The 60,948-nt window shown below is 39.1% G+C and overlaps 2 protein-coding genes across 8 annotated transcripts; both read right to left on the reverse strand.

Annotated features, from left to right (window-relative positions):
- Positions 1-2,472: 2,472 nt before the first annotated feature.
- LOC113291725 (glutamic acid-rich protein-like) lies at positions 2,473-3,021 on the reverse strand. The gene has a single exon (XM_026541223.1). The coding sequence runs from the start codon at positions 3,019-3,021 to the stop codon at positions 2,473-2,475; it is 549 nt and encodes a 182-aa protein (XP_026397008.1).
- A 46,721-nt stretch (positions 3,022-49,742) lies between these two features.
- Positions 49,743-59,618, reverse strand: LOC113289948 (ubiquinol oxidase 4, chloroplastic/chromoplastic-like). Of its 7 annotated transcripts, none has more exons than XR_003331287.1 (9): positions 59,204-59,618; positions 58,911-59,101; positions 58,612-58,670; positions 58,064-58,179; positions 57,428-57,536; positions 56,791-56,862; positions 56,333-56,698; positions 55,794-55,969; positions 49,743-49,857 (listed from the first exon to the last, which is right to left on the reverse strand). XR_003331287.1 is itself a non-coding variant. In XM_026539389.1 (9 exons), exons 4-8 carry the CDS (start codon positions 58,172-58,174, stop codon positions 56,370-56,372), a joined length of 471 nt encoding a protein of 156 aa, XP_026395174.1. In that variant the 5' UTR covers positions 58,175-58,179; positions 58,612-58,670; positions 58,911-59,101; positions 59,204-59,618; the 3' UTR covers positions 55,345-55,969; positions 56,337-56,369. The 7 variants fall into 7 exon arrangements, 4 of the variants coding, with proteins under 4 accessions (XP_026395174.1, XP_026395172.1, XP_026395173.1 ...); XR_003331286.1 differs by lacking the exon at positions 49,743-49,857 and adding an exon at positions 55,345-55,578; XM_026539389.1 differs by lacking the exon at positions 49,743-49,857 and having other exon boundaries at positions 55,345-55,969; positions 56,337-56,500; positions 56,651-56,698.
- Positions 59,619-60,948: the final 1,330 nt, after the last annotated feature.

Consider the following 60,948-nt stretch of genomic DNA (forward strand, 5'->3'; position numbering starts at 1 on the left):
ATCCAATATCTTCGAAGCAGCATGAATACATCATCACGACAACAGAGTATTTTACCAAATGGGTTGAAGCTATTCCTCTCTGAAGCACTACTGGAATTACAGTTGATGCCTTCATCAAAGAGCACATCATATGCAGATTTGGTGTTCCTAAACACATCATCACAGATAATGGAGGTTCTTTCGCCAACAAACATGTCACGGAATTACTCGAAGAATACGCATCAAACAAGTCTTCTCCACGCCATACTATCCCCAAGGAAACGTACAAGCGGAGAGCACCAAAAAACTTTGATCCGGATTCTCAGTCGAACAGTTCATGACAATCCACGAACATGGCATGAAGAATTGCCCATGGCTTTGTGGGCTTACCGCACCGCGCCAAGAAGCTCAATTGGGACTTCACCGTATTCTCTCGTCTATTGTGCTGATGTCATCCTCCCAGAGGAGCTCAAGATTCCCTCTGCAAGAATTGCGGAAGCAAGTGGGGTGCAGTGGGACGAAGACGAAGTGTCTAATTCGAGGATTGCTGAATTGGACATGCTTGAATGGAGAAGGTCCAAAGTAGAAAAATATGTGGAAACTTACAAACAGAGGATCTCAAAAGCGTACGACAAAATGGTAAGACCTCGAACATTTCAAGTAGGAGATTTGGTTCTGACAACAGCAAAGCATATCCAGCAAGACATGTCAGCTCCTAAGTTCTCTCCTAAATGGGAAGGGCCTTATGTAGTCATCAAGGCAGTATCTAGCGGATACTACAAAATCCTAGTTGTTAATGGAGGAATCGAATGAAACATCATCAACGACAAATGGCTCGAAACATATTACGCCTGATCCGTAGAAAACCATTACCTTTTCATCAATTCAAGCATTTCTCAAAATTTAATTTACATTCCTCCAAAGAGTATGCAAAGTACTCTTTTGTTCATTAAACATTTCATAAATGAACAAAAATTTCTTTATCAATTACTCTGCCTACAGAAAAGCCTGAACCTATTCAAAAAAAAAAAATCATAAAGGCTCACTCAGAATAAACCATCCAGCATAGGGTAATTCTTAAAGACAACCATGTCTAACTTCTTTTGAAAGTTTTTGGTCTTCACCTTGTCGATTCCAGGGCAAGTTCCTTCTCCTCTTCCAAGAAAGAAGTTGTGGTAGAAATTGCATCAGCAGCAGCGGCTGCCCTGTGGATTTTGATCATCTCAAGACGACGACGAAGCCAGCTTATGTTGAACCACAAAGTTTCACAATTCGAGATCATTTCATCCCACCTGTGCAGTTCATGGTTCTGGACATCTCGCAGATTCATCTCGTTCATCTCTTCAATAATCGGTAACAATTCGGCGACCATGGTCAGAAGGGTCGGGAGAAAACCTCTCCATATTTCCGTCGTACCAATGTGCCCATACCGTCTCCAAATTTTGGTATACAAAGGTACATGACATTTTGGAATGACGAATCCACCGACCACGCTATTATTTAGAGAAGTATTAGTCATGGGAACTTCAAAGGGGAGTCCAGTTGTTGGATACTCGTGAGCCCCATCCCTAGCCTCCACGGAATCAGTAGAGTCTTCATCAACATGGTTGCTGCTATCGTCGACCACGACCACGGATTTCCCATTCCTCCGTATTATAGCATCGACCACAACCTGAACGTCAACCTGCAACAATGAAACATTCAGAAGACATGGACAATGCTCGGTCAAAGAGAGATCTTCAGTCGAAGACTTACATACGTCTCAGTCCCAGCTTCACGAGCATACCTATAACGTGCAGGAGCCCTGACATTCCGTTTAGGTTGGGATTCATTTCCCTGGTTACCCTGCAATGGATTACTTTCTTTGATCAGGATTGATTTCTGATTACATGAAAAATGGTGGAAAACATGCTATACTCACCGGAATGGGTGTTCCAGGCTCATACTTTGTCGCAGATCCATTTCGAGAAGAAGCGCTACTACCAGACATGTTGATAAAGAGGTATGATTATGATCAAAATTTCTTCTGATAGTGCGCAGCAGGAGAAGATGTGTTGAATAAATATCAAACCCTAAGTGTTGAAATTCAAGATATAGATACTTATCCCATAAAAAAAAATAAGCCGGTTGCGGTTTCTACTGAAACCCTAAATCTCGAATCAGATGCACGGAGATATGAGAGAAGCGCCGCAACACTGGGGACTGACAGTTCAGATATAGTCAACATTGCGACTATGGATTGATGACCTAGCGTGTCACGTGTCTCCCTAGTCAGTTCATATGATCATATTTCGTGGATCGTCATTGCCTACATGGAGTTTGGGTCATCTCGCTAAACTAAAGCGTGAAGAAATTTGGCGAAAGAAACGATAAATGATTATTGTTCAAAATTTAATTTCTAATGCAGCATCTCTACATCCAAATTAATCAAATAATCATAAAGTATCTACTTCAACGGAAAAGAAATAATCTCAGAAAAATTCATGAGCAAGATCAATCAGACTCGTCCGAGTCATCAGATTTTTCAGAATTATCAGACTCATCATCGTCGTCTTTCGCTGAATCCTCTTCGAGTTCTTCATCAGAATCACTGTCAGGGCTGTTGACGAAGTCTGGATGAATGTCAAGTTCATAGTCGTCCCAGTAATCTTCCTCTTCGCGCTCAGCCTCAAGGTCGGCTTGAACCAGCTTCTCAATTTCTCTAGTACGCCGGTCTGGCTTGATTTCACGCTCCAGTGGCACCCACACGGGTTCGTCTTCTGAAGCATCCGAGTATGAAGCTACACCCTCAGCACGGGATTGAAGCCTCTCATCAGCTGTTGATATCCGACGCTGGATCCGGGCTCTTCTCCGTCGAGGGTCATCCAACTCGTCATCCTCAGATTTTCTTTTCATGAGCTCATCATAAGTGACCCTCCGGTCAGGTGCATTATTCTTCATTCCTTCAGCATGATTCGTCGTGGCTCGAGCTTTGACCGCGGAATGTTTGGAATCCTCTTCAGAAGAGCTGGAAGAATAATCTCTACTACTGGAGGTCACCATTTTATGAAACCAAGAATATGGAGTTACAAATATGCTCGCATTTGCATCTATAAATGGTAATCCTCAATTCTTACCTATTTACGATTTCACGAACTTAGTGATATCATCGTAAAACCCCAAAACTTGCTCGTTCTTTCAAACCTGCGAAATTCAGCATAAAACATATTATTCAAGAGTCAACACTGACTTTTCGAGAAACTATGAGTAATTCACATAACCCTCTATGTGAGCACTCGCTGATTTTTACGTGTACATACGCTATAAAATCACCGAATTCACACATATACTGTGAATTCACCAACTCATAAATTGTGTGTTTTCAAAACTCAATTTTTATCTAATAAGCATGAATAAGTCACGCATTTAAACAAAAAAAAATATATTTTCCGTGAGTTAATAAACTCACGTGAATAAAAAAAAAAACTTTTTGCCCGATCGAGCATTCACCTATGAAACGAGGGTCTTTCCTATTTTTGTGAAGTCCAAATAAAATTTCGAAGAGTTCTCAAACAAATTTTTATCATGAACTCCAGGACTTTTCAAAAATTCCTTTAACTCTAAGGATTATTATTTATTACTTTACGAACAAACCTACGTTCTCAAAAGTATTTGCAAGGTTCATACTTTCAAAACAAACTTGGGTTTTTATGAAACCTAGTAAACAAAACTTTTACTCCTGCAACAAGACCATGTTTATTCAAAATTTTATGTGTCTCTTCCACATTAGGGATTTTTTTTTGCTCGTTCATTAAACTAACAAACAAACGGGTATATATACATACTTTTCTAAAAATCCTTCATAAATCCTACCCATGCATGCAACCATGGGATCTTTGTTTTGTGAACAACTCATCAATCATAAAACCTACAGCAAAAAAAAAATCGCATGGATTTACCTGCCGACACCGGCCAAATTTCTGTCGGACGGTGGTCGGACGTCGGCAGGGCTGACGTGAACTTTTCCTGCTGCTGCTGAACTCGTGAGGGTGATGAAGAAAGGGAGTGCTGGTTGGTCAATAAATTTTTTTTAGGGCTTCTTCTCTTTTATATCAAATTTATTTCCAAAACCTAATAAAACATGGGTTTCCTTTTTTGGGCTCGGGCCTGCAAATCCTAAACTGACCATAACTAAACTTCCAAACGCCCAAATCAGCAGTGCATCATCTCTCCACGCTCAGATGACACTCCACCTCACTATCAGGATCCTCATATGTGCATTTGCTCGTACATGACACCATTGGGGTAAATCGAGGATTCTGAAACTACCTTTGTAGACTGAGTTCAACCACTGATCTCGTCGACTAAAAATCACCATTTAATGCATACTGCGGAACATGACTGTTCCTCAGTAAGCAGGGGACTTAATGTAGATGGTGGATTTTCAACAAAGGGAAAAATCGTAAAATCATGAGGCATGTTTTTGACACGGCTTTCACGCATGCAACGATTCATATTTTACGAAGCCATGACGAACATGTTTTCGAAAAGCCTCCACTAGCTGAGCGTTCGATCCCTGGCATTTCGTCGTGTCCTCTATGCAGAATAACGTATTTGGGAGGTTCTCCATAGATTGAGAACTTAACGCCTTCAGGATGTCGGTGATACTCACTGTTCCCTGACTGCAGGAGAGAGACCCACCTCCACATAGAAGAATAGTTGGGCTGCGGACGCCTTCAGAACGTCGGTGACACTCACCATTCCCTAATTATGTGGAGAGGGTGCATAGATTCAGGCGGTTCTCCGTAGATTGAGAACACTAACGCCTTCAGGTCGTAAACAACGTTCTGATTCCCTGACTGTGCACCATTCAGAATGGATGTGACGCTTTAACTGGCTAATATCTTTTCTGAAATAGATTACTTATGTCGTGACATCGAGTACTGAATTCCCAGAATAATCTATCGTTGCTCCTATTCCATGGTCGAATCCACGGCTTGATCTCATGGAATGGCAATAACATTGCTCCTATTCCATGGTCGAATCCACGGCCCGATCCCATGGAATGGCAATAACATTGCACCTATTCCATGGTCGAATCCACGACCCGATCCCATGGAATGGCAATAACATTGCTCCTATTCCATGGTCGAATCGACGGCCTGATCCCATGGAATGGCAATAACAATTGCTCCGATTCTATGATCGAATCCACGACTTGATCTCATAGAATGGCAATAAAACACAACTGTGTTATCTCATTACTCCAATTTCATGATCGAATCCACTGATATCATGAAATGGTAATGGATAATTTTAATTACTCCGATTATATGGTCGAATCCACGATCCCATAGGTGGTAATGCTCATTTTATTATTCTGAATTTGTAGTCGAATCCATAGCTGATTCTATGAATTAATAATGAACAATTATTCATTTTTTATAACCCAGTTTCATGAACTATTCTCCACTGAATTTCATAAATTAGTAATAAATACTCAGCAATTGGGCATCTGGACCATCACTGAGTAAGCCCCACAAAAATGGTGCGAGAGTACCCGACAATGATGCACGACTGAGCACCCGGATGCACGAACGACCGTCCAAAAACATGATATAATGAGAATCCTACACAAAAATAGGAGAGAGAAAATAATAATAAAATAATGGAGAAGCGCCCATGGGCCGGGACCACCGGCCGGCCGGCCTTGCCCTAGCCGTGGCCGGTCCCATGCTTCCTCCATTATTTTTTCTTATTTTATTTTCATAAACTCATGAAGGTTTCTCCATCTTAGCAAAATTCCTTATTTTGTGCAAAACTTGTGAATTCTCCATGACACGGTGGATTCACCAAATAATATTATAAAATAAGGAAAGGTCTGCGGGACCGGGCAACGTAGCCGGCCGGTCATGCCCATGGCCGGTCCCACACCTCACAATCCTTAGCTTTTTATAATTATTATTCCCAATCTCACGAAACTCCTCCGTTTCAACAAAAACTCATGGATTCTCCATATCTTCAAGGATTCTCCATAACTTCAAGGATTCACGAAAAAATAATATTATAAAAATAGGGAAAGGTGTGCGGGACCAGGCAACATGGCCGGCCGGCCATGCCCTAGCCGTGGCCGGTCCCACACCTTGCAATCCCTAATCTTTCATAATTATTATTTTTCTCAACTCGTGAAACTCCTGGGTTTGAGCAAAATTCATGATTTCTTCATATTTTCTCAAATATTGCTCGAATCACGAAAAACCAAAAGCCAACATGGTCACACGACTGGCTAGCCTCTCACGGAAATTTTAAATATTAAAACACTTTTATTTTAATATTTTCAAAATATTGATGAATTGAGCATACATGCTCATTCCAACAAAAATTGAGAATTCTCAGTCAAGATGAAACTATTCTGAAAATTCACGATGTTGCTCGAACGCACATCAAAAAATACTGAAACTCTCAGTATGGAGACACGGACACCATGGAAACACGTTCACGCCTTCATGACCGACCAGAGTCATTCCTAGGGCTTGCACAAAGCTGGTCCCACGTGTTTTCATAATTCTGACCTAATTTGCTCAATTGCTCATACTGGGCCCGAACTTTCTCCAACCAACTGGGGATTCTCCAAATGACCAACAACTGGTCCCGTGACCACCAAGATTCGGTTCCATGCCCCTTGGTCGGTCCCATCTCTCATACTTAGGTTTTACCAGCTAATGATGAATCCATCAATATTTTCAGTAAATGGTGAAACCACCATTTAATCATCATTCTTTCACCAACTCTCAAACTGAGAACCCTGGTACGTGCTCACTCGAGCACTGGGAATCACATGGGCGTTCATCATCCCATGTGGTCGGTCTCTCTTCATTCATGACTAATTTTCAACAATTCGCCTATTGATGGAGGATTGATCGAAAATTAGGGTTTTGAATAAACGCTCTGTGAAACCATCATTATGAGAAATTTCAAACACTAATAAATTTATGTTGATCCACCAATCAGCATAAAAATTAATTATACAATATTCGGTAATCTACCAATATTTTAATTAATATTTTATTGGGTCACGTCACCAGTAAATAATTTGCCGAATCGAGAAATACTTGCTCAATTGCTCGAATATTGATCAATATTCAACAACTCATCAGTAATTTGTCGAATTGAGCAATACTTGCTCAGTTGCACGTCATACTATAAAAAATCACTAATTTGGTGAATTGAGCAATGCTTGCTCAGTTGCTCATCAAATCCTCAATATTCAGTAATTCTCAGAATTGAGCACTACTTGCTCAGTCGCTTGTCAGTAATTCATCAGTGAATCAACAATACTGACATCCCTTCAGAGAACTACATGTTCAACCCTTGAATCGCTGAGCATTCATCATTCATGCTCGATTCAATGAAACTCAGACTCATTGTCAACAATTGACTAATCAAAACACGTCTGCCCTGCAGACTCCACGACTTGTGAGACATCAATCACGTCACAAATGGGGGGATATCACGTAGGTTTTTGGTATGGCAGTCTACGGCACGTGGATTCATCCACAACGAGAAATGTGCATATGTCGTGTAAACGGTTGAAGGAGTTAGCAAAGTAGTGGGTGCACGATCAGAATTCTCCACACGACATGGAACCGACTTTACCACGATCTCCCACTTTCCCACTATTTCACTCAAGAAACTGTCACACTTATAGGGATCAAGGCGTTCACAACTCTGACAATATAATTAAGTCTCTGAAACCATGATTGAACAGACAGACTCTCGTCTACGTAGAATTTCTCGAGCTATCACTCTCAGGAATTCATCAATCCATCAGAACTTATTAGAACTTATCCGTTCACCATTATTGCAGAAACCTTCAACACACCCACAATCCTCGATCATCACTGATCCCACACAATTCTCAGCTTCCCTCCTACAGTCAACCCATCTCCCTCTTTGCGATCGAATTGACTCTGGAAAGGCCATTGTCTTGGTTTAGGCCGGAGTCATACAGATCGATTTCCCGAATCTAAGCACCCCCTTTGCAGCGGTGTATCTGTGTGAGGATTAACATTTTGCCCGGCTGAGGAGTCTCGACAGCACGCTCGCCTCTCCACTTTCCCGAAAAACCGGCGACCCGATTTTCCCCATCCACAGACTTACGCTCAAAAAGGTCCGAATATGATAATATCCTTCGAAATCTCTTTGTGTTAAAAAAAAACTTGCGGAATCTGAAGGAAGATATGACTCTCAACAAAAATGTTCTAATGACAGAGAACTCAGTCTCCTCGCCAGAGAAATATCTTTGGTGACCGATCTCGCTGCTGCCCTTAATAAGGCAAAATCACTGGAGGAGAATCTGAAAAGATTCAATTCTAGCTCTACAAAATTATCTTCTATGCTTGGAGCATGTAAAGAACATCGTGATACACGTGGTCTGGGTTATAAGGGAATAAACGCTCCAAGTACTGATAAGATAAATTTTTCCAAGCTAATGACAACTCTTCATGTAAAAACACCTTACCAGCAGCTGACGGTCTTGGGAACAAGGATTGTAGTCCTTCAAATTTAACTCGCATGAGAACAATCAAGAACAAATCCTTTAAATGCTATTATTGCGGAAATAAAGGACATCTTGAACGAAGATGTTATTTTCGACTGAGGAATGAGAAACTTTACAAAATTCTTGCATGGATGTCTAAACAAGTAATTAAACTTGTCTCTCATTTGCTGGAGTAAAAGGCAGTGTCTGCAATCAAGAGAAATGCTGTGATGAGTCATTTCTAGATTATGATTTTGAGACAAAAAATTCCTACAATTGTAGAAGGAAGAATGTCAGGTGGACAACTGACTTTTTAAATTACCCTGAGAAGAGAAAAAGGCATAGGAGAAAGAAAGAAAAGCCAAATTCCTTATCTCCTTCTAAAGAAGACAGTGAACCCGAGGTGTCTGCTCCATATTTCATTCATATCAATAATCGAGTCTCTGAGCTCAAGATCAGCATAAACAGACTCAAACAGAGCATCACAAAGGCAAGAAAAGCAGCAGGTTCAGGTATTCCTTGTTCCTCTCTGGTTAAATCTCTTTCAACTAATCCTAGTGATTTTTTTGAAAATCTTCAAGAAGGGAAGAGAGAAGAAGTCAATATTCTTGATGATCAAAAAGCTCATCAAAATACAACATGACTACTCAATGTAGCATCCTTCTTGTAATATGGAAGGATGCTTATAATTCTCAAGAAGCCTTTGTGTCTTGAGAAAGTAGTTGTTGTTATATTTCTTTTTTTTTACTAAACGATGATCATTAAACTATTGAGCCTTGCTCCAGTACTTTACATGATGTAATGTTTTTGATAGTTCTCTCTTGAAAAGAATTCCTTGTTGATTTTCAACAATTCTCTTATGTTCCTTTGAACTAAGGATGTCATCCTGTATTAAGAATGATTCTTGAGTCTTTCAAGACTTCCTATAAATTTAGATCCATTATTCTTTTGGTCTCGTACCAAGGTAGTAACCATAAGGTTCACCTGATTTATGTGTGCACAATGGATGGATGCAACAAGGAAGACAATGTTGAGAAGGGAAAGTCTATCGAGTTTCACGAGAACCATGTTTTCATAACCTGCTATCACCCTGTTGATCATGAAAACAAACTACCAGTTCAGATGTCATCACAACTGGTAGGAAATCTTCTTCGAGATTTTGAGTTCGTACGTGAACAACTTGGAATTGCAACAAGGAATCTTGAAGTTCTGAAAAATGAACTGAAGAAAGCAACTGATGAGCTCCTCCATGTTCAATCCCTGGTTGCAGGCTATGTTTAATGTTTTTTCCGAATCATGTTCTCTAAGAGTTGTTTTGATTTTCTCTAGGAAATCTTCTTATGAGAACTTTATTCTTGTGTTTTCAGGAAGAATAACTAGAGTTTGGAATAGCTATTATTGTGATTACACATAGCTATGTCCAACGATTTTCATCTTCAATGTTTTTAAATTTATTTGTTTAAATTCTAAAGTTTGTTTGGAAAATGATTTTTGCAGTATTAATCTTTATGGTTTTAAATATTGCAAATTGTTATGGGATATGTGTGTTTGCGTCCATAAACTATGAGTGTCCCATACTTGGTCAAAAGTTAAGTCTGTCGTATGTCGATATGCAAGTATTGATAAGATTGAATGAACTTTTGACAAACAAAAGTTAAGCCTTTTATGTCATTATGCAAATATTGATAGAAGAAAGGATGAAATTTTGTTTACAAAGATTAAGTCTATTGTATGTCATTGTGCAAATAATGATGAAAGATAGAATGAATCTTTGTCTATTCCACAATATTGATCTTCCCTGATCCATGTTCTTATGTATATATTGTGTGGCTCCGTAAGTTTTCCTATGTTGAGAATTTCCGATTGAATTAATCATGGGTTCTCTTGTGGTTAATTTAATTGAGTATTTTGGATACAAATTCATATTCTTATGAGATTTATTGTCCAAAGAAATCCTTCTTTTCTTATGAAAGTAAGGTCGCTTTTGTTGTTATTTCGGGAATGACATTTTATGGGGGGGAGTTCTTAATTGAACTTTTGCTTAATTGCCAAATCTTTGTGCGGAGTGTGGTTGTGGAATATTATAGGGCTTATCTTGTATCTTTATAAACTCCTTGATGAATGCATTTAGCTTTGGCTATATGATTGCATCTAAAAAGTTGATATGTGCTTTCTTTTGGTCATGAAATGTCTCTATGGAAATTTCATTAGGATCCCACTAGTTTTCGTACCTTTGCCAATTTTATTGACAAAAAGGGGAAGAATTAATATGTAGTTCACACTGCAAATACATATGGTTTTTGGATCATTATGTAAGGGGGAGTGGTTTCCATGTGAGATGGAGTATTGACTAAGGGGGAGTGATACTTATCACCATAGTATTGTTGTCGAAGTTGTGATACAATTGAACTTTGATGCTGTGTAATGATACTATGACACTGTGTAACAATGATGAGAGTTTTTGTTTTCTCATTGTTATGGCTACGAATCTTCAACAACGATGATGCTGCATTGAATATCTTTGGAATCATTGGAGTACTTGGAAATGACGAAGATTTTGAGTAAAGTTGAAGAACCAAGGAGATCATGCATGTGGAAGAGAATCTGCAAAGTTTATTTATTTTGTATTCCATATGTATTGATAGTTTTGTCACTAACATTGACAAAGGAGGAGATTGTTAGAGCAATGCTCGGTCGAACTCGCAAGTGTTGCTATCTCAAGCTTGTTTGTCAAGTTTAGTTGCCAAAACTATAAGTCTTGATTTCTAGTCTACTTATAGCTAAGTCTCGGACTAGGATAGAAAGTGTAGTTGAGCTCTAGACTCCACGACGTTCATCATACAAGACAAAGAACTACTCAAGGAACTGGTGGAACTTCATCGACTAAAAGGTACGTGGAGACTTGAACTTATCTATCACTCAAAAGTCTATCTACTCAATTCTCCTATCTTGAGACAAAAGTCGTATTGCTATATAGACTTCGATTATACACATTTGATATTTCGAGTCGAGTTTATCTCGCTTATCTATTTATCGAAATATGTGTTGGTAAGCTTTCGCTTTGGCCAAGTTCATCTTTACAAGTGACAAAAGTCATGTTGATTGTTTCAATCTTTTGAAAATCGCTTTGATGAAAAATAGTGTGTGAATAACCGCTATATAACATCCTCTAAGAATGTTTCAATGATTGAAATGAGAGTTTAGAATATGTAATCATCTTTGGATATTAGCATATAGTGTGTTTGCACATTAGTGTATAAGTCCAAAACCGGGAACCAAATGTATGCATACTTGTGTCTGTACTAAATGATTGATGGAGACTGGGTAAGTATGCGTACCCGTATGCATACTGACGGAAGTTCACGACCGTGAATTTCTGCTGAGTTTGGAATTCAAAACCAACTCAATCCGGTTTACCAAAGTATGCGTACCCGTACGCATACTAGCGGAAAGTTCACATCCGTGAATTTCTATTGTGTTTGAAAACCAAAACGAACTCAAATCCGGGTACTTAAGTATGCATACTTAAGTGTGTTACTTTCTAAAATTGGTTTGTGCATGAACTAAAACATTTATATAATAAGGAATGCAATTTGCAAACCGTGGCTATAATGTTCATGAATCGATTCGAGTGAATCAAAACCGATTTTGCTTCGATTGTGTCTTGTATACTTCTATAAGATCTAAGCAATTGAACAACTCTCTAACTAGTTCTTTTGAGTCATTTGAACTAGTTATGGTGAAGATGAATATGGTTGATATGAAAGTGCTCATATGGCTAACCATTTGGTTAACTACTGTTGAACCAACTAGGTGTACACGTTTAGGTACGGTTACACAAACCTAAATAAACGTGCATTTCATTTGTGTATAACAAGCTAAGATTCGATCTAACGGTTGAAAGATATTAGCTTGAATCTAATCAGGTTTTCATCTAACGGTGAATATTGAATGCTTTGTTACCAATGTAGCGTTGGTTGCAAACCCTGATTTGAAAACTACATAAAGGAGAACTCTAGCAACTGGGAAACCTAATCCCCACACCTCCTGTGTGATACTAGTTGTATATTCTAGAGTCGATTCTCCTTTAACCTTAGGTTTCTATCGAGACCCTGTAGGTTAACGACTTGAAGACTTCATTGGGATTGTGAAGCCAGACCCAACTATTTTTTCTGTAATTGCGTGATCTGTTCTTGTTGTTTCTTTCATATTGAGTACAATTGTAAAATTGGCTTGAGATTAATTTCTCCAATAGGCAAGATAGAAAAGTAGTCACAAACATCTTCGTCTCATGGTTTGTGATTCTGCAATATCTTGTTTCGCTAGTCGATTAAGATTATTGTGAGGTGATTGATAATTCTAAGTTGTTCTTCGGGAATATAATTCCAGGTTATCGATTGGTTCCTATTCACCTTGATTTATCAAAAGACGTAACACAACTCGTAGGGATTTTTGTGGGAGACAAATTTATCTATTCTTGTAGAATTTTCTGTGTGATACAAATTTGTTTATTAAAGTCTTCGACTTTGGGTCGTAGCAACTCTTAGTTGTGGGTGAGTTCAGCTAAGGGAATCAAGTGCGTAGTATCCTGCTGGGATCATAGACGTAAGGAGCGCAACTGTACCTTGGATCAATGTGAGATTGATTGGTGTTCAACTACAGTCCAGACCGAAGTTAGTTTGTGGTAGGCTAGTGTCTGTAGCGGCTTAATACAGTGTGTGTTCAATCTGGACCAGGTCCCGGGGGTTTTCTGCATTTGCGGTTTCCTCGTTAACAAAACTTCTGGTGTCTGTGTTATTTCTTTTCCGCATTATATTTTGTTATATAATTGAAATATCACAGGTTTTGCGTTGAATCGATCAATTGGTAAATCCAACCTTTGGTTATTGATTGAAATTGATTGATACTTGAACATTGGTCTTTGGTACCGTTCAAGTTAATTTCTCTTGTGTTCAATTAGACTCGCATATTTCTATTTGCTTGAGTAAGTATTGAATCGAGAAATTGAGATATAACTCCTTGATATACTTTTTTATTAAGATTGAGTCAGACTGTGTAGTTGATTCTCTTAAAAGTATATCGGAGTTAGTTCATACAGATTGCTACGCGAATTATTGGGTAAGGTTGTTAGACCCCCACTTTTTCAAGTCATTTGATGTTAGCTTGGGAAGTTTCGTATTGATCATTCGATCACTTGAAAAGTACTTGAAACTAATGGTATGTGTGAGATTACCATTGTCTACTTCCAAGGATGTTTCAATGATTGAAATTAGAGTTTAGAACAATTACCCATGTCTGGATACAACACGGTATGTATACCCAGTGTGCGAACTGTATTGTGATGATTCACGTCCGAAACACTTGTTTTCGTACCTAGAATGCAAACGGATTTTCCTAAGAATGTCCGGAACTCTTGTTTGTGTACCTAGTATGCGAACGGGTTTACCTGAGTTGGGTCTGGGACAGTTGTTCCCGAACCGGGTTTGCGAACGACTTGACTAGGCCAAGGTCCGGAGCTGTTGTTCGCATACCTAGTTTGCGAATACAGTGGTGAAGTTATAAAATCGGTTATGTATGATTCTCATATTCATGAACTAAAACTTTATGATTTAAGGAATGCAAATTAAATTTGCAAACCGTGGCTTAATATTCATGAATTGATTCTTGTACAAGTACTTTGTATGATTACGAATCAAACCGATTTCAATTCAATTTGTTCATAAATGTTTCTACAAGATAGTGGAAAATTAAATAATTCTATTTGAAAAACTAGATTCATTTGATTATCTATCATGATTGATTTATCTTCATTTTTCATCTAGAAGTGTTAGATGAATACATCTAAAACAAAAGTGTTGATATGGCTAACTTGGTGTAGATGGGGAAAAAAGATTTGCTGGTTTTTAAGGAATTGAGGAGACGACCGTACGGAGGAGACTCCTCGAACCGAGCGAAATGTTAAACCTCACACAGATGCACCGCTGCAAAGGGGGTGCTTTAGATTCGAGAGATCAATCTGTAGTACTCTGGACTAAATAGAGACAATGACCGTTCCAGAGTAAATTCGATCACAAGAGAGGATGGGTTGATCTGCAGGAGGGAAACTGAGAAATGTATGGAATCAATGGTAATCAAAGATTGTGGGTGTGTGAATTCTGAATACGATAAGCTCTGAGTGATTGAAATTTCTCAACTGAGAGTAGTTGCTCAATTAATGAGTTGATGATCTCGTGTTGTCGATGAGACGTGAGATTGATGATACTGTTGATGCTGATGATTCAATCATGATTCAGAGACTTATTTATATTGCTGGAATTTTAGACACCATGATCCAATGAAGTGTGACAGTTGATGGAATCAAGGAGTGGGGAAGTGGAGATCGTGTTTGAAACCAGTTGCTCAACGTGTGGAGACTTGGTCGATTTTCCACCCACTACCTCGTGGATTCCTTCAACTGATTGCACGACTTGCTCACATTTCATCGTGTGTTTGAACACACGTGTCGTAAACTGCCAGACCAAAACCCTAAGTGATATCCCCCTAAGTGACACGATTTACGTCTCGTGGTTTGTTAGTCAATTGATGACTTCGTGGTTTGATGGGACGATGAGTCCATGTAGTCGTTGAGTTAAACATGATATTCTGAAACTCATGAATTGAACATGTCATGAGACAGAGGTATAGTTCTTACGATGAAGTGAGCAAGTATTTCTCATTCGATGGATCGTTGAATATTGATTGTTGAACCAATATTCCTTGGTTTGGCAAATATTCATCATCTGAGCAAGTGCTGCTCGTCTGATAGATTATTGGCAGTGTAACAAAAATATTAATTAGAATACTGGTCGTTGAACCGAGCATAATTAATAAAATTAATGACCATGAGGTCGTCGTAAAATTATTAAGGTTATAATCTGGAATATGATCCTTGGATTCAGTAACCCTAATTTGATCCATTGATGATCAATTCATGGTTCGTCAGAATTTCAACCATGGGACGAAGGAGGGAGCGACTACATGGACCGTGGGTCAACCATGTAGTTTCCATATGCTCACGTGAGAAAATACAAGAAACACATGAAGAGTTGACGATTTGTTGGTGAAAGAATGATCAAATGCTGATTTAATAATTTATTCGAAAATGCTCGTCTGAGCCTTAGGTGAGAAAACCTAATTAATTATGACGAGGTGAGGGACCGACCATGGAGTTATGAAAACGGCCCTGGGTTGTCACGTGACCGCCTGACGATCACTTCATGAAAATCCAAAGTGTTTGGAAGAGTTTTGGACCTAATACGAGCAATTGTGCAAATTAGGTCAAAACTGTGAAAATTGATGGGACCGGCTTCCGTGAGCCAAAGAGCCAATATTGGTCATGCAAGATAGCGTGCTTGTGTCCCCAAGGAGTCCGCGTCTCATTCCTGAGAATTTTGATATTTTCTGGCGTGCAATTGAGCATCCATTCGAGAAAATATGCCAAAATTAGGGTTTCGACGAAACTGAGGAAAACACCATGAGATGATGAAAAATAATTATAAAATAAGGAATGAGGAGGCGTGGGATTTCCGTGGTCAAGGCATGGTCGGCCGGTCGTTACCACGGTCCCGCGGTGCCTTTTCCTTAATTTTATAATATTTTGATGATTTTATGAAAAAATCATGAATTTTGAGAAATTTGATGAATTTAGGAAAGTTCCATGAATTGAAGGAGTTTTCATGAGTTCAAGGAAGCAAAAATATTAAAATAATAAAAATAAGGGCGTGTGGGACCGTGGAAGGCATGGCTGGCCGGCTTGGGCCCGGTCCCACGAGTTTTCCTAATTTTTGTGTATTTTTTTTTATGTATTTTTGATGAATTGAGGGAATTTTTCCTAATTTGAGAGAAATACCATGAAATCAAGGAATTTGATTGATTCAAGGAAAACGAATAATAAAATAATAAAACAAAGGGGCGTGTGGGACCGGCTAGGGCATGGCCGGCCGTCCAAGGCCCGGTCCCACAAGTTTTCATAATTTATTTTATTTTATTTTATTTTATTATTATTTGATCATTTGTGCAAAATACCATGAAATCAAGGAGTTTTTTCATGAAATTGGAGAAATAATAATAAAATAATAAGGAACCGTGGGGTGTGGGGCCGGTTGGGACCAAGGCATGGCCGGTTGGCCAATGGTCACGTCCCACATTCCTTTTCTTAATTTTATATTATTTTTTATGGATTTATGGAAGTACCATGAAACCAAGGAGTTCCCTCGAGACGAAGGAGATTTGATAAAATGAGAGAATTTTCATCAAATCCTGGAAAATAATAAAAATGCATTAAAAATATAAAACTGGTGTGGGATTGACCACGACACAGTCGGTCGGTCGTGTGTCCGTGCTCTCAGCACCCTGGTCAATATTTTTAATTATTTATTATTTTCTTCCCTATTTTGCATAGGTTCATCGTTTCGTTGTATTTTTGAAATACTCGTTCGTGTGGTGACTGTTACTGTATCGTCGTTGAATACACCTTCACCATTTGAATCGGGGCTTACTTAGAGGTAGCTCAGACGCCCGGTTGATTATTTATTACTAATTTATGAAATTCAGTGGAGAATAATTCATGAAACTGAGTAATAAAATAAATAGATGTTTACTATTAATTCATAGGATCAACTGAGGATTCGACTACGAATTCAGAATAATAAAATGAGCATTACCATTCCATGGGATCGTAGATTCAACCACAGAATCAGAGTAATTAAGATTTATCTATTACCATTTATGAGACCATTTGTGGATTCGATCATGCAATCGGAGTAATGAGATAATATAGTTGTTTCATTGTTATTCTATGAGATCAAGCCGTGGATTCGATCATAGAATCAGAACAATTGTTTATTGCCATTTCATGGGATCATGTCGTAGATTCGACCATGAAATAGGAGCAATTGTCATTTCCAAGGAAATTTCCAAGCCTAGGATTCGTGGTTTGCATATGTATCTTCAAGCCCAGGAAATTTCCAAACTTTAACATAGAAGCTCTTTGAAGTTTGAGCATGTTTAGGGACTGAAAAAGGAGAAATAGTGAACTTCCAGGAGACCTTCAGAACTTTTTCAGATGGCATGTTGCTCCATGTTTTAGCCACATCTCTTTGCTCGTTCATCGGATTGTCATGAAATTTTGAGACGTTGTAGAGGACATCCATACGAAGATAATGGTATATAACCCATATTCAGGTTCCTTGTAGATTTCTCCCAGTTCGTCTTTTAGTACAGGGCAGAGTACAGTTTCTTCAGACGAGGTTACCGTAAAACGTATTTTCATGACTTTCATGCTATTTGCTCGTGCCTTGAGTGTATAATGATTAATATTGATAATGTTGGATTGCTTGTATGATGTATTTTATGATCTCATTTGGTTTCAAGCTTAAATGACTCTAACCTCATGTAATCTTCGTATTAGGTGTCAAATACCGAAGTTGAGGATATTGAAACCAATGAGGATAACTCAAACTGCCCTGGAGTTATGGATGAAGAGACAACCATCTCTGAACTTTAAGGACATGAGAAGGTTGTCATTGAAGTCTTAGAAACTCAGATTGTTGCTGCTTCAGTGATAGAAGAAACCGAAACACCAGTAGAGAATACTGAAGAAACTGTTGCCTTGGAGGCTGCTCCAGTAATTCAGAACCGTATAGTGGTGCATGAATATCCAAGTGCAGGAGTTGCTTTTTATCCTCCGTTCGATGCTTCACTCCTGTATCATGAACTAGTTGGTGGATTCAGCGTTCCCATTGGATATGCAGGCTTGTACGAGAAACCGTGGAAGATGTATGGGCACATCGTCGTTACCAAGGATCCGGAGCATATTTATTTCTTGACGAGGCAAGTAGAAGCCATATTGCGTGTTATAAATGATATTCGCATCACAACTGGAAATACTGTCACCCGGGATGTACTCTTTGATTGGGAGTACAACTTGAACAAAACTGAAGAACTTGGCTTCAATCTGAAGTGGCTTCATCAAAAGATTGATGCTATAAGGAAAGCGGTGGAAGGTGACACTTCTTTCACCACCAGTGATGTCGTGTTGAAGAAGATGGATGAAGTTGCTGAGCTGACCAAGAAGCTGGAGGCGGAGAAAGCTGCTTTGCAAGTCTTGGAGGATGAAGAAAAGCATAAATCTTATTTTGCTGTCTTTCTTTAGTTTTCTTTCCATGATATCTTGAACCTTGGACTTCTGAGAGATGTGAGGTTTTATTCTGGTCTTGATTTCTTGATCGGTTTCGGATTGTGAAATCGATCGTCTTGACAAGTGGATCGTCAGTCCCCAGTATTTTTTTAAGTCTCTCCCTTTCGTTTTCCCTCCTTCTGGTGAGACCTAGATAGAGGACCCAGGTAGAAAAATTGATGTAAAGACCTAGGTGGTCGAAGTTGGAGGTACCTTGATGAAGGATTTAGCGGAAGGACCTGGTGGACACCGATCGACTGTGGAAGTTATGAATCCCGTCTAAAAATTGTTGTTTGCATGTTGTACGCTCAGGAAGTTGTAGGAACCTCATACGACGTCGGAATCTGACGATTGACCCCAACATTCGAAGCTAAGAGACGGGGGAATCATATGCAACCAGAATGCTTAAGTTTGGATATGTCTAGGGCAATCAATAAAGTATGCACTTTCATAACTTGTAATCCCGTGCAAATTTTCAGATTTCATAGACCTGACAGTAAATGTCGTATCTTTCAGCTCGTATGTCCGATTGATGCGCCCTTTTGGTATGTTGTAGAAGAGACGTAGACGAACATCTTTCTTTTAGGGAGCATTGTCCCATTCCTCACCCATTAGTACGTTTTGGAAACCCATGGCCTGGAGTGTGTTGTATCTCATTTATAGAGGTGATGAGAACACCTTGTAGAAGACTTTGGATTATTCCCACCAGTCGTGCCAGCTTTGGGAAGACTTTCATGTGAGCATGTTATCAGGTCTGCACATCTTGATATGAATCATGTTCTTAGAGAAGTCCGCTTCATGTGTAACACTTCAGAGAATGATTAGTTGATGAAGCCATGAGGATGTTGCTCCTGAGACCGTTGTTGGTGTTGAAACCATGAATGATTACGCTCCAGAGATCCTTGGTGATGCTGAGATCATGGATGGTGTTCCTCTAGAGATTATTGTTGACGCTGATACCATGGTTGAAGTTGCTCCAAACACCAAAAAGGCTAGAACCATGATTATAGATATAATCTTTGCTCCTCCATCCAGTGAGCTTTTACGAACTAGTTGATGAGTTGAGCGTCCCTAAGATGAAGGTGTACTGAGAGTTCAACCTGAATGCTCCTGAAAGCATAACTCAGGAGCTAGTGCCATCCATGTATGAATGATGTTGCATCTGCTTCGGAAGTCTTATCATGGGATAATGAAGACTTATCGATTGTAGTTTAGTTACACTTTGATCATGCTGGTGTTGAATCAATGTGTCACCATCGAGATATTTGTGCTGAAGCTGTACTCTTTGATTGGGAGTACAATTTGATGGCTTCTTAGATGCTTGAGCGTTGAAGCGTATATTCCTTAAGCATCGAATGTTTGATCATCTCGGCCCTGGAGTATCTTCCATTGATTCATCATCCCTTTCGTTGCGGTAGTGGGATTCGACACTTGTGCAGACATCAGAGCTTTCTGATTTTTTGGAACACATGGACTTGCAGGAGAAAAACCCAAAGTGTTCTTTGCCATGTTTGGACATCATCTCGGTAATGAATGTTTCAGTGGTTGATTCGGAGGAGCGTCATATTCAACCACTTGGTAACATACTAATGTGGTGAAGCTACCATTCATAACGTCTTGCAGAGTTGCTAGCATAATTGAGTCCCCATGCTAGGATAGCATGTGAGGAAATAAATGACATAGACATGGGATGAGACTTGCCTGATTGCGGAACCTCTTGATGGATGTATATGCATCTTTTGCAGGTTCTTTCTTCAACCTCGTCAAAGTTTGAAATCCCTCCAAGTACTCTGATGATGGAATGTCCGTCAAATCTTCTGGATCAGAACTTTCTTCGTTGGAGAGACGTGTAACCAAAGGCGCTCTGTAAGTACCCATATTTTCAGCGTGGATCCACGCTCGTCTGAAGGACATGTCATATCCTGGATCTTCCTGATTATGTGAAACTTGGTTTTTGTCCAGTGTTGAACTTATGTTCACTTTGAGAGTGATGTATCCATAAGTATTCCGAGCGCTCCTTCAAGGTCTCTGATTGAGATGGGAGCATGAGTAGCCTCTTGTCGACTGATGCCTGCGGCTCTGAGGTTTTCAGTGGAATGATGTTGATGGCGGTGCCGGCATCGATCAACGTTCTTCCAAATTCGTTTCTTCGACTGTGGTAAGCAGTCCCCAGTCGTACATCTCTTGGTTTGTGGCTGGAGGGTCAAGAAGTATTTACGGAATGGACTTCTTGATACGATGTGGCTTAGTGCTGTGAACATGTCTCTCTTTTGTGCCTTCGACAGATAGAGCAATTCACGTTCGACCAAGGATTGAACTGCCTATTTTATAGGTTGTTCAAAGACTGTAAAGGTTATGATTGGGAGAGGATTCTTGTGTACTCCTCCAGTGCCCAGTTGAAGCTATTGTGTATCAATCTTCTCTTTAGTGACGTGCTTCAAAATATTGCAGTTACTTGTCGAGTGATTGATAAATCTATGAAGGTGACAGTACCTTGGATTCTTCATGTTGGCTCTCTATGATGAGCAACAGTTTGATTGCACCGTCTTGAACCCAGACTTCCAGTAACTCGATCACTCCTTCATGAGAAGTTTAGTCTGTCTGATCATTTTCTCGTTCGTTGATGCCAGGTCGAGGTTTGTGCAAGATTGGTTATCCTTCCGTGATGCTTTTGTAGGAGGAGGTGTTGGATGTCGAATGTTTGAGCATAAGCTTTCCTTTTTCGTCCTTGAGAAACAACGTTCATGGAAGGTTGGACATCGTACTGTTTGTTGATCAGGCGTCGGATGCTCCGAGGTTCCTCGACCTTGTATATTTTGCTCAGTAAAGCAAGTGTAGTAGTCGCTGATCGTTTTGGATGATTCATGAAGTTCTGAGAAAGTTTGGAACCAGAGGTTTTCCAGCAAGGCTCTATAGATCGAGATCATTTTGTTGACGCACAAGTCTACAAGTTGTTGTTATGTGACGTTTGGATCGTGGCAGTCCAAGGCTTGAATTCTGAACCCTTTCACATAATCATCAGGATGTTCGCTGCCCCTTCGAAACATCCTTCCTAGATCATAGAGAGTGGCTTGCTTTGACACGAAGAAGTATATTCTGTAGAAAGCATTAATCATCTCTCCCCAATCGGTGATACTTCACGATGCGATGTTGCATGTTCCATCATAAAGAATGAATGTTGGAGCGGTATAACGTTTTGAAAGAGGAATCCTCTGTATGGCAGTATGGAGGTTGGTGATGATGGACGGATGATGTCTTTTCTTTTCATCGATCCTCAAAAAAGCATTCCATATCTTCACGAGTGATGAAACTTGCAGGTTCCGTTGCTGGAGAGTCATCTGCAGCTTTGCGGAATTCTTCATCATATACAACATGGATTGGAGAGATTTCAGGATCAACGGTTGAAGATGTTTCTTTAGCTTTTCTTTTCTCGCGCTGAGGCTGAGTTCGTTCAGACGCAAGCTTGTCTGTGTGAGTTTTAATATAAACACACAACCGCTTCTGTGTTGCAGCCACGTCAGTCTGAACCTTCGTGAGATCAACTATGGTAGGCTGATTTCCTCTGGTTTCTTCAGGAGACCGACGAAGAGTGGATTATTGATGGCGCCAGTGCCGTCACTTGCAGGGGTGATCACTGGAGCACAAGTACTTGGAGGAGTAGTAGTAACATGTGGCATGACATTGCTGGCTGGAGGACTGGTATTACCGGTACCACTGAAGCCTGCAATGTTGAGAGGAGTAGTACTTGCGATTGCAGTATCACTAGAAATTGCGATGCGAGAGTCGGGTGTTGAACCCGGATTGGTAACTGAACCAGACCTAAGATCAACCATCTTTGTGAGATTGTGAGATTGAAACCGAGAGAATGATCTCCCACTGTGGTCTCCAATCTGTAAATGGGGAAAAACGATTTGCTGGTTTTTAAGGAATTGAGTAGACGACCGTACGGAGGAGACTCCTCGAACCGAGCGAAATGTTAAACCTCACACAGATGCACCGCTACAAAGGGGGTGCTTTATATTCGAGAGATCAATCTGTAGTACTCTGGCCTAAATCAAGACAATGACCGTTCCAGAGTAAATTCGGTCACAAGAAAGGATGGGTTGATCTGTAGGAGGGAAGCTGAGAAATGTGTGGAATCAATGGTAATCAAAGATTGTGGGTGTGTGAATTCTGAATACGATAAGCTTTGAGTGATTGAAATTGCTCAATTGAGAGTAGTTGCTCAATTGATGAGTTGATGATCTCGTGTTGTCGATGGAATCAAGGAGTGGGGAAGTGGAGATCGTATTTGAAACCAGTTGCTCAACGTGTGGAGACTTGGTCGATTTTCCACCAATTACCTCGTGGATTCCTTCAACTGATTGCACGACTTGCTCACATTTCATCGTGTGTTTGAACACACGTGCCGTAGACCGCCAGACCAAAACCCTAAGTGATATCCCCCCAAGTGACACGATTGACGTCTCGTGGTTTGTTAGTCAATTGATGACTTAGTGGTTTGATGGGACGATGAGTCCATGTAGTCGTTGAGTTGAACATGATATTCTGAAACTCATGAATTGAACATGTCATGAGACAGAGGTATAGTTCTTACGATGAAGTGAGCAAGTATTGATCATTCGATGGATCGTTGAATATTGATTATTGAACCAATATTCCTTGGTTTGAGCAAATATTCATCATCTGAGCAAGTCCTGCTCATCTGATGGATTATTGACAGCGTACCAAAAATATTAATTAGAATATTGGTCGTTGAACCGAGCAAAATTAATAAAATTAATGACCATGAGGTCGTCGTAAAATTATTAAGGTTGGAATCTGGAATATGATCCTTGGATTCAGAAACCCTAATTTGATCAATTGATGATGAATTCATGGTTCGTCAGAATTTCAACCATGGGACGAAAGAGGGAGCGACTACATGGACCGTGGGTCAACCATGTAGTGTCCATATGCTCACGTGAGAAAATACAAAGAACTCATGAAGAGTTGACGATTTGTTGGTGAAAGAATGATCAAATGCTGATTTAATCATTTATTCGAAAATGCTCGTCTGAGCCTTAGGTGAGAAAACCTAATTAATTATGACGAGGCGAGGGACCGACCATGGAGTCATGAAACCTCTGGGTTATCACGTGACCGCCTGACGATCACTTCATGAAAAGCCAAAGTGTTTGGAAGAGTTTTGGACCTAATACGAGCAATTGTGCAAATTAGGTCAAAACTGTGAAAATTGATGGGACCGGCTTCCGTGAGCTAAAGAGTCAATCTTGGTCGGTCAAGATAGCATGCTCGTGTCCCCAAGGCTTCCGCGTCTCAGTCTTGAGAATTTTGATATTTCCTGGCGTGCAATTAAGCATCCATTCGAGAAAATATGCCAAAATTAGGGTTTCGACGAAACTGAGGAAAACACCATGAGATGATGAAAAATAATTATAAAATAAGGAATGAGGAGGCGTGGGATTGTCGTGGTCAAGGCATGGTCGTCCGGTCGTGACCACGGTCCCGTGGTGCCTTTTCCTTAATTTTATAATATTTTGATGATTTTATGAAAAATTCATGAATTTTGAGAAATTTGATGAATTTAGGAAGTTTCCATGAATTGAAGGAGTTTTCATGAGTTCAAGGAAGCAAAAATATTAAAATAATAAAAACAAGGGCGTGTGGGACCGTGGAAGGCATGGCCGCCGGCTTGGGCCCGGTCCCACGAGTTTCCCTAATTTTTGTGTATTTTTTATGTATTTTTGATGAATTGGGGGAATTTTTCCTAATTTGAGAGAAATACCATGAAATCAAGGAATTTGATGAATTCAAGGAAAACTAATAAAATAATAAAACAAAGGGGCGTGTGGGACCGGCTAGGGCATGGTCGGCCGGCCAAGGCCCGGTCCCACCAGTTTTCATAATTTATTTTATTTTATTATTATTTGATCATTTGTGCAAAATACCATGAAATCAAGGAGTTTTTTCATGAAATTAGAGAAATAATAATAAAATAATAAGGAACCGTGGGGTGTGGGGTCGGTTGGGACCAAGGCATGGCAGGTTGGCCAATGGTCACGCCCCACACTCCTTTCCTTAATTTTATATTCTTTTTTATGGATTTATGGAAGTACCATGAAACCAAGGAGTTCCCTCGAGACGAAGGAGATTTGATAAAATGAGAGAATTTTCATCAAATCATGGAAAATAATAAAAATGCATTAAAAATATAAAACTGGTGTGGGATTGACCATGAGACGGTCGGTCGGTCGTGTGTCCATGCTCCCAGCACCCTGGTCAATATTTTTAATTATTTATTATTTTCTTCCCTATTTTGCATAGGTTCATCGTTTCGTTGTATTTTTGAAATACTCGTTCGTGTGATGACTGTTAGTGTATCGTCGTTGAATACACCTTCACCATTTGAATCGGGGCTTACTTAGAGGTAGCTCAGACGCCCGGTTGATTATTTATTACTAATTTATGAAATTCAGTGGAGAATAATTCATGAAATTGAGTAATAAAATAAATAGATGTTTACTATTAATTCATAGGATCAGCTGAGGATTCGACTACGAATTCAGAATAATAAAATGAGCATTACCATTCCATGGGATCGTAGATTCGACCACAGAATCGGAGTAATTAAGATTTATCTATTAACATTTATGAGACCAGTTGTGGATTCGATCATGAAATCGGAGTAATGAGATAATATAGTTGTTTCATTGTTATTCTATGAGATCAAGCCGTGGATTCGATCATAGAATCAGAACAATTGTTTATTGTTATTTCATGGGATCATGTCGTAGATTCGACCATGAAGTAGGAGCAATTGTCATTGCCATTCCATGGGATCAGGTCGTGGATTCGACCATGGAATAGGAGCAATTGTCGTTGCCATTCTGATGGTTTATCAAAAGTGATTGTAGTTGTAGTTTAAGGGGTTCTTTTCGAACTTGTGAAGGTAACTTTTTTTTTGATTTAATAAAAATAAAGCAAATTAATTTTCAAAGAGTGATGTCAAGATTTAAAATGGACTAAGGCTCCGGATTCACTATTACTTCAAGTTGATTGGTTACAAAAATATTTCATAATTATTATCTAGCTCTTTTTCCATTAAATCACTTCTTAATCTATAAGGTGTCCAAATATTAAATTGTAATCCTTAAGCATGATTTATCAAAGAATTAATTCTAAGCATAAAACATCAAACTGATTCACAACTAATTAAGAAAACCATTTTTATCTCTTTTTTATTGATCCAAGTGAATTAAATAAAATAAATAATTAAGAAATTATAAAAAGAATTTACCAATCAAACATGAGTGAATAGATCCTCCATTGCCTCAATCACCAAGAATTTAACTGCTCATCATGTTGGAAAACCTCTCAAAATATTTCATTGATGCTCAAAAGTGTTTTACAATGAAGAGAAAGACAAGCAAATGATGTAAAACAGAATTTTGCGACCCACAGAAGGCGTCCAGAATCAACGACAAAGCTGAAGTGTTGTTGTCGTTGAAGAACTACGACCCACAGATGACAGTCGATGTCACTGTTGATAAACGACGGCCTTGGAAAGTCTGTTCTTCACGTTCTTCCTCCTCGCAGCAGCAGCAGCAACAATCAATGGTATCTTCCTCGTTTCGGCTCTGAACTCTCTCCTATTTCTCCCTAAACTCTTCTCCTCTTTCTCCCTAAAACAGCTCCAACAATCGGATCAAAATTCAACAGCGATATGCATGGCCTTTCCCGCCAAAAACCAGTATTTGAAATTTGAAGAAGACCTCCCCCTATCCAGTTCTGGTGTCCCTTTAGCAGCTGCCTGGAAATGGGTCACCCCTTAGTAATTAGGTTACCCCTTATCCAAAGTGAGAGTCCGTATAGTAATTTTCTCCCACGAGCGCAAAAACCACTTTTTTAGCCAATTTCGCCGCAAAAGCTAATTTCTCCGGAAATACCTACAGGGACATAAAAAGCCATAATAAGTACAAAAAATGGGTACTAACACAATATACAATTGGGCTATATTAGACACATAAATGTGTCTATCAAATACCCCCAAACTTATTATTTGCTAGTCCTCGAGCAAATCTAATCTAAAAAAAAATGACTACACTTAGCACGTGCAATAAGCCGTTAAACCACTAGGTGGCCCTAGTGGCGGAGTGTTGTCTCCGGGGGGTTTACCAGAGGTGTACCCACAAAAACTTAATACTCCAGACCCTAGCTATCTACAACGAACCTTGGAAGGCACTAAAGAATCTCCTTGGTTGGCATACTTATTGACTACAGGAAGAAGTACCCTGATGCGAAATTCCAATTGTTGTACACGAGTTTGCACTCAAGCATACTAAAATTCATATAAAGTGACAGAGCTCTACTCAGATAGTTGCACTATGGACATCATATTCGGAGTCAAACTGATCACATGGAAAGATTAAGAGATGGATATAGAAAAACATAGATGGTTTTGATGTTTACTAAGTGAACGGCGTTTCCCATATCTGTCTGAAGGCCTCCGCCAAAATGAACCTATCCTAATGGATTGAGATACTAGTCTGACTAATATCAACACACTGGCATATACAAGGGTACCAGTGGTCGACTTTATTGAATTTATTCCTTTTGGTCAAATGGTCTGGTCTCAATTTCTTTTTCTTTTTTCTTTTTCTTTTTCTGTTTTTTTTTTTGGTAACTACCTTTTTTTTTTCATCTTTTTTTTTTCTTTTTCTTTTTCAACTTTTTTTTTTTTTTCATGGTATCTCAATCACTCTAATTCACCCTAGCATTGGTAACAACTTGAATCGTGGGCCCCACCTATCACTTAGAGAAACATAGTTTAAAAACAAAATAAAATAAAAATAGAAGTGAAAAGGACTCAACGAGATATGGTGAAACTATCATGTTATTTCTAACACCTGAGCTCTGTGCTTTTATGAATAGACTCTTTAGATGTTTCCATCTAATCAGATTGGTTCCTCAAACTCCTACAATCAAAATGCTTCCATCCACTTAGATTAGTTAGTGCAATCCTCAATAGGCATAAATTTCTAGGCTCTGGATTTATTTATTGCAACTAAAAGCTAACAAAAAGTTTCTTCCCCACCCCCAAACTTAAATCTAACATTGTCCTCAATGTTTCTCATGAAAGAACAGTACCAAGAATATAAGTAACATGAGGAAATAGTAAAGAGAGAGTTCGGAAAGATAGTACCTGAGTGAAGTGAAACCAAAAACTGAATAAAAATTATACAACATACAAATCACCTCGATGGTCAATCAAGGGTAAACAGGGTCCTCCAGAGGGACCTCCTCAACATCACCTGTAGGAAAAGGCTCTAAAAAGGGCTTCAATCGCTGACCGTTAACCTTTGAAGAACTACTACCATCCAGTGTCTCGATCTCAACAGCTCCATGAGGAAAAACAGTACGGACCACAAAAGGACCGGTCCACCGAGAGCGCAGTTTCCCGGGGAATAGATGCAAACGAGTGTCATACAGAAGAACTTTTTGACCTGGAGAAAATGACTTCCGTAATATGTTTCTATCATGCACAAGTTTCATTTTGTTCTTATACTCCTTCGCACTATCGTAAGCATCTATACGAATCTCGTCCAACTCATTGAGCTGGAGTTTCCTATGGGCTCCTGCCTTGTCAAGTGAAAAATTTAGCTGCTTAACAGCCCAATAAGCTCTGTGTTCTAACTCAACAGGTAAGTGACATGCCTTGCCATAAACAAGCCGATAAGGCGACATTCCAATGGGGGTCTTAAACGCAGTACGGTAAGCCCATAAGGCATCAGTAAGCCTAGACGACCAGTCTTTCCGATTAGGATTAACTGTTTTCTCTAATATACGTTTTATCTCCCTATTGGAAACCTCTACCTGACCACTAGTCTGTGGATGATACGGGGTAGCTATCTTATGTGTAATACCATATTTCTTCATCAGAAGTCTAAAAGTCCCATTACAAAAGTGCGACCCTCCATCACTAATTATAGCTCGCGGTGTACCAAAACGTGTAAGTATATTATTTTTCAAGAACTCAATCACAACCCTATGGTCATTGGTTTTACACGCAACCGCCTCAATCCACTTAGAGACATAGTCTACGGCGACAAGGATGTATAGGTTACCAAAAGAATTAGGAAACGGACCCATAAAGTCAATACCCCACACATCAAAGACCTCAACAATTAAAATAGGGTTCAAGGGCATCATGTTCCTACGGGAAATGGTTCCTAATTTCTGGCATCGTTCACAAGTAACGCAGTAACTGTGGGAGTCTTTAAACAACGAAGGCCAATAGAATCCACACTGCAATATCTTAGCAGCAGTTTTCTTAGCACTAAAGTGACCCCCACAAGCATGATCATGACAAAAGGAAATAATACTGGACTGGTCACTCTCAGGTATACATCTCCTAATAATCTGGTCTGGGCAATACTTAAACAAATAAGGATCATCCCAAAAGAAGTGCTTAACCTCAGCTAAAAATCTAGAACGATCTTGTTTACCCCAATGTTGGGGCATTCGACCAGTAACAAGATAGTTCACTATATTCGCATACCAAGGTAATTGGGTAACAAAGAACAATTGTTCATCAGGAAAGCTATCCCTTATAGGAAGGGAATCATCTGGGGAACTAACAACTAGCCTAGACAAGTGATCTGCTACAACATTTTCGGCACCCTTTTTGTCTCTAATGTCTGGAGAAAACTCTTGCAACAACAGAATCCACCTAATCAATCTAGGTTTAGTATCCTTCTTAGACAAAAGATATTTTAAAGCAGCATGATCAGTATATATGATGATCTTAGAACCTAAGAGATAGGGTCTAAACTTGTCTAAGGCAAACACAATGGCTAATAGTTCCTTCTCGGTAGTGGTATAGTTCAACTGGGCATCATTCAGAGTTTTGCTAGCATAGTAAATCACATGAAGTAACTTATTTTCTCGCTGACCTAGCACAACACCAATAGCATAATCTGAAGCATCACACATGATCTCAAAGGGTAGGTTCCAGTTGGGTGCCTGGACTATGGGGGCGGTAGTGAGTAATGACTTAAGCTTCTCAAAAGCCTCTAAACAAGCATCATCAAAAACAAACTTAACATCTTTTGCAAGCAAATTGCAAAGAGGTCTAGACATCAAGCTAAAATCCTTAATGAAACGACGATAAAAACCAGCATGTCCTAAGAATGACCTAATATCTCTTACGGTTTTTGGGACCGGTAAAGTTTTAATAAGGTCAACTTTTGCTCTATCCACCTCTATACCCTTTGAAGATACAATATGCCCTAGAACAATTCCTGAACGAACCATAAAGTGACATTTCTCCCAATTAAGCACTAAATTCTTTTCCTTACACCTAGTCAAAACTAATGACAAATGATGCAAGCACTCATCGAAAGACGAACCAAACACTGAAAAATCATCCATAAAGACCTCTAAGAACCGTTCTACCATGTCAGAAAATATGCTCATCATGCAACGCTGAAAAGTCGCAGGGGCATTACATAGCCCGAAAGGCATGCGTCTATACGCAAAGGTACCAAAGGGACAGGTAAAAGTGGTTTTCTCCTGGTCTTCTGGGGCAATAACGATCTGATTATATCCAGAGTAGCCATCTAAAAAGCAGTAGTGACTATGTCCAGCTAATCTCTCTAGCATCTGGTCGATGAAGGGAAGGGGAAAGTGGTCCTTCCTAGTGACCTTGTTCAATTTCCTATAGTCAATACAAACACGCCAACCCGTGGTCATTCGGGTCGGGATTAACTCATTGTTATTATTCTGGACTACAGTAATACCAGATTTCTTGGGAACAACCTGAACGGGGCTGACCCACTTACTGTCTGAAATAGGGTAGATAATTCCTGCATCTAATAGCTTAAGAACCTCAGTTCGAACTACTTCTTTCATATTGGGGTTTAGTCGACGTTGCATCTCCCTAGAAGGTTTGGTGTCTTCCTCTAAATAGATCTGATGCATACAAACAGTAGGACTTATACCCTTAATGTCTGCTATGGTCCACCCTAAAGCTTCCTTGTTGTTTTGAATGACGGTTACTAGCCTACTTTCCTGATCTCTATCCAAGTCGGAAGAAACAATCACAGGTAAAGTCTCAGACGGGCCTAAAAACACATACTTCAGGGTATCTGGCAATGGTTTTAGGTCCAACTTAGGAGGCTCTTCTAAAGAAGGAACTAGGGTAGACTTAGAAACTGGTAGTGGTTCGAACTTAGGTTTCCATCCATTACTAGTATCTAACAAAGGGGTTGAATCTAACAAAGCATTCACCTCATTAATTACATTATCATCATCAAAATCAATCCCAAAGTGAGCTAGGCATTTTTCTAATGGATCTTCTAACAAAGTGTTTGGTAATGACTCCTCGACTAATGTTCCTATCATGTTCACCTCTTCATATTCGAGTCATCTAGTTCAGAGGGTAGCTTACTAATATTAAAAATTCAGCTCAATAGTCATATTACCAAAAGACAAATTCATAATACCATTTCGACAGTTAATGATCGCATTGGATGTAGCTAAAAACGGGCGACCTAAAATCACTGGTATTTGGTTCTCTGGGTCAGGGACAGGTTGGGTATCTAGGATAACAAAATCCACTGGATAAATAAACTTGTCAACCTCTATGAGAACATCCTCGATCACACCACGAGGAATTTTAACGGACCTATCAGCTAACTGAAGTGTCATCTGGGTAGGTTTCATCTCACCAAGTCCTAGCTTAAGGTACACATGATATGGAAGTAAATTCACACTGGCTCCTAAGTCAAGCAAAGCTTTCTCAACACGGTACTTACCTATTGTACAAGCAATGGTAGGGGACCCTGGGTCTTTATACTTAGGAGTAGTGGTATTCTGAATAATAGAACTCACATGACTAGCTATGAAGGCTTTCTTCTGGACACTGAGCTTACGCTTTCGCGTACACAAGTCCTTAAGGAACTTGGCATAAGAGGGAATCTGCCTAATTGCATCTAATAATGGAAGGTTGATATTAACCTGCTTAAAAACCTCCAATATATCATTAAAGTTGGACTCCCTCTTAGTCGGAACTAGCAGCTGGGAATGGGGCTCTGGGAACAAAGCCGGGCTCAACAGGACCCTCATTGGTCTCTTGGAGACTCTATCAGTCTCCTCATTTTCTGGCTCAGCAGGGTGAACTACAGCATGTTCACTATCAGGCATGGCAACCTTGTTGTCAACTTTCTTTCCACTCCTAAGGGTTGTGACAGCATTCACATGATTGTACGATTTCTCTCCTTTTGGGTTGGGATCAGTACGACTAGGGAACCTTCCATCTTCTCTCTCACTTATGAACTTAGCTATTTGTCCTACTTGAAGTTCTAATTTGGCAAGACTCTGGGAATTATTCTTCAATTCTTGCCTAGTTTCTTGTTGAAAGCTCATGTGGTTCTTTGTTAGCATTTCATGGTTATTTGCTAACATAGTGAGAGTATCCTCTAAGGTAGAGATCTTTTTCTCGGAAGTGTTCTGAAACTGGGTTTGACCTGAAGAGTTCTTAAAACCAAAACCTGGGGGAGGCTGAGAATTGCTAGACTGGCCTTGACTCTGGCCCTTAGACCAAGAGAAATTAGGATGGTTTCTCCAACCAGGGTTGTAGGTTTCTGAGTATGGGTCAAACTTCTGACGGTTCTCAAACCTAGCATTGTTATAGACAGCATGGGCTTGCTCTTCACTAACCTGACCTTCCCAAAATGAATTATCGGGCTCTATTCCACAACTAGAGACTTGAGAGGCTCTATTAGGTTCAACAAGGGACCTATTTTTAGACTGACCCATTTCAAAGCTTCTAACCTTCTGGATAAAGCAGCAAACTTAGCATCTGACGCAAAACTCGTATCTACCATATTGGTGCTACTTCTATTGACCAAGAGTCTTTTAGGGGGTTCAACACAAGATTCCCACTGTTGGGATTTTTCAGCGATAGCTCCTAAGAAGGTAAAAGCATCATCAGCATTTTTACTAGTGAACTCACCAGCGCACATAGACTCAACCATGGCTTTGGTCGAATAGTCTAAACCATCATAAATAATCTGTACAAGTTTCATATTATCAAATCCATGGTGAGGACACTGAGATAGGAGATCATTGAATCGCTCTAAAAACCTATAAAGAGACTCTCCCTCTTGTTGCACACTAGCACTAATTTTCTGCCTAACAGCTGCAGTTTTATGCTTAGGGTAGAATTTCATATAGAAGGCAGCGATAAGTTCCTGCCATGTTTCTATGGATTCAGACGGTAGGTTGTTAAGCCAGGTCTTGGCTTTATCTCTCAAGAAAAGGGAAACATCTTAAGTTTCAAGACTTCATCGGTAAGGTCTTTATCTAATTGTCCCACAGATTTCCTCAAAGTCCCTAATATGAAAATAAGGGTTCTCATCATCTTTTCCTAAGAATATAGGGATCATCTGAAGAATACTAGGTTTTATCTCGAAATTAGCCGTAGTGGCTGGCAATTTAATGCATGAAGCTCGGTTGGTCCTAGTTGGGAACATGTAATCTTTCAAAGTTGCCATCGCTGGCACAACAGAAGTACTAGGGGTACTTTCCTCACAAGAGACAGATTCTCAAAACTGAAGTTTCCAAAAACAGGGCTCTCCAAAGAAGAGTCTTCGAGCTCCCTGCTTAAATCAGAAGAACTACTAGGTTTTTCGCTAATCAATCGACCTAGAGTATCTCTTTTCCAAGCCCTAACAAAATCGGGCATACACTAAAAAGAATTCAAAAAGAAATAAAAAAATCCTAACAGGAAGGTTCTAGCAATCACACAGCAGGCTGACTCGACTTTACCACAGCAAACCTAAAGATTTCTAGCAAACAACAAGCATGATGGCTCCACTTAGATTGTTTCTAGACCAGCTTCTAATCCTTCGAAAGGGAATTCGTTACAATTTGAGCAAACCCCTCTGGAATCAATCCGAGTTAAAGCAAGTTGAATCGAGGCGAGGGAAGCTCAGTGGAGCTTTGATACCCAAAACCTCACCGATCCAATGCGGCGCAGTCACGCATTCAACTCGCAGAAACCGTCAAGAACTTCGAGGTGTGCTTAAAAGAGTAACCAATATTTTTCGAATGATTGTCCTGTTAAGCTCGATACCCTATAGGTCTCTTTCTAGTCCAAATTTTAGGCTTAGGTTCGCTTTAGGTTTCGTTTTCCTAAGGCGGGCAAGAAGGGAGCGGTGATGAAATCCGAACCCTTATCTTATATGGTCCAGTCCTTGCCCTTTACTAGGAATAAAAACAGTATTCGTCCTCAAACAATTACACCTTAAGGAGTCCAGTAACCCGCTTGCAGGAGATTCGGGGTGTTTAGAATTTTACCTCCCGTACCAGACGGGCGAAGAACCGCTGAAGTCGACTCGGGCCACGACTCCTATGTCGTGTGCGAACCCGAGGGGCCGAGACGATATTGTAATCGTCGTCCTTCCCTGCAAACAGTTTATATTTAAGGTACCCTTCCGTAGGGTTTAAAAAAAAAAAAAATGTCCCAAAATTAATGTCCAAAGTCCAAAAAAAAAAAAAAAAGAAAGTAAAAAAAAAAAAAAAATTACAAAAAAAAAATGTCTCTCTTTTTTTCTCTCTTTTTAACAAAATAAAGAAAATCTTCTTCTTTTCGCTCCTTTAGCTTTGGTTTTCACTCCCAAACTTTAAGTAAATCACCACAAGCTTTGGCAAATTTATCTCTCGCTCCAACTTCAAAAATCTGCAAGGAAACAAAAAAAAACAAAAACGTAAAGAAGAACAAGAATAATAAAAAAAAAATCTAAAAAAAATTGCTACCTAAACACAAATCCGCGTCGGCGGCGCCAAAAATTTGATGGTTTATCAAAAGTGATTGTAGTTGTAGTTTAAGGGGTTCTTTTCGAACTTGTGAAGGTAACTTTTTTTTTTGATTTAATAAAAATAAAGCAATTTAATTTTCAAAGAGTGATGTCAAGATTTAAAATGGACTAAGGCTCCGGATTCACTATTACTTCAAGTTGATTGGTTACAAAAATATTTCATAATTATTATCTAGCTCTTTTTCCATTAAATCACTTCTTAATCTATACGGTGTCCAAATATTAAATTGTAATCCTTAAGCATGATTTATCAAAGAATTAATTCTAAGCATAAAACATCAAACTGATTCACAACTAATTAAGAAAACCATTTTTATCTCTTTTTTATTGATCCAAGTGAATTAAATAAAATAAATAATTAAGAAATTATAAAAAGAATTTACCAATCAAACATGAGTGAATAGATCCTCCATTGCCTCAATCACCAAGAATTTAACTGCTCATCATGTTGGAAAACCTCTCAAAATATTTCATTGATGCTCAAAAGTGTTTTACAATGAAGAGAAAGACAAGCAAATGATGTAAAATAGAATTTTGCGACCCACAGAAGGCGTCCAGAATCAACGACAAAGCTGAAGTGCTGTTGTCGTTGAAGAACTACGACCCACAGATGACAGTCGATGTCACTGTTGATAAATGAAGGCCTTGGAAAGTCTGTTCTTCACGTTCTTCCTCCTCGCAGCAGCAGCAGCAACAATCAATGGTATCTTCCTCGTTTCGGCTCTGAACTCTCTCCTCTTTCTCCCTAAACTCTTCTCCTCTTTCTCCCTAAAACAGCTCCAACAATCGGATCAAAATTCAACAGCGATATGCATGGCCTTTCCCGCCAAAAACCAGTATTTGAAATTTGAAGAAGACCTCCCCCTATCCAGTTCTGGTGTCCCTTTAGCAGCTGCCTGGAAATGGGTCACCCCTTAGTAATTAGGTTACCCCTTATCCAAAGTGAGAGTCCGTATAGTAATTTTCTCCCACGAGCGCAAAAACCACTTTTTTAGCCAATTTCGCCGCAAAAGCTAATTTCTCCGGAAATACCTACAGGGACATAAAAAGCCATAATAAGTACAAAAAATGGGTACTAACACAATATACAATTGGGCTATATTAGACACATAAATGCGTCTATCACATTCCATGGGATCAGGCCGTGGATTCGACCATGGAATAAGAGAAATGATAGATTATTCTGGGAATTCAGTAGTGAATGTCACGGCAGAATTAATCTTAATTAGGAATAATTAACTTTGTGGCTCTATACTAGCAGAGCAAGTTGTCTAGGAGCATTAATTATCCCGATATGAGCTTGTCGGTAAGTGATATCCTTTATATAGTCAGGGTAAACTCGTTGTTTTTTCCTGAAGACGTTATCGCTCTATACTAGCAGGGCAAGCTATCTAGGATCCGTCCATCTCGTGATACTATATAGAAATAATCACTGAAAGTCTTCAGTATTCATGAGATATGCCGTTGTCCAGTCGTGAGACTACATATCTACATGTACTCTGAGAGAAAGTATTCCCCGTTGAGAATTCGATGAGAGACCCGTGTCTCAATACTCACGTCTGATTGTTGGATCAGAGCTTCGTATAATTATGAGTTTACGATTTTATCCCTTGTCGAAAATCCACCATCTACACTTGGGTTAACTCTTATTGAGCCAACTCAATATACACGCTCATTTACGGTAACCCATATCTAAATATAGGTATATTTCATTTGTGTGTAACAAGCTAAGACCATCTAACGGTGGATATTGATTGCTTAATTTGTAAGCAGACTTAGCTTGAATCTTAAATCTGGAGTTCATCTAACGGTTAATATTGAATGCTCTGTTACTAAGCTATCTTAGCTTTGATTGTAAGCAACCCTGATTTGAAATACTATATAAGGGAATACTCTAGCAACTGGAAAACCTAATCTAGACACTTTCCTGTGTCTTAGTTACAAACTAGAGTCGATTTTCCTTTAACCCAGGTTTTCTAAAACCATTATTAGGTTAACGACTTGAAGACTTCATTTGGGATTCGTGAAACCAGATCCGACTATTTTCTCTTTAGTTGCGTATTCTGATTTTACCTGTTCTATCGTATTGAGTTTTATCTTCTCTAATATTTACTCGAGATTTATCTACGATAGGTAAGATATAAAAACTAATCAATATAGTTCTTCTTCTCAGACTCTTGTGATTCCGAAATAACTTCTTCTGTTAATCAGTTAGGTTGTTGTGAAGTGACTAATATTTCTAGGCTGCTCTTTGGGAGTATAAGACGGAACAAACATAATAAAGGATAGACGTATATGTGGGAGACAGATTTGTTTATAAGTGTTCGACTTTGGGTCGTAACAACTCTTAGTTGTGAGTGAGATCAACTAAGGGAATCAAGTGCGCAGAATCCGGCGTGGTTATAGAGGCGTAAGGAACGCGACTGTACCTTAATCAGTGTGATACTTGGTTAGTGCTCAACCACATTTCAGTCCGAAGTTAACTTGTAGTAGGATAGAGTTTGTAGAGGCTTAATACAATGTGGTGTTCAAATATGGACTAGGTCTCTGGGTTTTTCTGCATTTGTGTTTTCCTCGTTAACAAAATTTCTGGTATCTGTGTTATTTATTTTCCGCATTATATTTGTTTATATAATTGAAATATCACAGATTGTGTGTACTTCAATCAGTTGATAAATCCGACCTTGTTTGTTAGATAGAGCTTGATTGACACTTGGGTATTGGTCTTTGGAACCGTCCAAGTTATTTCTCATATCAATCGGGATCGCAAATTTCTATCTGTTTAATTTGCTAATTGTATTGAGAAACAGATAAAAACTCTTTGATATAATTCTTGATTGAGTCTCATTTTTAAGTTGGTGCTCTCGGAATTAAATTGGAGTTTAGTCCATGAAGATTGCATAACGAATTATTGGGTGTGGTTGTTATGCCCCCGCTTTTTCAATTGGTATAAGAGTAGGCAAACACGATAAACCTAATAAGTTTGTGTTTGTTTGATCATAAAGTTTTTCCTAATGCGAAATCACTTTGGGAAACTTGTTATGTGAATCTGTGACGCACTCCATAAATCCTTAAAGATTGTTCAGAGTTTATTATTCTCTACAAGACCCTTGGTCTCTCAAGATAATCTCGAGTCATCTATGACATTAAAAATCTTAACTGATGGAAAACAATCTAAAGGAAAAGGAAAAGATTCCTCTAAGAAAAGTCGTTGAAGGAAACATGTGGACAAAAGCTCAAGGATATGGAACCTCACTATACTGCTACTCATTCTATTTGAGGACTTCTATCATGATGGATCTATTGAAAAAGATCTATTTACGGATTTTGAATATACTTTTAAATTCTTAGAACGACTTAATTCGACTAAAGAAAAAGTTTGTCCAGGTGTTAGTTCCAATTCTGTCAAGTCATGTATTCATGATGTGCAGCCTGACCGTGCGAACAACTCATGTAAAATCGATAAAAAGATTTCTACTGAGTTTGTTGCAAGTTCCAAATATCGGAAAATTGCACCCCTCAATCGCAAGAAAGAGGAGTCAAGAAAAACAATTAACCATGTGTATCATCATTACTATGATTATACCTCTGGTACATATCACAAATATCAACCTGAGATGGTGTGTGAGCAGCCTCATGCGCATCTAGCCTCTTGGTAACAAGATTTGGCTCCACCCATCTGTATATAGCTTGAGATGGGGCAAGTAACGGTCTGATTAGCTTTGTGATTTTGTATTTTTTTGGATTATATTTTTTTTAAAGTGTAAACTATTTTTAGTTTATAACAAAAGCTTCTTTGCAGAATGCTTCTGGTATTTGAATGTATTCAATGTGTTGAGGAAACTCCAATTGTTTAACACCTTCTATATCAGAGTATTTCTTCCCACCTGAGGTTAAATAATTTTATGTAGTTTTTATACCATCTTATCACACTGTAATGTGATAAAAATATCAATTATTCTTGTGCTTTGAATGTTCTTGAACAGTTCATTGAGCTAAGAGTGAAAGTGATTATCTTATCACATTGATATAAAATTGTCTCAGTGTGCGAACCTCATGGTTTCGGGGTTCCGTCTTGGTTTATTTTGAACCATCTAGAAATCCTATTTTCTAATGGGCCACCATACCTTCACGGGTCCAAGCCCTCTAAAGGGGATATATAGGTTACAGTTCGCATACCTTTCTTCTTCCTCTCTTCGTCTGCGTACACGAACAAGGGTTATTCTAGGGTTCGCGTACCGGCTCCATTAAAGCCTAATTGGAGGTAAAAATAAAGGTGAAGAAAGAAATTTATACAAGGAAGTACATCAAGTAAGTCTCTTATCTTGTTTTTTCCCTAAATTTTATTTTGTTGCTATAATGGGAAGGTCTAATGATGATGATAAGAAATCAAGGAAAATTTCTAAAGGTCTTGTTACATCCTCTCTCTCAAGTAAGATTGTTCCAATTGATCAAGACTCTATTAGAATTGCATTTATCAACAATTCTTGTGGTTTAACCTTTGAGAAAATGTCTTCTAGGTACTTCATCCTAGAAGAAATTGGTAAAGGAAAGTGGTCTTAAAGAAGATTTAGTTTGTTTTGAAAAATACAATCTTGGGAACATCCTCAATGGTCTTGGTGAAGGTTTTGACACTTTTACAAGGATCTTTTATGTTAATATCCATGATGTTGATCTTGATAAATTTACCTTCAAGACTATGTTTAATAGGGAAAAGATTCAAACTGATAGAGAGTTTATTTCAAACATTACCAAAACTCTCATGGGTAATTTTCGTGTTCCTAGACCAAAGAAAGTAAAGCCATCTTGTGAAACCGTTTCTTATGGTGTTTTTCACAAGAATGTTGATTGGATAGAAGGGAAGTTTCTTAGTATATCTCGACGGATTTTTGGGAAACTTGGCATTTCTAATCTTTGTCCCTCCACGATCGAGAACTCTCAGAGGAGTCGTGAATTTGCGGAGTTGGTCTATTTCCTTGAAATGGGTGATCAAGGTATTGATATTTGTGGATTTATTATTCTTCAAATGGTCTCGATAACATCACTTAACAAGAAGTTAGGCTTTCCATGCTTAATTGGGAAAATATGTCGTGAATACTCCATAACTCCTATTGGAAACTCTATTAGAACTCCCAATCTGCTTCGTCCAAGTAATATCAAACGTATGAAGATGGATCACTACAAGAGACAAATATATGATACCCTTGACGGTTCTTGTGATCATACCACCTTGAGTCTTTTTCAACAAATTCACAAGGGTATGTGTAAGGTCAATTCCAAGGTAAAATGTGTGCAAAAACAATTATGTGTGATTGCTACAAAAATTCCCGAAATCAAGGAGGAAATAGATAAAAATCAAGCTTCTTGGATGGATTCCAATGACAATGAAGATGATGTGTAGTTCCTTATTTCATGTCATCTTAAATAATGTCTAGAAAACTTCTTATGAGAATTTATTCTTATGTTTAAGAAGGACAACTAGGGTTTGGAATAGCAATTATTGTGATTACACATAGCTATTTCAACGATTTTCATCTTGCAATGTTTTTAGATTTATTTATTTAAATTCTAAATTTATTTGGAAGATGATTTTTGCAGTATTTAATCTTTTTGATTTTATATATTGCAATTGCTTATGAGATATATATATATATATATGTGTTTGCGTTCGTGAACTATGCTTATCATATATGCTCAGAAGTTAAGTCTATTGTGTCTTTATGCAAATATTGATGAAAGATAGAATGAACTTTTGAAAAATTTCGCAGTATTGATCTTTCCATGATCCACTTTTATGTGAAAGTATTGTATGGCTCCGTCAATTTTCTTATGTTGAGTGTTTCCGATTGAATTAATCAATAAGATCTTCTTGAAGTTAATTTATTAGAGTTTACTGGATACAAATCCATGTGGTTTGTTAATGTCCAAATAAATCCTCTTTTTCTTGTAAAAGTAAGGTCGCTCATGTTGTTCTCTTGGGAATGACATCAAATAGGGGAGAGTTCTTAATTGAACTTGTGCTTAATTGCCATATCTTTGTGGGGAGTGCGGCTGTGGAATATTGTAGGAGTTATCTTGTATCTTTATAAACTCCTTGATGAATACACTAAGTTTTTATTATGTGAAATTATCGAAACAAAGTTGATATGTTCTCTTTTAGTCATGAAGTATCTTTTTGAAAATTTCATTATGATCTCATAGTTTTCGTGCATTTTCCAATTTATATTGACAAAAAGGGGGAACATTTTTTGGTAGTTCACACTACATACATATGGTTTATGGATCATTATTTAAGGGGGGAGTGGTATTCATTGTAAGATGGAAGTATTGACTAAGGGGGAGTGATACATATCACCATAGTATTATTTCAAAGTTATGATACAATTGGACTCTGATTATCTATAATAATACTATGACATTGTATAACAATGATCGAGAACATCTGTTTTCTTATTTTTATGGCTACGGATCTTCAACAACAATGATGCTGAGTTGGACACGTTCAGAATCGCTAGAGTACTTGGAGTAACGAAGAATTCAAGGAATGTTGGAGAGCCAAGGAAATCAAGCATGATGGATGAGAAGCTACAAAGTTTATTTATTTTGTAATCCATATGTATTGATAGTTTTGTCACTAAAATTGACAAAGGGGGAGATTGTTAGAACATTACTCGGTCGAACTCGCAAGCGTTTCTATCTCAAGCTTGTTTGTCAAGTTTAGTTGATCAAAACTATATACTTGATTTCTAGTCTACTTATAGCTATGTCTCGGATTAGGATATAATGTGTAGTTGAGCTTTAGACTTCACGGCGTTCACCAGTTGAAGAAGAAGATCTACTGAGGAGCTTGGAGGAACTTTATCAACAAAAGGTATGTGGAGACTAAAACTTACCTATCACTCATAAGTCTGTTCCGTTCTATCTTCTAATGATATTAAGTCGTATAACTATATAGACTTTTACATTGTACACATTTAATATTTCGAGCCGAGTTTATCTCGCTTATCTATTTCTCGAAATATGTGTTGGAAACTTTTTGCTTTAGCTATGTTCATCGTATTCTTGACGAGTTTAATTGGAAACAATCTATTTGTTGGAAACTAAATATTAAGTCAAAAGATGATCATGTGAAAATTACCTTGAACATCTTATATGATTTGTGTGAGACAGTCGATCACTTGAAAAGTACTTGAAGCTAATGGTATGTGTGAGATTACCATTGTCGTCTTCCAAAGATGTTTCAATGATTGAAATGAGAGTTTAGAACAATTACCCATGTCTGGATACAACACAATATGCATACCTAGTGTACGAACTGTATTGTGATGATTCAGGTCCGTAATTCTTGTTTACTTACCTAGTATGCGAACGTATTTACCTGAGAAGGTCCGGAACTCTTGTTTGCGTACCCAGTATGCGAACGCGTTTACCTGAGTTGGGTCCGGGACAGTTGTTCGCGAACCGGGTTTGCAAACGGCTTGACAATGCCAAGGTTCGGAGTTGTTGTCCGCGTACCTAGATTGTGAGCACAGTGGTGAAGTTCTAAAATTGATTGTGTATAATTCCCATACTCATGAACTAAAACATTTATGATTTCAGGAATGCAAATTAACTTTGCAAACCGTGGCTTAATATTCATGAATTGATTCTTGTATAAGTACTCTATACCAGGGGCGTAGCCACATGGAAAGGTGGGTGTGGAATTCCCACCCATCCTAACTGGCTCCATAGCCCAATTGTAATCACCTAAGCCAAATTTTTGGCTTTTATCCCATTTGCACCCCCTAAAATATGTGTCCGTTGGTAACCTGCCTACCCATTTTCTAAAACCTTGCTTCGCCCCTACTATGTACGATTACGAATCAAACCGATTTCGATTCAATTTGTTCATCTATATTTCTATAAGATAGTGAAAAATTGAACAACTCTATTTGAAACACAATTAGATTCATTTGGTTATCTAACATGATTGATTGATCTTCATTTTTGATCTATAAGTGTTAGACGAATATGACTAAGACAAAAGTGTTCATATGGCTAACATCGGTTAACTGTTACTGAACCAACTCAATATACATTTTTAGGTACGGTAACCCATATCTAAATATAAGTATATTTATTTTGCGTGTAACAAGCTAAGACCATCTAACAGTGGAGATTGATTGCTTAATTTCTAAGCAGACTTAGCTTGAATATTAAATCAGGAGTTCATCTAACAGTGAATATTGAATGCATTGTTACTAAGTTGTCTTAGCTTTGATTGTAAGCAACTATGATTTGAAATACAATATAAGAGAGAACTCTAGAAACTGGAAAACCTAATCCCGACACTTTCCTGTGTCCTAGTTGCATGATTCTCCTTTAACCAAGTGTTGATGGTGGTTTTTAGCTTAGGGTTAAAATCGTAAAACCTTACATCTGGCATGGCGTCGCTATGACCACTAGTGCATTTATTGAATCATTCAACATGCTTACGTAAGAATTACCAGGGTACCTTTTTTATATACATGTGTCATGTTCCACGGCAAAACCCTTAGTATTGACCAACATCATCTTCGTACATACCAAACCCTAATTCTCACGCCACCGTGCTAATGGTAAACCATGCCAGCCACGTCTCTGCGCCAAGGCATGCAAACCATGCCAGCCGCACCATCGTGCCAATGGCAAACCATGCCAGCCACGTCTCCGCGCCAAGGCATGCCAACCATGCCAGCCGCACCACCGTGCCAATGGAACCATGCCAGCCACATCTCCGCGCCAAGGCATGCCAGCATGCCAGCCGCACCACCGTGCCAATGACAAACCATGCCAGCCACGTCTCTGCGCCAAGGCATGCCAACCATGCCAGTCGCACAACCATGCCAGCCACATCTCCGCGCCAAGGCATGCCAGCCATGCCAGCCGCATCACCGCGCTAGTGGAAAACCATGCCAGCCACGTCTCCGCACCAAGGCATGCCAACCATGACAGCCGCACCGCCGTGCCAATGGCAAACCATGCCAACCACGCCTCCATGCCAAAGCCATGCACGACGCTGGCTGCCAAAACGAAGGGTTGCAATAATCAACGATTACCCTTCCATCTGAGATGCATATCTCAGCCGTCCAAGTTCACCACCCAACGCATGGCAAATTCCAGCCCAAGGCCAAACTTCACGGTTTATGCAAACCCTAACTTGGTCGCGCCTAACACATGCCAAAGCCATGCACGACGCTGGCTGCCAAAACGAAGGGTTGCAATAATCAACGGCTACCCTTCCATCTAAGATGCATATCTCAGCCGTACAAGTTAGCCACCCAACGCATGGAAACTTCCATCCCAAGGCCAAACGTCACGGTTTATGCAATCCCTAATTTGGCCGTGCCTAACACATGCCAAAGCCATGCACGATGCTGGCTGCCAAAACGAAGGGTTGCAATAATCAACGGCCACCCTTCCATCTGAGATTCATATCTCAGCCGTCCAAGTTAGCCACCCAACGCATGGAAACTTCCGTCCCAAGGCCAAACATCACGGTTTGCACCAAACCCTAATTTTTCCCGCGCCTAAACTATGCCAAAGCCATGCCGGCCCTACCACATGTCGCTAGCTGCCAAAAAGAAGGGTAGAAATAATCAACGGTTGTCCTTTCTTCTGAGATACAAATCTCAACCGTCCAAGTTCGCCACCGAAGGCATGCCAACCATGCCAACCATACCACATGTGCCAATGGCATGCCGTGCCAGCCACATCTCCGCACCAAGGCATGCCAATCATGCCGCACGTACCAATGGCATGTCATGCCGCATCTCCGCGCCAAGGCATGCCAACCATGCCACATGTGCCAATGACATGTCGTGCCAGCCACATCTCCGCGCTAAAGCATGTCAACCATGCCAGCCTTTCCTTCACGTCGCTGGCTGCCAAAACGAGAGGTTGCAACGATCAACAGCCGCCCTTCCATCTAAGATGCAGATCTTAGCCATCCAAGGTCACCAGCTAACGCGTGGCAACCTTTGCCCCAACGCCAAGTTATAATTTTGTCCGTGCCCAAACTATGCCAAAATCCTAGTTCTTGGCTGTGCCTAAACTATGCCAAAATCCTAGCTTGTCCACGCCTAACCATGTCAAAGCCATGCCGGCCATGCTTTCATGCCGCTGACTACCAAATGAAGGGTTGCAATAATCAACGGCTACCCTTCCTCTCAAGATACAAAATCTCGACCGTCGAGGGGCACCACCGAGCTGGCAAGTCTCCCAAGCTCAACTTTCCAAACATCAGCAACATGGTACACGTTTTCCACGAAAACACTCGAGACATCAACACATGTCACAAATTGGGGGATGCTCATTAGGGTATTGGTTTGGCGGTTTACATCGTGCGGCGTACATTGCGCCCGTTACAACACCGTGTCATAAGAATGAGGCGGTTAGTAAATACAGGGAGTAATGGTGAAATGCTTTCCTTCTCCTCCCATTTACTCATCCGTTTCTATTTTTTACGAGACCAGAGTACGTTTCACTTCGACTTGTATAATTAGGTCTTACTTATTTCCACCGAACAACAAGTTTTGGTCAGGAGTATACAACACTCAGAAATCACTTGTTAGCTTTCCCATCTGTTAGCTTTCAGTTTCTGATACAATACAAACAACTACTCTTCCAGAATCAACTATTCTGGTCTCAACACTCTCTTCGCTTCCCTCCCAAAAAGCAACCCTTCTCCTTCACTTTGTGACCGAAGCAAGTCTGGAACGACCATTTCTTGGTTTAGGAAGGATTTGTACATATTGATCTCTCGAATCTAAAGTACTCCCTTGCAGTACATTGTTTAGGGTTTAAGCTCGTTTATCACCCACAACACACGAAATTACCGAAACCAGCAGAAACTGTTTTCACCTTCAAACAATTGGCGACCATAGTGGGATATTAATCTCTCGGTTACAATATCAATTTCCAATTTCCGATCTCATACCTCAACCCGAACATCAAGGCGGTAGAAGCAAACGATCCACTCAGGGATCGACGACTCAGTTACCAGATGGCCCGATTACCAGTCATGACACGGCAAGGCATGACTGGGGACTTCCCAGAGGTTAGAAGCAAACGATCCGACCAGGGATCGACGACTCGGTTATCAGGTGGATCAGGGACGACTAGGGACTTTCCACGATCACGGCGGCGTTTCCCACAAAACTCGGACTTTCACCCGGAAGATTCATTTTTCGTTAGGAGATCCTAAAAACCGAGTAAGTCTTGCCTAGAAAAAATACATGGTCTACTACTTCAAATCTTCACAGAGATGATAAAACCGATAGCCATATTGTTCCCGTGTTTTATTTCGTGCTTTCTACTGTCGCACAACATTCACAATTCCATGGCTTTCCTGGGGTACTTATGCTACTTATAGTCATAACCAAAACAACATTATTCTAAAACAATTCATTCCAAAAGAATAATCCAAAACCCTCATAGATAACAGTTATCTATCAATTCAAATCAAACCATAAACCAAGCGCTTTGTTTGCCTTTCGGAAAAAAAAAAAAAAAAAAAAAAAGAGGAAATCCAACCCCTTTTATAGGCATAACACTTTTGGAATTTGAATAAGGAAAGGATTTCTTATTTGAGCTACGTATGGAAAGAGGCAACAGATCTCGCAAGAACAAGCCTCACGGTGCCCAACGGTCCACGCCACGCTAAGCCAGCGTCGTGTCAGGCCAACAGCCAACGCCCACGCCAAGCCAGCGCCCATTCCAAGCCGATCCAGCGCTAAAAACTTGCATCTTTCTGGCGCCAGCAGCTTGCATCCTTTCCGGCGCCAGCAGCTTGCATCCTTTCCGGAGCCAGCAGCTTGCATCCTTCAAGCGCCAGCAACTTGCATCCTTCCAGCGCTAACGACTTGCACCCTTCCAGCGCCATCTTCTCCGCTCCACAACCAGCCAAAGCAGCGCCATCCTCACCCTTCGAAACAACACCATGGCTCCAGCACTCCGTGATCAAAACCGTGCCATTTATGCACGATACACCTACGATCACCAGAACCAGAGCCGCTTCCACCACCCCAACGTTTCTTCAAGTATGACAGCTCCAACCGTCACCAGAGACACTGCTACTCCACCATCAGGGCAAGATACTGGAAGAGCCGGAAGAAGCCGGCCTCCTTTTACCACTGTTGGTTTGATGAAAATACAAAAGGTTCTCGTAAGGCTCAGACAGATGTGTTTATAACTCAGGAAGAGATACCTATTTCCTCAAGACACTGACGGAGCAGCCACCATAAGAGTCACGTAAACCCAAGAGGGATCCGAAAAAGAATACTTTTAAATCCGGCGCAGGCACTTCAGCAGGACGTGCGTTTATAGATGAAGAGGCTCGCGTTGCTCTTGAACGCCCAGTAGAAGGAAATCAGCAACCCTCCTGAGTTCACAGAGACCCTCTTCTCGTCAGGAGCTGCACGATTTTTGGGGACTTCGCCCACAAAGTCGTGCAGTCTATGATGAAACAGTTATGTGAGATTCTATATTTCTCCAAGGCGTAGCGTCAAGGCATATTTGCATCCTCAACCGCACTGCATCAGGAAAGCAGGTGTTTCCAGCCAGGGAAGCCGTTCCCAAACCTCAACCTCTCCTGGAAAGCACGGTCGATAGATGGAACTGGGGACTCCTAACCTCTGTTCACTTGAGGGATGTCGAGTTTGAAAGAACGCGGTCTCCGACTTCAACATGGTAACCGTCAAGGCTCTGAGAGTTGCAAGGCGCCGTTTCAACGTTCTCTCCAGAAGTGGCTCCGCTTCAACGTTCTCCAGCAGCGGATCCGCTTCAACGTTCGCTTCAACAGCCGTTCCGCTTCAACGTTCGCTCCAGCAGCCGCTCCGCTTCAGCGTTCTCTCTATAAGTTTCTCCAGGATCCGAAGCCGAAGCTTCAGCGCTTGGCTCCTTGATTTTCAACGTCCTCTCAAAGAGCCGAAGCCGCTTCAACACCACTCCTTCCTGCATAGGGTCGTGCCAACACACTCACCATGTCAAGTATCATGATCGCAACCAGCCAATCTTCGTAGTCATGGCCACCTTTTGATCCATCCCGCCAAAACTCGTGACCATGGACAGTTTTCTCGCTTACGCATCCAGCCAATACTTTTACTTCCATGGATGCCCATACAATTCCAACCAACCTACTTTGTTCCCACGCCAAGTTAGTCTCTTCGGATTACATCTTCTACCAAGAAATGTTGTCGCTCATTTGTTGATACCAGCCATAGCTTCACCGCAGCAGCAATCACTACAAAGGTAACCCGTACTCCTCCATATTTTAGTTCCACTTGGAAGAAGTAACAAAATCACCAGTACGAACACACGAGATGGTGATATCTTTATCATGGTCAACCCACTGACCATACAAGATGGAAACATGTAAAACATACTTGGGGACTGAGGATATACACGGAATCCCTTCACTGTCAAAGCTCAGAAGACACAGTCAACCAAAAGGCCATAGCCACAACAAGGTCATCTACTCTTCAAGGGGTAGCGTAAGAATATCATCAGCTCTCTGTCTAGAAGACGCCTTCAACACTTTACGAGGCCGCGGTGGATCCCAAGCCTGCTCAGAGGAAAACAACTTCAGAAACTAAAGAAAAATAAGACTGGGGACTGCTGATCGCAGTCCATCCCGACGAACATAAAAAACTCATGAGATAACTCCAAAGACGCGGCTGAAACATTTTCTTGAAGAAACAGAGGGAGCCACGATAAACAACATAACTCTCTCTTTCAGAACCTCTTCGTCATCCAGAATATTTCGTCCATGTGATATCCTGAGCATCCCAGCGTCACATCCAGAAGAGTACAATAAGCTTGTATCAAATCCCGTGGACATGGATTCGCGATGCAATGAAAGTAGGCTACACATAGGGACTACCAGCATGGGACGCTTTCACTCCCCTCAGCCTTGTTATTTCTGATTTCAACATCATCACTGCCGAAGTTTTACGAGCCGCATGAATTTCTCAACATGAAGCCGTACATGTGCATCGAAGACTCCAAAGGCACGCCACAAAGATACATTCACATATTCGGCCATACCATCAGATCTAACAAAAATATAACCGGGGACTGCTTACCGCATCCCATTCCATACGATAGTCCAAGATTCAGAAGCTGGTTCGAAGGATATCTCTTGGAACAAAGTCCTTGAAGACTTGATAGCATCACATCGGAAACATAATGTCTCCCAACTCATCTATTTCATCATGTGGCTTCGGAAGATTTCTAACATACAATCATCCACATCATATCATCATCGCGATCAGAAGGTCCAGACACTGAACAACCTAAAGTCAAGGATGGACCGACAACACAACCATAATTTCTAAGATTAGCCCTGACATAATCGTTGTCGAGCATATATTTCATCCATCCATCCCAAGAATGCAATGGAGTTTGGTAAATTTTGGGATCCACTGGATAGACACTGCAAACGAAAACACGGATACAGACGAGCAACAGAAAGCAGAAGAGGGTTGACACCTCTTTTCATGCGGGCGGAGTTTCTAGAGTTTGAAAAGAATAAAGGTTCCTTCTTTCTCCATGAACGAGAATAGATGACTGAGCGCGACTATGCCACCTCGGTCCCGCAACATCCCTCTTGATTTCTTCCTGTGTTTTACTGTCGGGATGTTTTCGCCTCCTAAACGAACTCAAAACCTAAATGGGAAAATTAGGCTAAGACCCAACCCATGGATAACCCATAATATGAGACCCTTAATTAAAAGAAGTTTAAATCTAGTCCCAGAGTTACTAAAAGACATTCATACCCTTTTATATATTGTCAAGCCCCAAATTAAATAAAATTTAAATTTAAGCCCAAAATTATTAAATCTAGGCCCAAAATTTTTAAAGTATAATGTGAATGTGTAAACAGAAGTTACACATGCATATGCCATGTGTATCCAGAAGTTACACATCCTTATGACATGTGTAATGCAAAGTTACATATCAAAAAATAGACATCAAAAGTAACGCATAAAAAAAGTACATGTATTACTTTAATATTCATTTATAATAATTTCTTAGCATGTGTAACTTAGCATGTGTAGCTAGAAGTTACACACGCATCTGTCTAGTGTAATTGAGAGTTACATATGCATCTATCTAGTGTAATTGAGAGTTACACATGCGTCTGATTTGTGTATTTAGCTTCAACACCAATTCCAGCGAGACCATTTAAGCAATTAGCTTTTATGAAGTTATCTGAAACCTGAAATATAACAATAAGCAATCTGCATGTTCCAGGAAAAAAAAAAGGGTCAAATACCACATAAAAGGAGGCAAAAGTTCGTAAACAGGTAAAATCTATGTAACCAGAAGTTACACATACAATCAACATGTGTAACTAGCAGTTACACATCTAATTAGCATGTGTAACTTCTAGTTACACATATATTTAGCATATGGGCTATGTACTAAACAGTTACACATGCATCACATGTGAACTTTTTTGGCTATAAAATCTGTTCATTTTAGCATGTGTAGAAAAGAGTTACACGTGCATCTGACTAGTGTAACTATAAGTTAAAAATGCATCTTACTAGCAAAAGATTCCATCAAAGCATCATACTAACAAGGTTCAAAGACAAGTTATATGATATTACAAGAACAATAGTTGATCCTAGATTCTCAGCACAATAAATCATACATGTCAGAGCTAAAAACAAGTTTTAAATGACACAGGGTAACTCACCATCAATTATATTATACCGAATGAGGGCCTGAATAAAAGACGCATGCAAGTCTCTAGAGCTGGCAAACAAGCCCAAAACCCGCGGGTTCACCCGGCCCGTAAAAACCCTAACCCGGCTCGGCTGGTTTCTAAACAAGCCGGGTTAGGGTTGGTAAATTGCAGGCCCGTGCACAAACGGGTTAACCCGGCCAGTCCCGCCAAAACCGCGGGTTCAGAATCAACCCCCCCTGGGTAACTAGGCAACTAGCTCTACACGTGGCGTCGCCCCTCCATACGTGTTCTAACTTCTCTACGCGTGGTATAAGAAAAAGAAAAACCTAGATAATTCCCTTTCGTTCGTTTCTCTAATTCTCTGAGAAGTGAACTCTGAAGAACTGTGAATCTCTAATTCTCAGAGTCTGAAGAACTCTGTCACTTCTCAATGTTCTCATCTTCTTCTTCTTAGCAACCTAAATCAATCGTGATTCGTGAGTCCGTGACTCTTGAGATTAAACATAAATCAATCGGATTCAGTTCATGTTAGCCTACAAGCGGAATTTGTTCTTTTGATTTGTGGATAACAAAAGAATCTCAATCATCAAAACTCAAAAGGTATTATTACTTTAATTTGCAGTCTATTTTCTTTTTGGATTGTTAATATAAAAACTTTTCTGATTTTGTGGTCTTATTAATCTAACTATTTGCAGTCAGTCTACCTTTGTGGTCTTATTAATCTGATTTTGAGTTTTTGACTATATGTATATCAGTATATGATTCTAGTTCTCAGTGATTTCGATTTTTGAATGTGTGAGGGTTTGTGTTAGTATAGATTTTATAGAATCATAGATGGATCTTATTGAAATATTGAATACTGATTAAGTACTGTTGTTGAACTTTTTTTTTAATGATTTTCTATGAATTGTGTGTGTTGGATTTGATTGATCATTATTTTTTCCCTAATTCTAGAAGGATACTTATTTGAATAGGTTCAATTATACACTACAGAAGAGCATTGTTTGATTGAAATGGAAGTAAAACCCATATGGGAATTTTGATAATTGGGTCCAGGGGGTTTCTAGGATCCCGCAGGGAAATTGGGTTTTGGCTTTATGTGTCTATGTTTGATTAGCTTAAGGAGAAGCTGACAAAGTTTCAGGGAGAATTCACCTGATTGAGAATCTAAGGATATGGGTAGTGACTACTAGTTAGGTTATGCTTAATGACTTGTATTTTGTACAAATTATCTGTACTTGGCTAAATCATCTCACTTCTTAGTTCACTTTTGAGATAGGTTTCTTTATTCATCTATCGGAGTACTCTTGTTGTTTGATTGTTTAGAACTCTGACCTATTCTTTGTGGCTCCATTATTCTAGGATGTCAAGTGTACAAGAACAGTATAACGATGTTATGAGTAGTGAGGATGACGATGTTGAAATGGTAGATTCTGAGAATGTCTCTGCAACTGTTGGTTGTGCACCTACAGCTATTTCAATTGGAAAGAAAGGAAACAATTCAAAGAAATCTCGACTTAGATCTGATGTTTGGGACTTTTTTGACCGCGTTAAAGAGAAAGATGGAACAGAGAAGGGAGTGTGTAAGGCTTGTAAATTTGGATATAAATATGAAAGCAGCAAAGGCGGAACCTCATCTATGAGAAGGCATGTGTGTCCTCAGCGTCAGTCTAAGGACATAGGGCAGATGATGTTATCTGCAAAGAACGGCCAGCTGTCTACCCGCGTACGCAAATTTGATCAAATGAAGTTCCGGGATCTTCTTTCAACATTACTCATTGCAAGAAACGTCCCATTTTCGTTGGTGGAATGGAAAGAATTTAGGGATATATGTGCTTATCTAAATGAGGATGCTAAACCAATATCAAGGAATACTGGGAAAGCTGATGTTATCAAAAGACATAAAACACGAAAAGAAGGTATTCGAAACATGTTGAAACTTGCTCCAGGTATGTTGCAGTCCAGAATTTCAAATTTCGGTGACATGTTTTGTTTCTTACTTTTGTATGTATGAGTGATTGATTATCATAATATTTGCTGATGTATGTGACTTATCCTTGCAGGTAGGAGGTGTCTAACATCTGACATGTGGACTTCTGTTACGACTACAGGGTATATAAGCTTAACTGTGCACTATCTTGATCAAAATTGGGAGTTAAAGAAGTATCTTCTGAATTTTTGTGAACTTCCACCACCTCATACAGGTTAAGCACTTAATTCATGACATCTTTTATTTTATCATGTGATATTTATATATTGCTTATTTGCTTTAGTCTTGAGATTTTCCACCACCTCATACAAGTGAATTACTTAATTGGGAGTTTTAACTTTTACCCATTCCACTCTTTGATAGGTGAAAATCTTTCTGCCATGCTATTTGCGATGATAGAAGATTGGGGAATTGAAGATAAAGTATCCAACATCACCTTGGATAACGCTGCAAATAACGGAGCTTGTGCTAGAATTATGCAAAGCAGACTTGTTGCGAAGAAGATCTTGTTTAACAAGGGAAAATACTTTCATGTGCGTTGTTGTGCTCACATCTTAGCTCTTATCGTAAAAGATGGACTTGTGAAGATTGATCCAGCTGTGCTTAAGATAAGAAAGTCTGTGAAGTCCCTTAAAAAGTCTCAAGTAAGAAAACAAAAATTCTTGGACATTGTTGATGCTTTAGGAATGTCTGGAACAAGAAGGGGTATTCGTCAAGACGTGAGCACAAGGTGGGTTTCTACTGTTATTTTGTTATACTTATACAGTTAGAGATTGTATTAATGTTTATAGTATACTCACTTGGTGTTGTTTTATACAGGTGGAATTCAACTTATCTCATGTTGGACAGCTGTCTTGTTTATAGAGTTGTTTTTGCTCATTTAAAGGAGGTGGATCCAGACTATGAAGACTGTCCAACTGATGAAGAATGGGAGAAAATTGAAGTTGTCACAAAGTTTCTCAAGACATTTTATGATCTCACGACTTTATTTTCTGGTAGTAAGTATCCTACTTCCAATCTTTATTTTGAAGGAGTTTGTCGAGTTCAGGTGTTACTCAAAAAAGAAAGTACAAATGATATTGATTACATTAGGGAGATGGTAAAAGAGATGCAAGAAAAATTTAACAGTTATTGGACGAACTTGAGTCCTATATTGGCTATTGCACTTGTGTTAGATCTTAGATATAAACTTCATTATCTGAACTTTGCTTACTCCAAGTTGTATCCTGATGTAAGAGTACTAGAAAGAAAAGTTAATGATGTGTGTGATGAAATGAAAAAACTTTATAATGAGTATTGCATCTTTTCAAGAGCTTCTGGAATTGGAACTCAGAATTTGGGTACTCAAACCGATGGGAATTCTGCCCATCAAGGAAGTGAGTGGTACGAGGTAATTTTGAAGCTTATTTATTACGTACATGTGGTCTTGTATTATTTTGTGTTTTATCTGTGTGTGTTTGTGAAGTTCTTGTACTTCACAAAGTTGGCAAAATATAGAGACACACTGACAGGAATATTTTGCCAACTTTTATGCAGGAATACGCTGCAGCACAGGAAAATGGTGGTGGTGATCTACAATCTGACTTGTCAGAGTTAGATCTATATCTTAGTGAGAAACATCCTTGTAAACGGAATCCATCATTCGACATCCTAATGTATTGGAAAGGCCAGGAGCAACGATTTCCAGTTCTTTCAAGAATGGCTGGGGACATCTTGTCAATTCCTATTTCAACCGTCGCTTCAGAATCTGCATTTAGTATTGGCGGAAGGGTAATTGATCGATTTCGGAGTTCCTTATTACCTGAAAATGCTGAGGCGGTGATAACAACTCGTGATTGGGACCTTGGAGTTGGTAAGTGCCTATATTGCATTTAGTTGAATATCTAAATTTCATATTTAACTTCGATGGTTTTTATCCATGTAGGAAAAGAAGATTTGGATGAGGAAAATGGGCTTATTGGAGAAGATGTATTAGGATTTGAACTTGGTGTATTGGAGGATGAGGCATTGGAGGATGGCGAAGTAAGTTTTTATGCGTCTAATTAGTATGCGTAGTTGCATACTTCTTCAATATAAAGCGGGGTAAATATGCAAATTCTGACTTGTTTCTTTTCTTTTGTTTGATTTATTTTTGCTTGGAATTACAGATTCATAATAATGATTAGTTGGAGCAACTCAAAGATAGACATGGAAAATGAGAATGTTTTTTTGGACAAATTGTTTTTTGGACAGACAGTTATCACAGTGTCTCCAAATTTTGTATAGAAAAGAGATTGGAGATGTTTTTTTGGACAGTTATCAGTTTTTGGTTTAACCACAATATATATTTTGTGCAGGATCTATGGTATGGTAAAATGGTATATTGGTATTACTAGTTACTACGGTATCGATTCTCAAAGGGTATTTTTCTTTGTTGAACTGTGTAATTGTAACTGTGACTGACTGTGTAACTGGTATAATGGTATTAGTATTACTATTAAACAGTTGTTACTTGTTAAGATTTTCAATTTTATCATTTTGTTTCACTAGATTTTTAAATTTTGATAGTGTCACTAGTGAATCTGTTGTTGATTGAAAATTTGAAATGAATCTAAATATGAAATGAGTTATGTGAATGTTATGTTAGGTTGCAGCAGTCTTGCCCAGAAAACAGTGAATACTCTGTCGGACAATTCAGATCTGACATACGGGCGGGCTAACCCGTGAGCCCGCAAGTTCAGCCCGTTACGGGTACGGGTTGAAGAAATACTAACCCGCGAAGAATTTCCACCCGCGGGTTTCGACCCGTATTAACCCGAACCCGTAGAACCCGTAACGGGCCAGCCACGGCCCGCCCGGTTGCCAGCTCTACAAGTCTCACAAGTTTGTTCTACATATAGTTGTCATGCAAAGTAATAAGACAAAAAGGTACCATAATATCATATTAAAATGAAGTATTTGCTCTTCTTGTTAGATGAAATCTCCTGAATTGCAATCACACTACGAAAAAGTTGTTTTTATGGTTGGATCCTAATAACAAGGCAACTTAAAAAGGAAAAAAATGCAAAACTGGCAAATAAACTTCTTTACTAATTTGCAGGAACTAAGTGAATAAATTACAATTAAGAGATCAGTTGCAATAAGAACTTAAATAGATGTATAATACGACTTGTGTAACATGATACGACTTGTGTAACCGGAAGTTACACATGCATATGGCATGTGTAATCGGAAGTTATACATCCAATTAGATAGTGTAACTAGCAGTCACACATTCAGTTAGTATATCCTCGGACATAACTGAGGATCAACAACAACAACGTATGGCATACTTCAGTATAATAAAAAGAATAGTATCATCAAGTATGAGACTCATGCATGATACCAATCTAAAAGTAAATTCACTAGAAAATTTTAAAAACTTTTTCTAGTACTTCCAGATGCTACTGTTGCGTCATTTTTCCACAATTTATCCATGTCCAAATGAAACACATGAATATAAGAGGGACAAGTACCTTAATACGAAGCTGTAAGTACTTGACATAGTCAACGATATCATCCATGAGCAAAGGATCATCACTGATCACCTTGAAAATAACCAACATCCTTATCCATCCAGGCATAAACTGCTAGAGTGTCATGTCAGTGCAGCTGATGAATCCAACTGTAACCAACTTCCTAATGTGTTTCCCTGCACAAAACAACACAAAACTAGTATATTAGCAGACGAGTTTCAATTAGATCAGCAGGTATGCCTCTAAGAACTGCATATGCATATCCCATCAAATTAGCATGTGTAACTACAAGTTACATATCTAATTAGCATGTGTAACTAGTAGATACACATCTAATTAGCATGTATAACTAGTATATACACATCTATTTAGCTTGTGTACCTAGAAGTTACACATTTAATTAAGTTTATCAAAGTGAAGGACAAAAACACTTACATAAACATTTAAGCAAAAAAAAAAAAAAATAAGCAGAAAAAGGAGGGGGAGATAAAACTAGAGCGGAACCCTAAGATCCCAGCAGGACTTGTCAACCTTCATACCTACATTCTGCATAATCGCCATGTTAGAAACAGATCTCTAAGCGCCAAAAACTTCAGTCTCGACTTCTGCTGGTGTTTCCTCAGCAGGCCTGTCAACCTCCACACCCACATCTTGCAGTGCTCTGCTTCGTCGTCTCTTATATTGAGAAACACATCGTACAAAATTTTCTGAATAAAAAAAATAGTTCCTCATGAAAAATACAAATCATAATACAAAATATTCACATACATTCCACCATTCGTGTTGGATGATTTAGATATTGTAAGATGCAAATTAAACGTCAAAAACCAAAAACAACGTTGGTCCTTCCTTTTTACCCATTTTGGGCCTTCGAGAATTGGGATATCTGGCAGTTTGGAATTCATCTGAGAAGATAACCAAAAGAAGATGTTTTCAGATGAGAGTCCTAGTTAATAAAACCAGTTCCATGGGTGGTGTTGAAAGAATAGTTTCTTACCGAGCAAGTACAAGTCACCTTCTATGTAGTATTTGACAGCAACCTCAGAGGCCAGCCGTTTTTTCAACTCATCTGGATCAATGAAATAAGAAACCACTAAGAAACAAATTATTATACTGGACCACTGTGGTCTGCAAGCTTCTTAATATAGGAAAGAAGAAGGGGACAGAAATAAAAGACACAACTTCTTTTGCTAGCCAACACAAATGGCATATTGAATTTTCACATCCAAGATACTAAATTTATAATTGCAACCAGCAGTCCTGCCAGAGTGCTGGTCCCAGCAGGGACTAAAATACCTCCTTTTGTTTAGAGCTACTTTATCATTATGTTAGATAAACTACGGATTTATCAATAAATCCTTGTATACAATTTTTTAGTTACCAAATTTAATCAACATTACGACTATCAGGCATAATCATAATACATGCCTCCTTGAAGCTTTAAGAACTTGTCATAAGTTTCAAAAGCATGCATCTCTACACATTCAGAAAAATGATCTGAGAAAAAAAATTGACGACACTTGATACTTTTCAAACTTCGGGACTAATCCAAGCAGTAAGCCCCTTAAGCAGGTCAAGAACACATAAAAGTGCAAGTAAAGAGGTACACTTAAAATTTGTCATATGCTACTTACAAGCCATTCTTGGGCTTATCATATACATCACCACTATCATGAAATAGTAGAATACTGCAATGTGTTGGGCAAGAAAGCGGTCAAACCACCAGGAATTTCCCCCAAGTTCCTGCACAAAAGAAGGTGAGGTGAAATGATACGAGAGTAACTTGTGAAGGGGAATTTTCTGAATTGAACTGCATAGCATCTGAGTGGTAACAAGTATAAATGAATTTCCAACCACTAATGAGGCTTTGCCTGGGTTATATGAGGTGCTACAACATGATATAACAAAAAAAAATTATGATTTCCTTTCCTGCAATATACTCCTTAATGACTTAACTGTCCATATGGTAAAGACCATATTCATTTAAGCAATGGGTTTAAATTGGTTTCAGACCATTGATACCACATTTCAAGCATGTGCCTATTGGTCGGGTTCAAAATTCACATATAATTTTGATAAGTGCTTGTAATGGCATATGCATTGGCCCCAAACATTCACTCATGTAGTCAAATCATTAAGCAAGGCAACAATGCATGAAGAAGTCAAAACTGCTCAAAGTACGATATGAGACCAAATGGGTACGCAATCAGCTAACAGATAATAAGAGGTAAAATAAGGAGATTAGAGGGTTGCGTGATAAATGGTCGCACCTCCATGATAAGTAGGTGATGCATCTCATTCCAGCTTTCAGCAAAATGCACTTTCAAATAATCCGCTCTTCTCCACCAACCAAAAGTCTCGTACAGGTGTAGAACATACATAAACACTGAATCACAACAAACAACATGCCACAATTAGCAAGTACAAAGTCTTCCTATACCAATGGGGATATGAAATACCGAAGAAACTCATATTCCAGGCGTACATAAAGCTTTCAATAACAAATGATAGGGATAATTGTGTACTCAGCCATAGGCACATATTGCCTATCATCTACTAAATTGGCTCGGTAAATTCAAAAGAGGCCATTATACCTAGTTTACTAATATTGATGACTAGGATATTGGTTAGCAAGGTTGATCAACAATTAATCAGATAGTTGCACCTTCGTGTTTGTTCTCCTAAACTTTTTAAAGAACCGAGCACATGACCTTGAATACTAAGTCCTGATTTAGAATGTTAAGAAAGCCAACAATTCTACAATAAAGGCACTGTTAAAAAAAATATTAACCAAGGGTTTAAGAAATGTAGCACACACCGAAATAAGGAACTCTAGCAATGGTTTCGAGTACAAAGAATCTTGCATAATCTCTGTAACTGTAGAAAACATCAAGTATCTTTATCACTGAATGTTGTGTATTAAAAGAAAGAAAGATAAACCCAAAGAAGGCACAAAATATTCATGCTGAGAAGAAAAAAGAGCTTCAACCGCTCATTGTAGAATCTTCACGGAAAATGTATATATAGGTCTTTTAAATTGTAATAGATTAAAAACATTTAAAAACACCTACAAGTATTCCAACATTCGTAATTTCTCTAAAGAGGCAAGTAATTTACCGTAAGAGAAATATTCACTGATTGTTCAACCTTTATAGCCCATCTCTCCAAAACAGATGAGGATGTATCCTCACCAGTATCCTCTGCACTTGCGCTTCCTTTTCTGTCATCTCCTGGGAAACTTTTGCATTGGAACGACTCCTCTACTTTGACCTTTTCCTCATCATCTTGCAATATTGTTCTGTTCCGATCTGAATAGAAAAACTAAAACAGAAAATTAAAACCTAATCAAACTAATAAGAAAATAGAACTATTAAATGAGAAAAACATATAGAATCAATCGAAAACCTTACCTGAAGTAGCTTCCAAACAACAAATTGGAATCAGCTGATTGATTTGAATTCGTAGTTGTTAAACCTATTTGAATCAAATCGATTACATGATATGTCTTCGAATCAACTGAAAAATCCAGATTAAAGGAGACAGATCAAATCGATTGGATGATTGAGCTGCTAAATCGATAAACTAATCTATAAATCAAATGAGAAGAAAGAAAACCCTAGAAAAATCTGTGTAGGTTTGGTCTGAGAGTCAATCTAAAAACTAAAAATGAATGATTGATTTTGTTCATCGGTTTGTAGTCATCAGCAGAGATCGATAAAGCTAAAATCATTCCTCTCTGTAATCGTTTTCTCATGTTTGATATTAAAACCGTAAAATTCTTCGGAGCAGAGACGAGAGAGAAGTGAGAGAAAGTGAAAATGAAAATGAATCTCGAAATGAAACCTATAGCCTATTTCATTAGGTATATATAGTAAAGGGTATTTTTGGTATTACGAATTTTCTCAAACCCTAAACTTTATTAGCAAGCCCTGAAATCTAAAGTTCTGGGTAGGGATGTTCATGGTCGGTTTTGGTTCGGTTTCTAGCCAAACCAAAACCGAAACCAATACTATTGGTTTCTAAAAATCTAAACCAAACCAATCCATTAACCATTGGTTTGGTTTCCAAATGGTTCCAGTTGGTTTCGGTTTGTCCCAGTGGTTTTTGGTTAACCAATAATTATGTCAAACCAAAAAAAAAAAACACAAATCTACAGATAAAAAAATCGTAGTTGCCGATAGTATTGGTTTACACAAATTTACAGACAAAAAAATACAAAAAATATCAAGAATAGTTAAAGCTTACTCTAATTCTAGAGATCAAAAGAAGATATATAATATATCTTAATTTAGTTATTGACAAATAAAAAAGAAGGAAGACGGGAAGAAAAAAGTCGAGTAACACCGGCTGTAGTTGGGGGTGGAGAAGGGAGGCGACTAAGAGAAGGAGAAAGAGAAAGAGGGAGAGTATCATAATGAAATACTAAATTTAGGGTTTCTATTTATCCTCTAAATCAATGGGTAGAATCTAGGGGTGTAAATAATACCCGAAAATACTCGGCCTTCCTGTATCTGCCCGAGCCCGACTGTATCCGAAGTATCCCAAAGCCTGTTATGGCCCGTCATGGACCACCCGACCTGGCCTGAATTAATTTATTGGACGGTCTCGGGCTTTGCGATTAATTATGATACCCGGCCTGATACCCGGCCTGGTGCCGGCCTGAAAATCTTCTATGTGCCATTAATCATTTAATATCCTCTTAAAAGACTTAAAAGTTACAATTTTATAATTGTCAATTTTGTGTCAAGAAAAATAAAATATATAATTGTTTTTTTACTTATAATTAACCTTTTCAAAACATTAATGGTAATATATTTTCTTATTAGAAAGTTTATTGTACTCTAATTAATTATTTATTATAGGCTAAAATTAAATATTTGTCAGTGTAATTTAAATATAAAATAATACTATCACTTATGATATGCGCTGTTGGAAAGGAAAGGATATTGTATTTAATACCGTTCATTTGAAAATTTAAACTTAAAAAAAAAAAATCAAAATAGTGGTCTGTCCGGCCCGATCTGGCCTGCCCGTATAAAAATTGGGCTTTGGGCGGTCTTTGGGTAGCAAATTATCTACTTGTGCCCGGCCTGTCCGGCCTGAATTTGTTTACGGGCTCATAAATATTAAGCCTGGCCTGCCCGGCCTGTCTTAG

Source organism: Papaver somniferum, chromosome 6 (assembly GCF_003573695.1).
Source record: "Papaver somniferum cultivar HN1 chromosome 6, ASM357369v1, whole genome shotgun sequence".
Taxonomy (NCBI): domain Eukaryota; kingdom Viridiplantae; phylum Streptophyta; class Magnoliopsida; order Ranunculales; family Papaveraceae; genus Papaver; species Papaver somniferum.

Coding starts and splice junctions, on each gene's coding strand:
- LOC113291725 (XM_026541223.1), bottom strand. CDS start 3,021: ATGGTGACCTCCAGTAGTAGAGATTATTCTTCCAGCTCTTCTGAAGAG.
- LOC113289948 (XM_026539390.1), bottom strand. CDS start 58,174: ATGTATGTTCTACACCTGTACGAGACTTTTGGTTGGTGGAGAAGAGCG. Junction 56,863..57,427: donor GATAAGCCCAAGAATGGCTT/GTAAGTAGCATA, acceptor TCATTGATCCAG/ATGAGTTGAAAAAACGGCTG. Junction 56,501..56,650: donor TTCTCGAAGGCCCAAAATGG/GTAAAAAGGAAG, acceptor TTTTTTATTCAG/AAAATTTTGTACGATGTGTT.